The sequence below is a fragment of the Eumetopias jubatus genome, unplaced genomic scaffold, assembly GCF_037043125.1.
Source record: "Eumetopias jubatus isolate StellerSeaLion01/CBP00866 unplaced genomic scaffold, mEumJub1_p1.0 scaffold_13, whole genome shotgun sequence".
Taxonomy (NCBI): Eukaryota; Metazoa; Chordata; class Mammalia; order Carnivora; family Otariidae; genus Eumetopias; species Eumetopias jubatus.
The window spans coordinates 103,910,062-103,982,150 of record NW_028274819.1 but is presented as its reverse complement, the minus strand read 5'-3'; the positions used below and the strand labels follow the sequence as shown (position 1 = coordinate 103,982,150).

The following is a 72,089-nucleotide window of genomic DNA, read 5'->3' as shown; positions in this document are numbered from 1 at the left end:
ATGTAAAATGGTGCAGCTGCTTTGGAAAACAGAATGGTGGTTCTTTAAAAAATTAAAAATAGAACTACCATATGATCTAGTAATCCCACTTCTAAGTTTATGTCCAAGAGAATTGAAATCAATATCTCAAAGAGATATCTGCCTCCCATGTTCATTGCAACATTATTTACAATAGCCTTTCTCGGATTTCTGTAACAGAAACTGAGAGAGAGAGGGCAATCTTTCTCCTAGTGCAAAGAAAAAATATGAACAGAGTCTAAAAATACAAAAGATCCTATCAGAAGGTACAGAGAAGAAAGACTCTTGTCTTCACCAAAGAAAAACTGGTTTTCATTTCTTGAGATGAGAATGGAACCATGAAGTATTCCAATGGCTTGTGGCCTATTTGTGCCAAATGTATGAGATCTTGGAGCCCAGGCTTTTATTAACAGTGACCCCAAGCTCGTCTAAGCACCCAGCACTGTATTAAATATTTATTAAAGGAACATCAGCACGCATGGCACTCTCACTTGATGTGGCAATCTGCCAACCTCTCTGTTCCAATGAATCTGTCTCTTGACCAAGGCGGATCTATCTATATCAGTGATCAATATGATGATTATGGTCAGTAAAGCTGACCAACATTGTTTAATAGGCCTTTGCCCTCATGACTTTTAGTTTGGCTGACTTCCACTCTTTGTAAGTGGGCAGACAAGACTCCCTACAGAGGAGGCTAAGGAAAGACTTAGGGGCCTGACGTCTGGGTTCTTCCCAGAGGAATGGGCATGCCTGTTCATGACGAGGCCTGGAGGACACCAGAAACATGAATTGGGACGAAGTATGTAAGGGATACACTGGGTTTTCCAGCACTTTCAAGGTTGCTATTTGTGGTAGATTGATTGCAAAAATGACTCCAATTATGCCCTTTCCTGAGTTTATGCCTTTGCAACATGACTTTGTAGTTCCTCCCATGAAGAAGTGGAGTCCATTTCTCTGAGCTTGAATCTTGTTTTGGCCCACAGAATGTGTAGCAGGGATTGTATGTCAGCTCCCAGCCTAGGCGTCAAGAAGCCTCTACACTTTCACTTGTTCTCTTGGTCTTGGAACTTTGACATTACATGTAAACAAATCCAGGCTAGTCTGCTGGAAGATGTGAGATCATGTGAAGGAAGGCCCATTTGTCCCAGCCAAGGCCATCCCAGATCAACTGATAGCCAACTCCAGACACGTGGGAGAGACCAGCCATAGTCACCAGAGCTGTCATCCTGCCCCACAGATCACTTCCAGCACATTAGTGAGTGCAGCCGAGAACAGAAGAACCACCCAACTGATCAATACCCTCATGAGCCACAATAAATAACTGACAAAACAACTGATTTAAACAACTGAGTTTTGGGGTGGTTTGATATGCAGCAATAGTTAGCTGAGATACTTTTTAAAAAGTCAGATAAAGGACTTTAAAAAGCCAGAGTCAGATAAAGGACTCTATGAAGGCACCTGCTACACCTTCCTTAAATCACAGTATTGCACACCATCAAAGGGGAAGTGCCTCAGCTTCTGTCCCACACTGATCCAGTTAGATGCCCCAGCTGCTGTCATAGGAAATGTAAAGCCATATCTCTGTTGCCTTGTGATCGTCATGTTGGCCTGATCTACGCATTTCTGTTGGGGACAAGAGATGTCAGTTCTGCAGTGTTTCATACATCTGCTCACCTTTTTAAATGAACCTAGCCAGTTCTCACTAACACACTAGGATTATCTGTGTGGCTGTAACTGGCACGCATCCACAGTACTTCTTCCACGATGCCCTTTTGGAGCTGCCTCATTTTATATGCCCTCAGTTCTTTCCTCTGCCATAGTATTTATTCCACTGTGGTGCATTTTCTGCTCAGAGTTTCCCACGAGACTGGAGGCTTTAGGAGGACAGAGAGCAGGTCTGCCTGGCCTATCATTAAATCTTTAGTCTGGGGCGCCTGGGTGGCTCAGTTGGGTGAGCACCATCTGCCTTCGGCTTGGGTCATGATCCCAAGGTCCTGGAATCGAGTCCCACATCAGGCTCCCTCCTCTGCCTCCACCTCTCTCTCTCTCTCTGTCTCTGTCTCTCATGAATAAATAAATAAAATCTTAAAAAAAAAAAAACTTCAGTCTGTAGCACAGTGCTTGGCACATAGCAGGTGCTCAGCAAGTATCTGTGGAGTGAGCGGATGAACAGACGTCTGCAGACCACGTCTGATCTGGCCCTCCATTGTGCCTTTCATCCTGTTCTCTCTTTCATAGTTCCTGCTATTACTTCAAACCTTGAGTCCCGTTTCCCATCTAGATCGTTAGATGTAGGGATCTAAGTGATACTCTTGGCTTGGAAGACAAAGAAATAATACATTATATTACAGAATAATTTTTTAAAGATTTATTTATTTATTTTAGAGAGAGAGCAAGAGAGAATGCGTGGGCGTGTGAGTAGAGGGAGGGGCAGAGGAGAGAATCTTCAGGCAGATTCCCTGCTGAGTGCGGAGCCTGACGCAGGGCTCAGTCCCAGGACCCTGAGATCATGACCTGAACCAAAACCCAGAGTTGGAGGCTCAACTGACTGAGCCACCCAGGCGCCCCTATTACAGAATAATTTCTGTCAAAATTGGCTAACATAAGTTAGTAAAATTTTGTTAATTAAAAGTATAAGCTCCAATCACCAGATAAATGAGAGGACATTGAACATCTCTGTACAGTGACTAGCACATGACTCGGGTTCTCAGTTCATACTTGTAAGCAGCAAGCTGGAGTCAAGCAACTTAGCATCAGCCTACTAGTACTCTGTGCTCAGTGCTGTCCTGAGTGCTGTGGGGCAGACACGAGACACAATGCAAACAGGCAAAGTCAATGTTAAGCCAGGAACCAAGGGTGAGATCTCTGCCACATTCACTATCCATTCACAGTGACAGGACAAGCTTTCATGGGAACCAATTTCTGTCCCAAACATAGTCTGTTGACTTTCAAAAGCCTTCTCAACTGCATTACAGAATATTTAGATGCCTTCCCACAACATTCTCTGATGGTAGAAGCCCTCATTGCCATGAAATAGGAATGAAATTTCTAGCTGCCTCAGGTATCTTAAAGGGCAAAATTCAAATTCCCTGAGTTAACAAGAAATGGACTTTGTTTTTTGCAAAACCACAAAGCCTGTCCCTACACAGCCATGGTGTGGTTTCCCTGAGGTGTGTTTATTCAATTTTATTTGTTTATCTATGGTTCAATTTTCATGGGTTTTATTTACTTTTTTGCAAGGTCCAAAATCTTTCTGAGATACACCTTAATGGAAAGTAGTGAACCACTTAAAAGGTTTGTAAGATGCTCAAGTAATGGGAATTAGAAGTCATTATCTTTGGTGAAGGCGGCAAATGGTTGTCTGAATTGAGTTGATTTTGGTGATACATATTATAATGGAACAAATTACTAATGAAGTGCTAAATTACTAGAAACATCCCTGTTACTTATTAAACACTTTGGTTAATTAGGCCCGGAAAAATAAAGAGCCAAAGTACATTTTAATACCTCTTTTGAGGCCAGGTCAGAAGTGAACAGATGTGAGAACCCAAACCCCAGCCCAAGGGCATCCTCTCAGACACAGGCTTCCAACTACCTGTGAGAACTGCTCCTGGGAGGAGCCGCTGACCTTACAAGTTCTAAACAGACCTTGAATTATGAGCAGATACCCTTGTCTGTTGAAAGATGGGTGGCACTGGCCAGTCAACCAAAGTTTGTTTTTAATGAACACTGAACAATATAGTTGGAAATAAAGGAAAATGAAACTGGGGAGGGAAAATATGGAAGTACGATAGTAGGGGCATGTTTAATATTGTCTATTTTGAAAATTCCTGCTTTTTAGAGTATGACATGGCTGAGAGCCTCTCAACTTCCCTCCCTGTTTTCTCTGTTTTGTAACCTGATTCTGGAAACTGGCTTCCCATCATGTTACCTGTGCCCAAGTCCCTCTCTTGATAATCAACCTCTGCTTCTGGTTTCTAAGACCAGGACCCTGACTTCATCTGGCTGCTAGGATCCTCAGGGATGGAATTTCTAGCTCTCAAATCCCATCAGCCTATGATGGGTAAGTTTGTGGGTCGCAGGATGCTCAGATACCTGGTTAAACGTTATTTCTGGGTGTGTCTGTGAGGGTGTTTCTGGAAGAGATTAGCATTTGAATTGATGAACTGAGTGAAGCAGATGGCCCTCCCCAATGCGAGTAGGCATCATCCAATCCATTGAGGGCCTGAATATAACAAAAAGGCAGAGGAAGGTTGAATTCACTCTCAGCCTGACTGTTTAATCTGGACAGCCATCTTCTGCCCTTGGCGCTCCTGGTTTGCAGGCCTTTAGACACGGACTGGAATCTGTACGGCTCGGTGCTCCAGCTCTCAGGCTCTGGAACTATAGCCCCTGCTTTCCTGGAACTCCAGCTTGCAGACCACAGATTGTGGGACTTCTCGGCTTCCACAGTTGAGTGAGCCATACCATATAACAAATTTCTTTCTAGATGCAGAGGTAGAGATAAAGGCACAGATAGAAACGTACTCCTGGCCCTGTTTCTCTGGAGAACCCTGGCTGATACAGAGCTCTTGTGCCTTCTGATAAGTTTACCCGATGCCACCTCCCTGAATCCCTCTCCTCTTGGATTCCTGAATGTTGTCTGCTTCTGGGTTCTCTGCTGTGGTTCTGCGCTGCCTGGTTAAGACTCTTCCATCTCCCCCGATGCATGCCCCTGACGTGGAACAGAGAGTCCGTCCCGGTTCCAGGTTCTGTCTGCTGCATCATATCCACTTTAATATTAGTGGATGGGTTTGTCTACTGCCCTCTACCCACCCACAGTCCCTCTGTGAGAGTTGGATTTCAGGGCTCAGCCCCTGGGTGGTAAGCGGGACACAAATGCAGAGTCAGAGGATCAGAAACTGCCAGTAACTAGCTGTGTGACTGGGGAACCCTGCTTTACCCTCTGAACCTCCCTCCTCTCAGCCATTCTCTGATTCTATTTACAGAGGGGCTACTAAGTGTCAGAAATTTAAAAGATAAGAAGGCAAGGTGCTTGCCCTCAAAGAGCTCATCTTAGCTAGGGAAACACTCTTATAAATAAATGATTACAAAATTGTGAGAGAAGTGCTAAGAAAGATGAGTCAAAATGTTATGAAAATACTGAGAACAAAGCAATTAACCATGGTAGAGGGAGACTAGTGAGGAGTGTACAGAGGATGTGTTTGAGCAAACCTCAAGGATGAGCTGCCACTTCCCAAGAAGTCAAGAGCCTTCAAGGCAGAAAAAATAATGTATGCAAAGGTGTAGGGACAAGAACTGCAGGGAACACGCTAGAAACTAAGCATGACTTGGAATGACTGTAAGAGGGGACAAGTGGCTGGCAATGAGGTCAGCAAACAGGAAGGAGCTAAATAATCACGGGCCTTTTATGTCAGCCTAAGGAGGTTGCATGTTTTCCTACAGACAATGAAGAACCATCAAGAGCTTTTAAACAGGAGAGTTGTCAGAGCAGTTCGGTGTGTGTAGGATAACTCAACCTGTCTACGGAGAATGGGTTGGAGAGGAAGGCGGCGGACGTAGGGAGGTCAGGGAGAAGGGCCTCGCAGTAGGGCAGTAAGACATAGGACATAGCAGCAGTGCAGGACGCAGAAGATTCTTACAGTGAGGAGTTGGGAGAGCTTGATGATTGCTTTTAGATGTGAGAGTGTGTAGGAGAAGCAGATGTCGGGTCACCCCAAAGATTCTGGTTTGGATACACTGATGGAGATGGAAGGACTCTGAGGGGGAGGCTAAGTGGGGGAAGATGACCACTGACCTCTGCTCTGGACCAGTTGTGTTTGAGGTGCCTAAGAGGCAGCCAGGTGAAGGCGCCTTGGCAGAAAGACACACTGCTTTGGAGCTGAGAGGTCTGAGTTAGGGACACACCCGTGAGAGCCATCCACAGAAGTAATGAACACATGAGGTCAGCCAAAGAGAGGGCACGGAGCGAGAAGAGAGGAGGGCCAAGGACAGAGCCCGGGGCAAAGCTGCAATTAAAAACCTGGTGAAAGAACCAGCAAGACACTGAGCGGGAGATGTCAGGAAACTCGCGGAACTGAAAGGAGGGGTCACCAAAGCCAGGAGAGGAGAGTCTCCCAGAGGAGCTGTGAGCAGCATCTGAGGGGCAAAAATGCAAGTACGAACTGGGAAAGCGTTCATTGGTTTGGGCAACTGGAGGGTTATGAATGACTTCGCAATGAGCAGTTTCCAGGAACGACACGTAAAAGATGGATTACAGAAAGTTAAGGACAGGGAGAGGGGCTGTAGCCTACTTCTACATATATATTTGGCAATGATGGGAAGGTGCAAACTAAGGAGTGGCTGGCGAACAACACAAAATAATGGGAGACTTGTGAAGTGGAAGAGATTGTAAGCATGTGTACAGTAAGGGGATTGGACAAGGTGGTCTCCCTGAGATTCCTCTCAATATTCTTGCCCTTTGATTCTAAGGACTATGTCTAAGAACACAGGGAAGCAGTCTCGGGCTATCGGGGGCTTTCCAGCACAACGGGAAGAGTTATGGACATGGTTATTAGTGCTTTCTGCCTGCCTGTCCTTCCTTCCCTGATCCAGGTGCTCTGATGAGCTCCGAGCAGGAGTGGCACTTGGGGAGAGATCACTAGGCTCCAAAGACATCTTGACCACCCCAGATTTGCAACTGGCATTTCCATTCCATCAGCGCTTCTCCTCCAGCTTTTACAAACTGAGGCTTCCCTGATGTGAGAATCACCCAAACTATTGCTTGGTATTCCTTCCAAGGTCCTGGGAGCCTGAGAAACCATGCCCAGAGCCAAATGAAAAGCAGGAAGGCAGAGAGTGTGTGTGAGGGAGGAAAAGCAGCAGAAGGCTCCCACAGACCTCATTTCCCTCTCTCAGTCTCAGGAGTTTGCTTCAGATCTCATAGTAGTTAGCTTGGTCGCTTTTTTCTCCCTGTTTGGTTTAATATTCTCGAGGAAAACCAAGTGGAACGTGAACAACAGAAGACTTAAGCACTCTATCTATTTTAATCCTTGAGCAACATATTTCTGAAATAATTTTCAGAAGGCGTTTAGACTTTCAGGAGGAAGAATCTTATCTTCAGTGAATTACTATTTATTGAGGCTTTAATAAATGTTTGTGGGGGTTTTGTTTTGTTTTGTTTTTTTGTTTTGCTTTGCTGGCAGGCTGCTTTTTGTAGCCCATTAAAGTGAAGATTATCTTTGGAAGAAGAAAAGCACAGTCTGGTTTTCAACCTGAGTAGAAACACAAGTAGAAACTTCCATGTGATCAGTTTTAATTTCACCTGCTGAGGTGGGTTTTGTTATTTAATGATATATTTTGGAAATGGATGCTACACCAAAGGTCATCAGGAAATAGAGCTCAGAGCGAAGGGAATAAAAATCACAAATTAGATTCACTTGCTGCGTTAGGTAGCAGGATGTTTCCAATCTCCATCCGATTTATGCCAAAGAGAATCAAGCGGTGATTCTAGAACCTGCCTTCTGAGAAGGAGAGGGGAGGGCAGGCTCAGGCTGTTGTGTGTTTGCTTGTTTTCTCTGTCCAGTCATGTGAAGGAAGTTGGCTGGGAATTTTTCCCTTTGTTATGGCCTACGACACAATCGCTACATTATACTGGAGCCTTTTGAAAAGCCGGTGTACAGCTCAATTGCTTGATTTCCATTGTGCTTGAATGGAACACCGTGTAGCCTTAGGGAGCACAGGATCCTCTCCAGTGACATGGGGTTGCTGTCTTCAGAATTTTTAGAGAATATGCCAGAATCTGCACAGGCCTCACCAAATTCCCAGGGGCCTTTGTACTGTTCTGATGCAAAGAATTAACCTTGGCTCTTGAAAACTCTGCTTCTAAAATCATGCGATGGGGAGTAGAACATGGGAAATGATGATTTGGGTATTTGTCTTCCTATGTGTTCCTGAGTCTATAAAAAGGAAACTCCCAAAATGGAGCTTCTATCAGTCTGAGTCTTTGTGTTCCAGACAAAACACAGGCTTCTAAGTCAAAAAGATCTGGATTTAAATCTTGTCCATGATACTGACCAGCTGTGTTACAGAGTCTCCCCAGCCCAGTTTACTCATCTTTAAAATGGGGGAGAATAAGGCCCAGCTCACAAGGTGGCAAAAAAAATGACATAAAACAATTTGAATGAATTTTCATGAATGAGTATCTGCGGAACACCTACCATGCATCAGACCCAGTTCTAGACACACAGGATAAAGCAGTGAGCAAAGCTGACGCAGAGACAGGGCATGCAAAGCATTGTGCCTGACCACCAATATGACCAGCAGATAGGCCAGGGGCCTTGTGCTAGGTTCATGCTTTGCTTCTAGAAATCCATTATATTTCTCCCCAGATCATTAGACTCAAACTTACTGAAAGCAGTACAACTACAAAAATGTACCAAGATCGCAGCACTTCATAGGAGTCTCTAACCTGTTGCCCATATCTGGGACTGACAGTAGCCGGGACCTGTCGCCATCAGCCAAAGGACTGGTTGCATTATTAGGGTGTACAGTGCAGAAAGTACCACCCCAAGGGCAGGATGAGTCCAAGTGTTTAGAACTCCACCATTAACGGGAGCTATGCATTGTTAGTAATAATGACGGAGTAATTTACAACAGAGGCCACTGTCCGAGAGGGGAAGAGATAACCTCAACGCCTGCTCACGTGCCTATGGAAATCAGACTGTCACTCATCCCTCTCAGTACTACTGAGTTGCAACATACGGAGTTGTCCTCATGTAACACACACACAACACACTTATTTATGTCCCAGGCATGGTCCTAGATCCCAGGGATATAACAATTACGTAAACAAAGTTCCTCACCCTTGACAAGTTCAGGATCTAGAACAGAGGTTGGAAAACTTTTTCTTGAAAGGTCCTGGTAGGAAATATTTTAGGCTTTGTGGTCCATGTAGTCTCTGTTGTAACTACTCAAGCAAAACACAGCTGTATGTGGATGAGTATGCATGGTTTTTCCAATAACACTTTCTTTACAAAGAGAGGTGGCAGGCCAGATCTGGCCCACAGTTTGCTGACCCCTGACCTAGAAGGAATGACAGATATGTAACTAGATAGTGTCAACGAAACGTGGGAAATGCCATGATAGCAGGGCGTGGGCACCTAACTTAGGTTGTGGCTTTCAGATAACACTTTTTATTTAAGAGCTTGTATTTGCAACCAAGGGTGGACTTTGCTCATTTCTTTGTCCTTTTTGAAAGAGCAGACCCTCCAAGGACAACTACCTCCCAACTCAGGAGGCTAGTGCAAATGTCCAGCAGGCGAGATGGTGAAGACCCGAACTTGAGCAATGATTTTAGCAGCAGAGTGGAGGGGAAGCCTTGAGATACTGGCTAAAACGGACAAGACATGGTGATAGACTATGGAGAAGGTAGGAAATGAAGGGTACCTAGGATGGTTACCATGTTTCTGACTAGGGTGTTCGGGCAAGGATTCCCCAAGATAGAGAATTTAGGAGGGGCATAATTTTGCAGTAAGGAGATAGTTTTCTTTGCTTGTGGGAAACTAAAATGGAAGTGTCCAACAGGTGGTTAGACAGCCCTGAGTCCTGAGTCTCTCCTCTGAACTATTTATAGAGATCCCTAACTGGTCTCCCTGCCCCCTGTCCTGTCTCTCTCAAGTCCATCCTCACTCGACTGCCATAACATTCCACCTAAAACGCCAGTCTGACTGTGTTACTCCCCAGCTCAGTGCCCTTCAATGGTTTTTCATCTGCTGTAGGATAAAGTTTCAATTCCTTAGCTTGGCATGAGAGGTTCTCCAAACCTGGCCAACCTCTTCAGCCTTCTCTGTGACCAACCCCTGTGTCCTGTGAGTTCTTGCATAAGAAGTCAGGACCTTGCACAGGCCAGGGATTTGAAAACCCAAGGCCAATAAGGACTCAGACTTTGTCCCTGGGGGATGGGGACCTTCAGTATGGGCAGAGGAATTAGGGATGGGTATCCTCTTTGGTGGCAGGGATAGGATCTCAATTTCAGCCCAGGAGTCGTCAGCAAAGACTGCGAACCTAGGCTGACAGTTCTTCCAACTGGTTTTCACAGCCAGGGCCCCTCACCAACGTGCCCTGAAACCTCAGCTTTTTCAGAACTCACAGTAGAAAGGAGAGCACCCTCAGGAGGGAGACCTCCTTCCCCATTCTGTTCTCCCATTAGCCATGCCTGGTGAACTCCCAGTACCAGAGAAATAAAAACTAGCTCCTCTTCCCACAAACTCCAGGGACCCCATTAAACCCAAACTGCCTAGTATTCACATCACTGCTCCTGAAAAAGGAACGGGATCGATTTTCCTCGGCTGGGGAGCAGAAGCTGGTAGTTAGAACTAAAGTGGAGACCCTTCAGACGTCTCTTCAGAAGAGGATTCACTCTCCGTGAGGCTCCTGGCATTTATCGCTGATGCTTGGGTTGTCAAAACAGTGGTGAGGGGAGAAGCAGCTCCTCAAAGATTATAGGTCAAAGAAACAAAAAGGAAAGTTTTTGGAGAAGCTTTTACAGAAAGGATGATCACTGACAACAGGCTTGTTTCTAGTTGAGCAGACACAGAGTTGGAGAGAAAAAGCTTCCAGTTGCCTGTGGAATACTTCAGCCTTTATTTTGCATGCAGGGAGGATTTTGCCTTTTTACCTGCTGGGTTGGGTTACCAGCAATATGTGAGAAAGGGTGATTTCAGACCATCTTTCATGGTTCAGTAAACCGCAAATCTTTCCCTTCTGGGCTAATGATTCCAAAGAACCTTTGCTTTTCCCATTTGCTCAACATTAAATGACTTTTAGTAATGGGAGCGGTGCTCTCCACCCCAGTGAAAGCAGCTGGCTTTGCCCCAGCACCCACGTTGGGTTTTCTCCAAGGTGTGCCTTTCCGGAGTATCTTTGATCCAGCCTTGAAAGGTACCACATGCTCATGAGTCCAGCCCCAGGAGAAATCTGAATCAAAATATCTGCTTCACCTTTCTCCCAAGCCCAGTTTTGTCCCCCTGTGACAGCTGTGACCCACTGCCCCCAAACACATATCGCAGGCTGTATGTGACACTTTGGGAGCCTGATTTCTCTGCACACATGAGCAAAGATTTTAGAGTTCATGTCCCAGAATTTATTTTCTTAAGGGGGCTAATAAACACTTTTTAAACTCTCTAAATTGCCAGAACAAATACATACCAAAGAGTTTGATGATAGTCTCAGTGCACCGTGGGTAGCTAGCAATCTTAAAAGTTAACAAGAGGAAATGTGGAATTGGACACTGGGGCATTGGCCTTTACACTTCATCCAAATCCTGTTCTGCTCCCTAACAACATCCCTTCATTGCTCTTTCCTCAGCCACCTTTTCCTGAGCTCTTGTGCAGGTACAGAAAATTCCGGGCAGCAGGAGAAGGACTTTTGCTGCAGGTCTCGCTAGCGCCATTGCCTGGATTATTAATTATTGTTGATAGCGAAACATGGGCTTCAGCAATTGGTGAAAAGTAATTATTTACCATCTGTTGTAGGCTCTCACGTGTAATTACTTCACAGTGGAAGTAATTGTAAAGTAAAGGTAATGATGAGAGCAGACAAGTGACTGTCAGACATTATCAGAAAGGAGATTTTATCCTTAGAACAGCTCTGTCTCTCTCCCACCCCTGCCACCTCCTCTTCTTTCCTCCCTTCCTTTAAAAAATTTTTTTTAAATATAGCTAAAGTGCACTAACCATCTCTTTGTTTGCTCACGCCCCCTTTTGGGTGAAACGTTCTATTGTCCGATGGACTTCCTCATCTAGGCTGCACTAACAGTGCACAGTGCTTACATTCTCCACCTCACTCACGTACAAGGCACAAGGCTGGCCCAGGAGAGTGGTCCTGACTGCATGCTAAGCAAGCAGAGCTGCAAAATGGCACATGGGTGGCCAGTGCTGGACTTGGACGCTGAGGCTGGAACCCATAGATCACCTGTTTGGGAAATGAACAGGTCAAGCTTGTTGGGAATTGCCATGCATGACACCAGACTATAGAGAGACACAGTTCAGGGCAAGTTCCAGGACTACAAGCCCAGGGAATACTCCCAGCTAAGCTGGGAGTATCGCCTGGCAAATGTCTCTGCACATCCTTCATCCAAGATGTCCAGTAACGCTTCAGGGGGCCGCTCAGGGCTGCTGAAAGAAGGTGCTGGAAGGGTATGGTTTGCAGAACGCCTTGAGCCACTTAGCCCTCCCTCCCACTTCTCCTTGACCCTCCCTTCCTTTGGAAGGTGCTGCCATTGAGCACTGGTGCCCAGGATCATAACTTAACCTGGGTACCCAATCTCTCCAGCTTCCCTAATGATCCAAGTCAAGAAAATCATTGCAATTTACAACCCTCCCTTGTGGTACTGCCAAGACTTTCTTTAGAAGGCAGTTTTATATTCCCTCTTGACTTCAGCATGCCATGTTTTCCTTTGCATATTAAAGGATGAAAATCGAGGTGATGGACACGTTCTCTCAGCACCAGAGTGGGCTGCCAAGTTTTTCTGGCGGACTCCACCTCCTCCTACAACCCTCCCTTGCCAGTCTGGTCCTCACAGGGAGAATGCAAGAGCGTGCGTATGTTTCTCTCATTCTCTCATCTTCTAATGAATCACCTGGGAAGTGACCAAGAAAAAAGAAAGTGAAAGTCACATGCAAGTGGGTCCAAAGTACTGTGGATTTTACAAGATTTTGATGCCATACTGGACTGAGGGAACAAATTGTGTTTTATATTTAACTGCAGCAGGAGACTTCATGCTTAATAGGTTTTTTAATATAGTTTGACCTAGTACTGTCAAGAGAAAAACTACATTTTGTTCCCGCCTTACATTCAGGACATGATTTCTGCAGATAAATAATTTGTAATGCAGTTTCTATTACTAAGACAGTGTTTCATACATCTGTTTTATGTTTCATTAATGGTACAACAAATGAAACCATCAACCATCCTGCTTCTCTATATTAATTCAACCTACAAGAAAAATGTGTGATGACTCTAGACAGTAGGGCCGATTACCATGTCAGGGAAATCTACTAGTTTACTTATGGATCTGCAAAGGCTGCCAAAGCACAAATCACCATGCTGGCAAATGGCGATCCAATTTACTGTTTAAATCAAGAATGAGTGCCATGGTCTAATCCACAGCGGAGCAGTTTAGAACCCATTAAGTACTAATTTAACTTAATCTCCAGTACCCAACTGATGGTGAATAAGTCAGTTGGAATTGGAAACATCAGTGGGAGAAAGGCGTCGTAAAGACTCTCCACCCTTCTTAAAAAGGGAGCAAACTTGAGTTGGGCGAAAGAGACTCTGTAGTTTTCTCTAGTGGTGAATAGGAGAGGAGCACTTTATTTAATCTCTCATATGAGACTGGTGTTACAAAAGATATTCAGGAAAGGGGGGGCGGGATTCAGTTGACTTGGTATATAAAGGAAGTCGAGGGCTGAGCAAGCATTTAGTTCTGAATTTAGTACAGGCTTGACCGCTGTCCTTCACATCCCTCAAGGCAATGCCTCCGAGGTACTCTGTAGAAGGTTTCTTTTGCATCCATGTTCCGACAATAATGACGTGTTTGTATTAGGAAGTTTCCATGCTTCCCTTTGGTTTCTTGTCTAACCAAAGTATACGCTTGTATGAGGAGGAGTTAGCTCAAGTTATGGAGCAATCTGGTTTGGGCTTAAAGGACATCATTCTGCAGAGACTATCACAAGCCCACCCACTTCACTGGTTTCTTTTCCTTCAGTTCCCTTGAATAGTGCCTTTCACGACTCTTACTGCTGATCCCCAACATCCTGAATGTCTTTATCTAGGGTATTTGCCACCCACTGACGTCCTGCATACTCTTTTATCTTGGGACATTTTATAAGGTCCTTTTGTGTTTGGGGCATGGAAGAAAGCCAGGGTTGGAACTTTTGCCTTCATTATATTGGCAATGTGAAGACTGTGTTTTGTGATGCATAGCACGTTAACGTGGGATTGACGTGTGTGTATTTTAGCAGTAACTCTGGTAGCAAGATACCAGGAGAACCGTGCTCTAGACGGGGTCTTGAGTGTTGGCCGGCCAGAGCCAGGTATCATGATATACCTATAAGGAGCACAAAAGAGGGACATCTACTCTAACCTAGCCTGGGTGATTGGGATTAGGAAATATTTCAGTGGAATCAAAGAAAAAAAAATGATAGTTGGCCAAAATAAGAATCATAAAGGGTGGGGGGTAACCAGAGACAAAGATGACAACGTAAGAGAAGCAGAGAAGCAGCATGGGGGGAGGGGCAGGGGGCCCTGGAGTCTAAAGTTCAAGTAAGAAATTACAAGCAGGAAAAGAAGTGGCAGGTTCATGAAGGTATTGTGTGTTGTGGCAGGAAGTCTGTATCTTCTTCAACAGATGATGGGGTAAAACCGAAGGGTTCAGGCAGGGACAGTCTGGTTATACCACGTGGAGGGTGGCACTGGAGGAAGGACAATCAGGTTGGCATATTCAGCAGTCTAGACAGGGGATAATGAGGGCCCAGATGGTGGGACTGGGGAACAGAGAGGAAAGAGAATCATGAATCATTTAGGAGGGTTGGGGTACCCAATAGGCCAGGAAGATAGGTACTTGGACAGGCAGGGGACACAGGCACTCCGTCTTAGAACAGGTCACTGAGAGCACGGAGCTGAGACTCCAGGGACTACATTAGCTGGCCTGGGTCAGCGTAGAAAGAAAGAGGACCTGGGGCCCATGCAGGAGGCCCTCCTCACCCCCGCCAGCACTGTCTTTGCCCACTGCTGCCCTGACTTGGAGCTGGTCCTGAACTGAGGTGAACCAATGGTCTGGCAGGTGGTGATGTCTGTAGGTCTGACAGTAGAAAGTGAGAGAGGCCGAAGGCAGGAGAATCAGGCTGGAGCCACAAATTCAGGAACATGGCTGCAGATGTTCCGTCACTTCTGCCCCCTCACCACTCTGGGAGAAAACCCTGCAAAATAACCTCTGTGCACTGCACCTGCTCAACCTTCCCCTCTAAGCAAAGGCACAGGTTGGGGCTCACACACCCTAACATCTCACCAAGAATGCCCTATGTAGTGGGGTGGAGAGGTCATGTTGCAGCATGGGCAGGTAGCCCAGATCTGACTTTTCCAGAGACAAAAGGGACTTGACCACACTGTCCCCAAATCTACAGGAATTGTTCTCTTGTTCCTTCATTCACTAATGAATGAGTGGGCGCAGTGGGCACCACAAAGCAGATGTTGATGTGGCTCATATTTATGGAAATTACAGTCTAGTGGGGGAGATAAGGTAGGCATGGAAAGAGCATAAAACACGTGTTCAGGTCCACTCGTGAGATGGTGCTATAGACATTCTGAGGAAGGAGTGGTAAAATTTCCTGCTGTGGACATCATAAGGGTCCAGTGGAGAAAGTGGCATTGAACTGGACCTTGATGAGTAGAGAGGACTGACCATCCAGGTGGAAGGAAAGGTCTAGAAAAGTCTCAGAAATGGGATGGTTCAAGGAATGCTAAACAGATTGGCTCATTTACTATGAAGGGCATGAAAGGAAGCTGAAGGAAACAGCCTGAACAGTGGGCCCAGAGGACCTCAAATGTCAGACCCAGAATTTGCACTTGATTGTCAGCTGCAGAAAGCCAGTGGGTCATTTTGAGAAAGGTAAGGTATTTTCAGAAGGTATCTGGAAGAAACTCATTTTTGCTCATGGCATGGCTTTCTCAATCTTGAGAAATGTCCCACTTCTTCATTTTTTCCCTGCTGTTGTAAATGCAAATACTCCTTTCAAGCTTGCAAAAACCCATTTCTGCTCTAAATGTAGCGAGCTATTGACTGATTTAAGTTTCTCCTTTTTTCTTTCACAGAAATGCTTATTGTGTTTAGCTGGTAAGTCTAAAAGGACACAGGTCCAGCAGGTGCTAAGGCCGAGCCATATTTTGGGATGTAGAGCATTTGTGGAAATTAGAGCTTAAAATTTTATATTAAGGACTGTTGTGGAACAAGCACAATGAAATATTCATCCCATTCATAAGATTCAGAATAAAATAAATAAAATAAAATAAAATAAAATAAAATGCCCCAGGGATCACCTGCAATGGTTGGAGAAATGTTAATGGTGCCTTCCGATCTCAGGACCCACTCCACAGTCTTAAAAGAACACCCTAAAGGTGACAGAGATCCTACGAGAAGGGGCAAAATGAAAGGGGCCCGGGGTAGAGATTCCTAAGACCTAGTAACAAAGCCCCCACCAACCCTGGGATTAGAGGCAACCACCAAGGTCAGGCCATGGATTTCAAAACAGATGTGAGGAAGATGAGGACCGCCATTTCCCCAAGATCCGATATGAAAAAAAGGAAATTATGTTTTCCTTCCTGGATTTCTCCTTTCCTTTATTTCCTTTACTGTCTTCATTGAGCATTTAGATTCCCTTGTCTCTGCTGAGGCTGTGAAAGCCTCTATTTTTGTCAAAACTTGTTCTACTTATTCTATCTTTTCTCTCTAGTTCGTCTTTATGCTTGTAAACTGGGTGCCCCAGGCCTTCTTGGTCTGTAGACACAAAGATGTCTCACTAACCCAAATAGTTTAAGGCTTCCTCTTCACATGAGCCTCCAGCCCTCTTTTCGAAGAATCATGTGCTCATGGACTTCTCTGTCAACCTTGTCACCTGCCACCCTGGCCATATTCTCCGCACGGGCAATGGCTTCTGGAAGTCCTGCCATTGCAAGGGCTAATCAGACTTCTCCTAAGGATGAAAATGTTCAGGCCCATGAGCTGCTTCCAGATAATTCCCAAGCCTCCAGGCCTGAAGGTCCCAGAGAGGTGCAGGCTGGCACCCCAAAGCGGAAACCATGGCCTGCCACGGTGCTGTGCCTCCCTTTTCCTCTGAGCCTGTGCAGCATTACTGATGCCCAAATCACACCATTTTCCTTCAGCTTCTATCTCTTTGTGCCTCATTCCTGAGGAATAAAGTAGGGGATGGATGTCACCCTCTCCCATCCTCTACCTTGTTGCCTGTCTGCCATCTCTCTGTCGTACATCCTAGCTCAAAAAAACACTGAACATCAAATACATGAAGAGTTTCAAGAAAAAAAAAAAAGGAAAGCTACACATGCACGCACACTCGCACATGAACGCCACCTTCCCCCTTCATCTACCGAAACACAAATGCTCCCGCGCAGATCGGCGCCCACAGATAGTGGAGGAACATATGCCTTCTGGCCCCATTAAGAGCCAGCTCGAGCTCTTCTGGGGGGCTCACCTAGCCGTCCCGTGATCCACGGCAAACGGATCCCCTCCTGCTTTGCCAGAATGCTGGTTTCACATAGTCATTTGTAGCCTAAAGCCACTTTTCACAATTGGCACTCCTCTGGTGTCAACTGTTGAAATCTGTTTGCCAAAATACTGCCTCACACGAGGCTCCGATTTGTTGTTGAAGTGCTGCTCTTTGTCGTGAAAGGGCAGTTTACCATTTTGGGCCAAAAACTGGATTTATAAGTGTTTATATAGCAATTTGTAAAATAGCATTTTCAGATGACTTCTGCGTATATGCTGTTAGGACAATATTTGCCTCCCGCGGAATGATGAATTGGGAAAAGCTCGAGCTTTGGTGTCAGATAGACACGGGTTTGAATCCCAGCTCTGCCATTCACTGTGCGAATTTAACTTCCCTGAGTCTCACTGGTGAAATAGAGCCAATGAAATATTGTCATGAGGATTCGATTAGATGACATATGTGAGGCTCTTTGTTAGAGGAAAGAGACTCAGTCCATGGTGGCTACCGTTATTTATATTATTATTAAAACACCTTGCATCGCCTACAGCTGCAGAAGAAAAACATTTATAAGCACTTGGTTAAACAAGGATGCTATATGCATGGCACTCATACCACCTGTCTGTATTTCCACACATAGAGCAGACGTCATTAGTCAATAAGCCTACTTTTTCCCACTGAGGCTAAACTTGGCCTCGGAATCTTCAACACAGTGTTACAAGCAACCACCACTGCTATTTATTTAGTAAATAAAAATTCAGGATGCCCGGTTATATTTGAATTTCCAGATGAACAGTGGATGCTTTTTTTAGTATATGGACATCCCATGTAATGCTTGGGACATACTTAATATATATACTGAAACCATTATACTAAAATATTACTTGTTATTTATCCGAAATTTAAATGTAACTGGGAATTTTGTGTTTTCTCTGGCAACTGGTACGGTTTGCATGTGAGTTGAAACTGACTTGATATCCCTGACCTCTACATGAATCTTGACTTTGGGCTGTCAGAGAATGAAAACTCAATTCTAACAAGTTTTAGGTATAAAAGGTAATTTACTAGCATACGTAGCTGGGAATTGCAGGAGTGGATCTAGCCTCAGATGCTCCTGGATTCAAGAGTTCAGTCCGTATACGAAGTGTCTGTCCTCGCTCTGGCTTCAGACCTCTTCCCTGTTGGCTTCTTTCTGCAGCCCAGCTCTCTTTCCACCTGACAGGAAGTCTCCCCCAGCAGCAGACTTATTTATTCCCAACTGAACAACCCGGGAATTTCTTTTTCCCAACTTCTGTTTTTCAACCCAGGCAATTCTGATTAGCCTCACTTAGATCTTGAGCTCACTTCTATAGTTGTTGACATTCACAAGGGCATGATCATGGGTCGTGGGTCATAGACTGGATCATGGGTCTTTGCCTATAGGTGGGGGTTAGATGAAGGCACCTCAATGGGTAGTCCCACCAGGATTACTTGACATGGGAGAAGTGCCATTCCCAAGAGAAGCAGAGTGCCAGGCAGGAAACAAAACAAAACAAAACAAAACAAAACAAAAACCCTACAGTGGTTCCAATTCTATCCTGAATTGTCTGTCTTTATAGAATTAGAGAAAGTTTTCAATATACAGGAAGGTCAGAATCTACAATTGAGATACAAATATGCAATCAACTATAGGAAATCCCAGGTGTGAGGGCATTTCTGATGGCAAAACACGGGGACCTGACACTAGCAAATGTCTTGTTGCAAAACGATGCAGAGAGAAAGAGAGAGATTGTGTGAATGATTGACGGGGACAGTAAGAATTGCTGGTAAATGCTCCTTAGGGAAGCATTTTTAACTCAGCCTTAGCTTTTAAACAGTTTTGAAGCATGGAAAAATTCCATGTTTTTCTTATGCCTTCGAAGCTCCTGACTGTCAGCACCCAAAGGACTGACAACAAGAGGTGTTTAAAGAGTTATCCTCTTTCCAGGGTCTGTAGCTGCACAGTGCAGAAAGGAGAAGCAAGGTCGTGCAGTGAGACTGTCACTGGGTTTGAATCCCAGCTTCACCACCTGCTGGCTTATGAGTTTGGACATGTTACCGAATAAGACAGGTCCAGCGCTCCTGCACTGAGGTGAGTTGCCCTTGAGACAAGGGTCATTCCCAGGCCAGGAAGGGATGTCTTGGGCAACAAGGTCCAAGAGCAAACAAAGATCTCCATAGAAGGGGGCTGTAGGCAGGGCAGGTGACATCAACTGAAAAGACCACCCATTTAAGAAAGTAAGCCCTCACTCATCCCCATCCTCATCACCATGTGGGATCCTAGGATTTTGTGGAACATTTTTTATATGCACTATAATGAAAGATCTTTAAGAGGGGATTGTCCAAAATACTACAGGGAAACAGAGAAGACATGAAGGAAGGGGTAAGTCCTGAGGGTCTCAAAGATTTATTTACCAAGAAAAGTGACATCTAAGTCTGACTCTTAAGGCTGAATATGAGTCCATCAAACAGAACAGAGAGGCAGCAGCCCATGCAGTCATGGACACATGAACATGCATGGTGATGTCCCCCCAAACTTTTTTGACTCTCAAACTGCATGTGCTACATACCCAAAGGCCCTCCTGTTCTGTTTTGAAAGAGAAAATATGTAAATAATTTAAGTGTTGGTTTTCTCTAAAAAGTTAAGACTCAAAACAGACACCATACCTTTTTCAATGACACGAATCTCCTGGGACATCATTATGAATCCCAGGGGACCCACTTGGGAGCTCCTAGACTCTGGTGTGTCCGGACAGGGTGAGAAGTGTGGGCACAGTACACTAGAGGGATCAGTGGGGAGCAGCAGGGAAGGAGCCTAGAAGAGGCTTAGAAGAGCAGAAGTACCTGGACTGCAAAGCCTTATATGCTGTGCACAGCGTGTGGACACATATGATACACAAAGGGGAAGCAAGGAAGGTTTCAAGAAGAGGCTTGATAAAATGTGATGTGTTAAATAGTGAGTTGCTTTAACAGCAATACGACTATAGCTGTGGCAGGCAGCTTCTGAAGGGACTCCTAATGATCATTACCTCCTGGTGTCCACACCTTTGTAGGACCCTTCCCCTTGCACGTTTCTAAGGAATAGAATATGTATCTATTCCTCGTTTCTAAGGAATAGAATATGACAAAGATGATGGGATGTCACTTCAGAGATTAGGTTACTAAAAGCCTGTGTCCTCTATCTTGCTGGCCATCTCTTGCCTTCTTGCGTGCTCACTCTGATGGGAGCCAGCTGCCATGTTTGAGCCACACCATGGAGAGGCCCACATCACAAGGAATGAAGAGCTCCAGCCAACAGCTGGGGATGAGCTGAGGCCCTTAGTCCATCAGGCCACAGAGAACAGAGTCTTACCACCAACCACAGGAGTGAGCTTGGAAGCAGATTCTCTCTCAGTCAAGCCTTCAGATGAGACTGTGGCCTGGCCAACACCTTGATTCTAGCCTTCCAAGAGACCTTGCAGCAGAGGCACATTACTTAGTTGTGTGCAAATTAAGTTGGAGCAATTTGTCCCATAGCAACGTATAACTAACGCAATAGCTAACATTTATTAGGTCACATTCCCTTCCAAGCACTTTGTTAGTACTGTCCTTGCATTAATGATCTCATGCAATCTTCAGGGGGAACCGTATGAGGTACAATAACGATCCCATTTTACAGATGAGCTTCCCGAGGCTTAGCTGGGTTAAGGAACTCTTCGAAGGTCACACAAGTACTAAGTGGTTGAGCTAGGATTCTCATTGTAATCTTTCTTATGCCAGAATGTTAATTCTAAACCACTACTCTGTATGTTTTCTTAAATGCAGCAGAAGTCTGTGGAGTAGTGGGGTAGGAAGGAGGTAGGGGAGTCATGAGCTTCTAGAAAACCCCCTCATTAAATCTACAGAAAATTGGAGGAGAGTAACTAAGAGCTGATAATTTTATTTCACCTTTAAAGGCTATTAAACACAACATACTGTAATGGAATTAGTGACCTTATTAAAACATTTACTCACACATTACTACTTGATAAAATTATGAGTTAATAAATCTTTTTACACCTATAAATGATACAACAAACCATTCATCTGAAGGCAAATCGTCTGGTTACACCGACTCTCTGGTTTATTTCAGAGGTACTGGGAGTCTTTAAAAATCCAATCAGACTTTAGGAAGGAAGGGATCTTCTTAAGATTCCTCCCTTCCCTGTAATCCAGAAGGACACCGCCAGATGCCCCTCATGCCAGCCCCACCACCCACCATTCCTCTGGCCCACCCACCATCTGTTCATCTGGCAGAGTGCTGGGAATGCCCTCCTTAGCCAAAAATATCTTCACAGTTGCCTGGGGAGAATAGTAGGTTGGAGAGAAGGCCAGAAATGGGAGTGAGCAAAGGAAAATCATCTGCCCTCCAGTTTTGCTGGTGCAATGTGAAACCTTTCAGGGAAGAACTGAAGGCTGGGTGTGAAGGGGGGGATGTCAAAGACCCGAGACAGGTGCAGGTGTCTGGGAGGACGGGGCGGGAGGACAGGGCATGTCCAGGATGGCTTCCTTAGCCCACAGATAGACATCTGTTTTCTCAGTAGGATTAGACTAGCTTATATCAGCTCTCCTGCTTGAATCCACTCAAAATCTCCTTTCTCCCACTACTCATCCACCCCTTTTCATCCTTCCGTTTAGGAGCTCCTTCTTTCCCCTTAATCATCTCTAACAAAATGGCCGATAGAAAATTTCCCAGAGACACCCTAGAATTAGCCACACATTGTAAAGGGAGGGTACAAGGAACTTTTGACTGACTAGGATAATTAGAGAGAAGGAGGTGTTGTTAAAACAAAACTAGTCCAAGTATGGTACAAAATGTATGAGAATGTAAATTTTTTAGTTAAAGTTATTTCCAACATTTAAGAACACATTTGTCATCCTACAGAAGTCGTCTAAATGTGTAAACATAATGCAATACTTTAGGAGCACAGAACATGATATAAATTGCTTAAATAAAAAAGTGGCCAAAAGTTTAACATCTGTTAAAATGTTTAGTCGTGGTTACCTGTTTCTTGGAGGAGTTGTCCTTTTGGTGTTCCTAATATTCAAACTCGACCCCACTGGGCAGACGGTGCCCTCCTTGTGGTCCTCCCCTCCATCGCCTTTCCTTGACAGCCAACACCCTCGAGGCACTGACACATCAGGTGGAAAGCAGCAACTTGCTGCAGAGCTGGAACTGGCTGCACGCCTGCTACATGTCCGGCAGCATAATATGACCATTACGTGCGTTTTTTTTTTTTTTCATTCGCTCTCCACCATGACTCTAAAATATCCACATTTCATAGAGGAGTAAACTGAGGCTTGGCAAGATGAGGTAACTTCCCCTGCTCGGAAGTAACGACAGGGGAAGTGAATTCAGGCAGCCTGCCTCTGGCATCCACGCTCTAGCCCTAGCATGGCGGCCTGCACTGGAGATCTGCTTACCTTTCCTCTCCAGGGTGGACCGTGGTGTCTCTGGGAGGAGTCCTTGGCAGAGGGATGGGGCCACATGCTTTGGGCTACCGCATCAGGGAGGGATCGCTCTCCATTGTCTCCCCAGAGCGTAGATCTGCACCTGGCACTAGGCAAACTGCAATAAATGTCCGTGGCATTAAATCTCAAACAATTGGATTTATCTTAATTGTTAGCAAATACTCTGACAAATTTCCGCTTTATAAATCGTAATCTGTAAACATATTAATCCTCCCCTGAACAGCACAAAAGTAAATGGCCAGGTGAAGGCATATTGGCCTTTGGCACTAGTTTAGCCTGAGTTCCACTGAAAGCAGAGAGTCTCTTTTGATAAGTCATCCAAGGAAACAGGAGTGGAGAAACACACAGGAGGAAGGGAAGCTGATTCAAGGGTGAGCTCGAGTTGGATCACCACTGTGGGCCACAGGGACTCGGTGCCACCAGGATTCTGGGGAACCGGGAAAAACAGAAGAGCATTTCCCCACAGTCTCCATCCATTCTCCATTGGCTAGGGGTTGCCCCCTGGGGTATCAGTGCACCTTAACTCCCAGGCTGCACCCACAGGTGTCCAGAGTCAGGGAAGGCTGGGCAGAAAGCGAGAGGTACGCGTAGAACTAAGGTGAGGACCGGGCAGATCACATCTGCTAGAGAAGTAGGCTGACAGAGAGGATATGAGGCCGCCACAGGAGGCATCCAATCCAGGCGTGAAATCTGCAGGGGACTCCCATGCTGGGCTGGAGGGAGGGCCCAGGTACTCCTTAGAATGTCTGGGTGGTACCAGAGGTCTATCTCAGACACACTCGGAAAGTACTTTTTTTTTCACTCTCAAATCAACAAATTGGAGGCCCATTCAGATTAAAAACTTTCTTTTAAAATGCAAATAAGTGAGAGAGGCCAAGGTTAATTCTACAGGTCATTTATAGGTTTCTATTGTGAGCGCTTTCATGAGATTGCCTAAAATCACAGGGAGGTGAGAAGCAGGAGGTTGGGTGGAAGATACTGGGAGAAGGATGAAGAATAGTAAGAAATGACTGGCATACCTGGTAAGTAGGGTGCTCTGTGGACTCTGTGGGCTGACCCCATGGAAAGCCCGTGTAAATGGATCCATGTGGCCTGCAGCAGAGACATGGAATGTACATTCTACATTAGTATTAAGCCTGCTTTCCTTGAGCTCTCTTCTGAGAAGTATAAAAATACACTCAGAAGTGGCAGATGACACATTCCTTATAACTTTAGAAAAGTCTTAGAATTCTCCGCCTTGTTTACAATGAGGACTTTTTGTTTCCTTGGGAAGCAATGAGCTATGCAGGTAACTTGGAGTTTGTTAAAAAATGACCTCAATTTTTAGCAAGTTCGTTGTTCAAAGTGTAGCTGGAGTGCAGGGTGGAGGCAGGGCAACAGGATCCCCGGCTCATACTTACCAGAAAGGATTCTGCTGGAAGAGCTGCAGTCACATCAGCGGGGAAAGCACCTGGCCCCCTCCACTAGTAGTAGTTACAGTAACAATGATAGCAAACTCTAATAGAACATGTATTCGATGTTCTAGGTACTGTTCCAATTACTTCATGTATGTTAACTAAGTATGAGATAGGTACTATCATCATCTGTATCTTACAGATGAGGAAATTGAGGCACAGAGACACACAGGAACTTGTCCAGGGTCACACAGCTGGTAAATGAATGGCAGAGCTGTGAATCAAATTCAGGCCACCAGCCTCCAGAGCCCCGCTGGCGAGCATCCTGACCATGGACATACTCAAGGAAGCCTACATGAATTCCATGGCTGGGGAAAATCCGGAACTAGGAGGCAAACACCTGTGAGCCCGCCAAGCTCAGGGCACCTGGTGTAGGGGGTGGGACGAGGGTGAAGCCCATGGCATCCTGGGCATTCATGGTTCTCCAACAGAAGATCAGCAGAGAAGAAACACTGGACTATACTCCCTGGGGAAGAACAGGAATGTGAGCCATGTAAAGGCTTGACTCTTCCGCACAAGGAAGCATAGGGTGTTTGTGGGCAGTGTGTCCAAACTCTTCCCTCCACGTACGCGGCTGCCTTAGTCCAGGTCACCAGCATGTCTCACTGGGGCTACTGCAGTGCCTCTTCAATGTTTTTTTGGGTTTTTTTCGTTTTTGTTTTTTACCTTTGCTCTCTCCTGTTTGACAGATCCCATGATCTGTTAAAAATGTCAATGAAGGCATGCCTCCCCTTTACTTAAAATATTTTAGGGGCCTCCCATTGCACTTTCAATAAAATCTCAGTGTCTTGCCATGGCCCCCTGAGGCCAATGTACCATCTTCTCTCTCCCTGACTTCACCTCACACCCCTTTCGCCATTGTTCTTCCTGAGACAGCCACACTGTTGGTCCTTTTGGCCAACCCTTTGCCCACCTGGAGGCCTTTCTGCAGCTGCTCCCTTCCCCCAGGGCATTCTGCCCGGCACTCAGCCTGGCTGGCTCCTTCTCACTCCTTGCCTTGGTGGTTCGTTTTATTGGGTGCAGATCTGAGTCCATCCTTCTGTTAAGTGTGTAGCGCATTGTCACAACTAGACTACTCAGGACTCTCCCCTCCTTGTATCACAGACTATTTTCCTCTCCTTCCCTAACTCTTACTCTCATTCCCTTCTCCCCATAGAGGGATTGAGATTGACTCTAACGTACCCTTGGGAAGAACATTGTGATGTTTCTAGTGTGCGTTTTCTGTGTACATAAAAGGAGTTCTCATTCTGTTTCCTGCCTTTTTTACTCGACGGTACAACGGACTTCCAGAGCTAATCACATCCCTGTTCATCCGGCCCACTGCTCCTTAGTGTTCTGTGGTAATACACAGCAATTATTCACACTAGCCATGGGCCCCTCCAACTCGCTCCTGTTATAAACATTATCATCATAAACATTCTAGACACATTTTCTTATGGACCTGAGCACTGTTATTCAACAGAACAACATCCGGGAAAAACAACAGCCTCCAGCAATCTGTATCTACATAGCAGACTTGGGCTCAATATTCTTAAGAGCCACACAAAGACCTAAAAATGGGGCACATGTTCCAAGCTTGTCTGCAGGGCTATGGAAGCTCTCTCCTGGCCCTGTTACTGCTCCCATTTCTTTCTAGGAAGCTGTCCTTCTCTGTTCCCCACTCCAGCCACAGTACTCCCCACTACGTTTTAATGCCATCCCCTCCTTCCTATTTCCTAGCCTTGGACTCGCTGTCCGTCACTTAGAATCTTCAAGCTCACCTAAGGGTGGTCATATTCCCCTTGGCTATTGTCCACCCACTGCAGGAGCAGCTTCTCATATACAGGGAACTTGGATCTAATAGGGGTTTTAGCAGTAATTGTGCAGAAGCAGGACATCTAATTGAGATATTCATGTCATTTTCTTAAAAGGTCACCTCCTTTGTCCAATCATGGCAGCTTCCCCAGGGTATTTCTGAAGCCTCATTTTAATGGCACGATACTATTCCTGAGGTCACGTTCCTCCATGTTCTACCCTAGAAAGAAGTCAACACTGTCCCCTTCCCTGCTTCCAACCCTTTGTTTTACCGATTCGTTCAAAGCCTCCGTCTTTGCTCCAAGGTGCTGTCTGGGAGCCATGGCTGCCCCAACTACCCTGTGGAAAGTCCCTGAGTGGGCTCGGGACGTGGTGTCCACGGCCTCAGGTTCATTTCTTTAGCAGAAGAACAGCTAAGCAGACATGAAACAAGTAGGCTTTTTCTGATTTCTGGGACAGTTGCCTCACTTCGATTGAATTATATTGAAATAACTTAGGTTTTAGGAGGATCAAACGAAGAATGCTTTCTGAACGGGTTCAAATCAACTTCTGTTTGCTTAAAGATTTACAGGAGGTTCATCGGCCAGCCAATAAATTCTGGCCTAAATTTGGGTCTCCTTTCAAAATGATTTTGAAAGCCCACAGCCCCTCACCAGATTACAGGGGAAGTCAGGAGCCCATTTGTTCTTTACAACCCCTGCTGCCACAACGAAGCTGAGCCAGTAGTTAGTGAATTGCAGTTACAAAAAGAAACAAGTTTAGCCCAAGTTTTTCTGTGTCTGTATGTTTTCTCATTCCCTGGGAGAAACCTAAACTGCTTTTTCGAACCCTAAGGTGTCATTTAGATTGCCATCAAAGAAATGGTGCCCCCTGGAAATGATTTTACTTCTGATCTTTTTCATATGTGTTTACAGAGGAGCCTGGGTCTGTGACTTTGATTTCTGAAAACCTAGCACCTGGCACAAGAAAAGGCTTTACCAGTCTCACATATCCATGCCCAGACATCGCTAATATCAAGAAAAGAGGTATGTCAGTGCTTTGTTCCAGTTTCAGAATGTCAATGAATAAAAATAAAGACAATAATGATAAAGTAGCTAAAATAAATTGTGTGGTTAATATGTGCCAGGTTCTGAGCTAAGCTCATATTATCTCATTTAATAGTCTAAACTTTCCAGGGGTGACTTAACTGAAGCTCAGACCTTGCATAACTTGCCAAATTCCCATGGCTGCTAAGTGGCAAAGCCTCAATGTCAGAAGAATTCTGATTCCAAAGCCGGTTTTCTTTCCTTCTTTTTTTTTTAATTTTTTATTGTTATGTTAATCACCATATATTACATCATTTGTTTTGGTGTAGTGTTCCATGATTCATTGTTTGTTCATAACACCCAGTGCTCCATGCAGAATGTGCCCTCTTTAATACCCATCACCAGGCTAACCCATCCCCCTACCCTCCTCCCCTCTAGAAACCTCAGTTTGTTTTTCAGAGTCCATCATCTCTCCTGGTTCGTCTCCCCCTCTGACTTACTCCCCTTCATTCTTCCTCTCCTGCTATCTTCTTCTTTTTCTTTTTTCTTAAAATATGTTGCGTTATTTGTTTCAGAAGTACAGATCTGTGATTCAACAGTCTTGCACAATTCACAGCGCTCACCGTAGCACATACTCTCCCCAATGTCTATCACCCAGCCACCCCATCCCTCCCACCCCCCACCACTCCAGCAACCCTCAGTTTGTTCCTGAGATTAAGAATTCCTCATATCAGTGAGGTCATATGATACATGTCTTTCTCTGATTGACTTATTTCACTGAGCATAACACCCTCCAGTTCCAACCACGTCGTTGCAAATGGCAAGATCTCATTCCTTTTGATGGCTGCATAATATTCCATTGTGTATATATACCACCTCTTCCTTATCCATTCATCTGTCCATGGACATCTTGGCTCTTTCCACAGTTTGGCTATTGTGGACATTGCTGCTATAAACATTGGGGTGCACGTACCCCTTCGGGTCCCTACATTTGTATCTTTGGGGTAAATACCCAGTAGTGCAATTGCTGGATCAAACGGTAGCTCTAATTTCAACTGTTTGAGGAACCTCCATACCGTTTTCCAGAGGGGTTGCACCAGCTTGCATTCCCACCAACAGTGTAGGAGGGTTCCCCTTTCTCCACATCCCCGCCAACATCTGTCGTTCCCTGACTTGTTAATTTTAGCCATTCTGACGGGTGTGAGGTGGTATCTCATGGAGGTTTTGATTTGGATTTCCCTGATGCCGAGCGATGTGGAGCACTTTTTCATGTGTCTGTTGGCCATTTGGATGTCTTCTTTGGAAAAATGTCTGTTCATGTCTTCTGCCCATTTCTTGATTGGATTATTTGTTCTTTGGGTGTTGAGTTTGATAAGTTCTTTATAGATTTTGGATACTAGCCCTTTATCTGATATGTCATTTGCAAATATTTTCTCCCATTCTGTCGGTTGTCTTTTGGTTTTGTGGACTGTTTCTTTTGCTGTGCAAAAGCTTTTTATCTTGATGAAATCCCAATAGTTCATTTTTGCCCTGGCTTCCCGTGCCTTTGGTGATGTTTCTAGGAAGAAGTTGCTGCAGCTGAGGTCAAAGAGGTTGCTACCTGTGTTCCCCTTTAGGATTTTGATGGACTCCTGTCTCACGTTTAGGTCTTTCAACCATTTGGAGTCTATTTTTGTGTGTGGTGTAAGGAAATGGTCCAGTTTCATTCTTCTGCATGTGGCTGTCCAATTTTCCCAACACCATTTGTTGAAGAGACTGTCTTTTTTCCATTGGACATTCTTTCCTGCTTTGTCAAAGATAAGTTGACCATAGAGTTGACGGTCCATTTCTGGGCTCTCGATTCTGTTCCATTGATCTATGTGTCTGTTTTTGTGCCAGTACCATACTGTCTTGATGATGACAGCTTTGTAATAGAGCTGGAAGTCCGGAATTGTGATGCCGCCAGCTTTGCTTTTCTTTTTCAATATTCCTCTGGCTATTCGGGGTCTCTTCTGGTTCCATACAAATTTTAGGATTATTTGTTCCATTTCTTTGAAAAAAGTGGATGGTATTTTGATGGGGATTGCATTGAATGTGTAGATTGCTCTAGGTAGCATTGACATCTTCACAATGTTGGTTCTCCCAATCCATGAGCATGGAACGTTTTTCCATTTCTTTGTGTCTTCTTCAATTTCTTTCCTGAGTATTTTATAGTTTTCTGAGTACAGATCCTTTGCCTCTTTGGTTAAATTTATTCCTAGGTATCTTATGGTTTTGGGTACAATTGTGAATGGGATCGACTCCTTGATTTGTCTCTCTTCTGTCTTGCTGTTGGTGTGTAGGAATGCCCCAAAGCCGGTTTTCTTAAGTACCACACATTTCTCTCCCCTAAAGTGCCATCAGAAGGTTTTCAGCATCCTTTATAAGCCCTTACAAATTGGGACATATTTTCTTCATATCTGCCATTTTCCTTAAGTTTTTCAGAAAAAGGATCTTTGTTGCTCTTGTGAATTCATCTGGAGACATGGAATGTCAGGCATTGCTTATGAAAAAAAAAACACCTTACCAATAAATAAATAACCAAATGAGTGTTGTTTTTTGCTCTAAGTGTGTTTTTAAGATTTTTTAAGCTCCTGGAGGACCCCCAGGGCCATAAACTGTGTAAAGAGTTAAGAATATTGACTCATACAGAAGTAATCCTTTTTATATGATATGGCATCCAGGGATGAATTTAGCAGATAAAATAACCCCCCATTTATAAAGGCAGGTTTAAGGAAATAATGGCTTACCAATTGGTAAGTAAAGGGAAAACAAAATGTCTATTCCCACTGCTGCTATGTTCCAAGTACACGGCTGATTTGTCCTCGACTGTGTGAGGAAGGAAGAAGGATAAGAGCCAGAAAATTGGGGTATTTAAGGTCACACTAAGCTCACTCCACCATAGTTGGGCCATTTTCTTTCATCCACTCAAAGCTATTGCTTGACCACCTGCTGTGTGCCTGGTACAGTAGCACACCCTGAATACAAGTTGGTGAACAACACAGAAATAGTTCCTGCCCTGAAGACCTTATAATTATCCCTGGTGTCATTTCACTCCTAAAATTCAGGCATGCGGGTATAAAACTTTATTTCTCTATAATTCAGTTTAATTTAGTTCTCAAACCCTCACATCCTTTTGACAGCAGGAAACAATCTTGCAATTCCAGGTATAACTCATTTCCTTCCAGATTAAAACAAAGTCTTTTTTGGGTGAAGAATTGGTTCAAGTTTTCCTTCCTCTCCTTTCCCCTTCCCTTAAGGAGTAATTTAAGTTCCCAGGGGATTCCAGGGGAAAGTGAGGTGTCATTCACAGTGATCTGTTGTCCACATGGACCTTCACTGGGTTCAGCTTTACCTTATTTTGCCCTTGTTCTCAGGTTCTGCCCTTCATTCCTATTATCTGTGCTTTCACTAAGGTGTCTGGATGCTGGGCATAACTGCTTTGAGTCCTCCTTACCCCAAATCCAAACTACTTTGAATTAGCTCACCTTCTCTCAGCACTCCTATCTCCCATGGGGCATCTAGAGCTTTTCTTTGGTCTGTTTCCCCCACCTTCCCTGAGTGATAGTACCTCCCGAGGCCTCCCCCAGGGCTCTCAACCTGTCTCCCTCCCCCACCATTGCTGCCTTTCCGTGAGCCTTCTACAAGGCTTTCTGTTTCCCTGGGTTATCCCTGGGAAAGCAAGGCTCAGGTCTCCTCTACTCTGGGGTCCCCACACCCTGACTGGGCCATGGATCACTTACTTGGGAGGGGGGATGCAGGACCCCCTTTTTGTCTTGATTTCTTCTTCCGTTCCCCAAGCTTCTTCTTTTCAACCCAGAAAAGACTTTTAATCTCCTCTTGAGCAGTAAGGAAAACCAGCTCTTAAATATCATGAATTCTTCCAGAAATATTGTTTGTGGCATAAGCTTTATATGTTATTCTCTTCAGGACTCAACTCTTTGTCAGGACCCTTTTCTTAAATTGTAAATTGAACTTTGTCAAAACTAAAAAATCTGTTCTCAAAAGATATTGTTAAAATAAAAGACAAACCACAGAGTGGGAGAAGTATTCATGACGTGCATATCTGACCAAGGTCTAGCTGCAAAATTTATGCAAAACGCCTATAGCTCAGTAATGCAAAGTCAAACAATCCAATTTTTTTAAATGTCCAAAAGCCTAGAATACTAACTTCATAAAGAAGGTTCTATGAATGGCCCATAAGCACATGAAAAGATGCTGAAACCATTGGTCATCAGAAAAATGCAGATTAAAATCACCATGAGATACCATTTCACATCCATTAAAATGGACAGAATCCTGGGGCGCCTGGGTAGCTCAGTCAGTTAAGCGTCTGACACTTGATTTCAGCTCAGGTCATGATCTCAGTGTCATGAGATCAGGCCCCATTTCGGGCTCCACCCTCAGCAGGGAATCTGCTTGAGAGTCCCTCTCTCCCTCTCCTTCTGCCCCTTCCCCTGCTTGCATGCTCTCTCTCTCTCTCAAATAAATAAATAAGTTAAAAAAAAAAAAAAGGTTAGAATCCAAAGTACTGATAATAGCAAAGTCAGGGAAGGATGTGGAGCACCTGGAACGCTCATCCAGTGATGGTAGGGATCTGAAATGGTTCAACTTCTTTGGAAAACAGTTTGGCAATTTCTTTTCTTTTTTAAATTAATTAATTAATTATTTATTTTAAAGATTTTATTTATTTATTTGACAGAGAGAGACACAGCGAGAGAGGGAACACAAGCAGGGGGAGTGGGAGAGGGAGAAGCACGCTTCCCGCGGAGCAGGGAGCCCGATGCGGGGCTCGATCCCAGGACCCTGGGATCATAACCTGAGCCAAAGGCAGACCCTTAATGACCGAGCCACCCAGGCGCCCCTTAATTTTTTTATTTAAATTCAATTTAGTTAACATATACTGTATTATTAGTTTCAGAGGTAGAATCTAATTATTCATCAGTTGCCTATAACACCCAGTGCTCATTACATCAAGTGCCCTCGTTAATGCCCATCCCCCAATTTACCCCATCCCCCCACCCACCTCCCTTCCAGCAACCCCCAGTTTGATTCCTATGGTTAAGAATCTCTTATGGTTTGCCTTCCTCTCTGTTTTTATCTTATTTTATTTTTTCTTCCTTTCTCCTATGTTGATCTGTTTTGTTTCTTAAACTCTACATATGAGTGAAATCATATGGTATTTGTCTTTCTCTAACTTATTTCACTTAACATAAAACTCTCTAGTTCCAACCACATCATTGCAAATGGCAAGATTTCATTCTTTTTGATGGCTGAGTAATATTCCATTATAGGGCGCCTGGGTGGCTCAGTTGGTTAGGCGGCTATCTTCGGCCCGGGTCGTGATGCCGGGGCCCTGGGATCGAGTCCCGCATCAGGCTCCCTGCTTGGCGAGGAGCCTGCTTCTCCCTCTGACCCTCTCCCCTCTCATGCACTCTCTCTCATTCTCACTCTCTCAAATAAATAAATCTTAAAAAAAAATTCCATTATATATACACCACATTTTCTTTATCCATTCATCTGTCAATGGATAGCCGGGCCCTTTCCATATTTTGACTATTGCTGATAGTCTTGCTATAAACATTGGGGTGCATGTGCCCCTTTGAATCACTATGTTTGTATCCTTAGGGTAAATACCTAGTAGTGCAATTGCTGGGTCATAGGGTAGTTCTATTTTTAACTTTCTGAGGAACCTCCATGCTGTTTTCCAGAGTGGCTATACCAGCTTGCATTCCCACCAACAGTGTAAGAGGGTTCCCCTTTCTCTGCATCCTCGCCAACATCTGTTGTTTCTTAAGTTGTTAATTTTAGCCATTCTGACTGGTGTAAGGTTTTTCTCATTGTGGTTTTGATTTGTATTTTCCTGACGCTGAGTGATATGGAACGTTTTTTCATGTGTCTGTTGGCCTTTTGGATGTCTTCTTTGGAGAAATGTCTGTTCATGTCTTCTCCCCCTTTCTTCACTGGATTATTTGTTTTTTTGTGTGTTGAGTTTGATAAGTTCTTTATAGATTTGGGATACTAGCCCTTTATCTGATAAATCATTTGCAAATATCTTCTCCCATTCTGTAGGTTGCCTTTTAGTTTTGTTGACTGTTTCAGTTTGGTAATTTCTTATAAAATTAAGAATACTTCTACCCTATGACCCACCAATTGCTAGGTATTAACCTAAGAGAAATGAAAATATGTATCCACAAAAATCCTTGTACAATACTGTTCATAACAGCTTTATTCATAATAGCTAAAAATAGGAAAGTTTGCGTATCCAGCAACAGAGGAAGGAATGAACAAATGGTGATGTATCCATGCAATGGAACGCTGCTTTCGATGAATACAGCACAGGATCGTAATTGTACTTTCTCTTCCTTATGATTTTCTTATAACATTTTCTTTTACTCTGGCTTCCTTTAGTGTAAGAATACAGTATATAATACATATACAAAATAGGCATTAAACAACTGTTCATGTTATCTGTAAGGCTTCTGGTCATCAGGCTGTTAGTAGTTAAGTGTTTAGGGAGTCAAATGTTAATGTGGATTTTTGATTGCACAGGGGTTCGGCACCCCTAACCCCCACGTTGTTCAAGGGTCAACTGTAATTCCATGTATATCAAGTTCTAGAACAGACAAACTATACTATTATGTTAGACAGAAGTCAGAACAGTGATTGTCTTTGCTTGGAAAGAGTAGGAAGACTCTTGACCAGAAAGGGACATCTTTTACTGAGTGAAAGAAATATTCTCTCTGTTAAATGCAGCATATAGATTTCTCAAAACTTAAAATCTGTACAACTTATTGTATGTAAATCCCGCATCACTTTAAACAAAGAGGAAATAGACTTTGTTTTTCTCTCAAAGTGCAACTCTTGTAAACCAAAACTTTGGCTTTCAAAGCTATTGATTTGTGCTCTGATTTTAAAAATAAAACATTCAGATAATAAGTTGATTTTTTTGTTGTTGTTCAAGACTGTACACACCTTCTGAAGGTGGCTAGTATGAAAAGCTATTACTAGAGGGGCAACAGTCAGGCTGGGGTTAGGTGTACACGGGAGCATGGAGGTGGCAGAAAGTCAGTATGTCACTGATGTGGCCAGTGTGATAAGACATAATCTGCTCACAGCCTAGTAGGAGAGACGGATCATAAAAATGCAAACTAATAAGTAAGGTGTAATTATAATTTCTGCTAAGTGCTATGACTGACATAAATAAGGTGTAATGATAAAGAATAATTTTTGAGGGAAGACTACTTAAACAGAAGTACTTCTCTGATAATACAATCGTGATTTTCTTCTCATTAGGAGTTCATATATTCTTGCTTTTTTGCATGCTTATTAATTTTTAATTGGATGGTAGTTGTGAGTTTTATTTTGTTGGGTGCGAGATATTTTTGTATTCCTGCAGCTATTCTTAAGATTTGCTCTGAGATACAGTAAAGTTACTTGGAAATATCTTGATCCTTTTGTTTCTTGCTTTTAAGCTTCCGTAAGTGAGGCCAGAGTAGCATTTTGTCTAGGACTAATTGTGCTCCACTTCCGAGGCAAAATGCTTTTGAGTACACTACTTAAAGCCTGCTCAGTTCCCCAATAATTATGAGGTTTCCCACTCTGGCTAGTGGGAAAAGAGACAATTCATGGTTCTGTGTGATCTCCAGTGATTGTTCCCTTATTATGAGTGCTTTTGTGGTGCTTTTCCCAGGCTCGGACAGTTTCCTCACATGTATGAACTGATTAGTACTTGGCTGAACACATGATGGGACCCTCTACAGATGACCAGAGTTGTCTGCCATACATTCTCTCTTCTTCCATCCATAATTTGTTCTAAGAACCCTAGCTCTTTTGGCCTCCCTGGACTTCCTGCTGTGTCTCCTCAACTCAGAGAGTCCTTGACATAGAAAGCAGTAGGGAGTAAGCTGGGGTAGTGGAGGGCTCCTTCCTTTTGTTTCCTATCACACAGGGATGACTCTCCTTAGTTGCTTGATGTCCAGTGTCTTAAAAATAATCATTTCATATGTTTTGTCCAGTTTTTAATTGTTTCTGATGGGAAAGCAAATCTAGTCACTGTTACTGCATCTTAGATGAAAGCATTCCAATTTATATTTTTAAAGACTACTTTGCTCTGTGAAGAATAAACCAGAGGGCAAGTTATTTCTCTGAACATCAGGTTTGTCTGTTTCTTAATCAGCAAAATGTAGGCAATATTGGTAAAGTTGACTTCATAGTGCTATTGTGAAAATTAAATGAGATAGTACATATGGTGTGTAAAGAAGATTAATTGCACCTTTTCTCCATGGTGTAAAGATGATAAATAATTTAAAGAATATCCATTTTACATCCCCAGGTATTAGCACTCAATGAATGTTTGTTGTTGAAAATCCAGTCTGCTTGTAAGATGGCAAATAGTCTACCCAACAATGACATCAAAATGTCAACTCAAATAGAATTGGTTAAAAAAACAGTGGCAGCATATGAATACCTATTACTCTGATAAATCCTTACAAGAGGGGCCCACCAGAGATGGAGGAATCCCCAGGGAATTATGACCAGGCTAAGGGGATCAAACCCAGAGGGACCTTTCACAAAAGTTTGCTTGTAGGCTCGCAAGATCTCTGTTGGACAGTCCAGCCATCCTGGAGCCACCTATGGTGAAAACATTGGCAGAAATAATGTTTGTTTATTATTTCTTCAGAGTCTCTAGAACAAAACTGCTCTAAGAGAAACACATTTAAGGACACAGCTGTCTATTGTCAGGACGGGAAAAAGAGAGAGATTATCTGAATTTTAAAATCAGAGTCTTAGGTTTTTATAGTTCTTGAATATATGAGCACACACGAATGCTCTTCTTTTTTATACATAAGAATTGATTCCCACTTCTCCTTGTCCTGCCTAAACAAATGGCTAAAAGAAACCCCCTTCATGTCCAGCTACACTGCAGGAAATGCCTGCTCTGATCTTAGGCTGTATCACTTCCAACATTAGCAGTCTTGAGCCAACTCTAAGATAAGCAGTTATTAAACGGTTTATCAAGTAGCTTCCAAGAGGCTTCCCTTTGCTGTTTGTGTTGGAAAGTTGTTTCTCAGACCTCAGATTATATTTACTCTAAGCTGTGTTTGTGGTCAGAGCCCTTACTGAGCCAACGTAGCTTACTGCAAGGTTTCACATCTAGGAGAGCTTGTTTGGGGTACATTTTCATTTTTTTAAACAGAAATGGATGATTAGCAAATTCCACAATAAGGTAAGTCTCCAGCTCAGTCCCCCAAATGTTTACTAGCTACTTTTTGGCTGCTGGAATACTTATCATAATAAGGAAAACCTTAATCAAATCAGCAAAGGTTTTCAATTGCAGTGTTTAGTTTCCTTCTTCTGAATTCATTCTGGCTGTCTCCATCAGCCCTGGTATCTGGATGCAAAGAACAAGGGCATGGAATAAACCACCCCCCTCTTTTTTTTTTTTCAGTGAAAGAGAAAGTTACAAATAATGACATGTTTTTCTAGCTTTAGAATTCAACAGCTTAGCTAATAAAAATGAGCATATTGTTGTGTCTCTAGCCAAAGTGATCTAATTCCCAGAAAATAGTTGATCATATCTGCTGAACTGGTCCCACTCCCTGCTATATTTTCTATTTCAATCCTCACTTTGTTCATGAAGCAGTGGTGATGATTTAGAGTGACATGCTGTTGCTATGGAATCTTATTTCTCTCTGCTTTTAGTCTATTGAGGACTTGTGAGCTCTTAAATGTCTTTGCATGAGTTATTGCTCCAACGCCCTGAAGCACTGATGGGCTGGGCAGCTGTTCAAACCCAAACTCAAACCAGGGATGGTGACAGAGTCAAAGGTTGGGGTTAGACAGTGTGGCACATAAAATAAAAACCAGGCAAATATGGAAGTCGTGGCCTGTTACTTTATCTGGGAGGATTTTGATGATTTGAGCATTACCGTGGTGGTTAGGGAAGGTTTTAGCCCCAGCGTTATAGTTGTTCATGATTTATGCCATGTCTGGCACTCTGCATTCCTCCTCTTGTCAGATTTTCATAGGGAGAAAATTGATCTCCTTGTAACCTGGCATCTTGTATCCCTACACCTAAAGGAGAGGTTCAGCTCCCTCCCTTGCCCTGATGCCTCACTGTCCCCTCACTGAGGGGTTCGTAGCAGTTCACTAGAATGTCATCTCCATGAGGACAGAGTCACTGTCTATCTAGCGCTCTCAATGGGGACTTAATATGGAACAGATGATCAATCAATATTTGGTTGAATGCCTTAATAGAATTATAGAAGCTTATTACTGAAAGGGAGCTAAAGCACTGCTGATTCTACTTTCCAGTCATTTCAAGCATCTCTCCCACAAAATGATGACAGTCTTATATCTTCTGGAACCCATGCAGCCATGAGGACCCCTCCCCCACAGTACTTAGAAGGCAATCCATTCCATTCAGAAATTTCATCTTACATAGAATCACAACTTATCTCCTCGTGTCTCCCCTCCTTAATTCTTGACCTTCCTTCTAGAGTGCCTCTCTCTTTTCCCTGACAATGTTTCAGATAGCAGGCGATGGCCTCACAATTAACCGTGGAGTCCAGATGGGGTAAAGCGGAGTATAGATGGCTACATAGGTGTCACCCATAAAACCAGGAAGGAGAACAGCTGATTCTTAAGATGGTGTTCAGACCTACCAATTTTAAAGATTGCATGATACTAATGGAGTAATTAGGATTCATTATACTGCAAGAGGTTACTGGACCTTGGGGGGGAAAATCTCCATTTTAATTTGGCCTGACACAAAGCTTTGAGGGACCCAGATTCTCAAGGAACTATATGTTAATTTTTGATCAGGTAAAGACCTTGGAATTGAAACTTTAATTAATTAATCATGTAGCTCTTTTTTTAATTGAGTATCTACTCTGTACCATCACTTAATTTTCTTATATTATGTTAAGGCTATACTACTAATCGCTAAGATTTATGAAGTGCTAAGTGCTCTGCAAATGTTATCACACCAAATTCGCATAACAAACTTATGAAGAAGGTTATATTATTAGCCTCGTTCATACAAGAGGAGGTTTAGTTTCAGTGAGGGTAACTAGTCCAAGGTCACCAGCCAAAATATCACAGGGTCAGGCTTCAAGCTCATGTCTGTCTGACAGTAAAGTGTTCTTAACCTCCAGCCCATATGTTTCTAATGAGAAATAAATTCTTTTGGAGAAAAAGAAACCTGAGGTTCAATTTGTCTTCATGTACCTTACAGTGCCTTATACACAATCAATACTCAAGTATGTGTTGAATAAATAAACACATTTGGTGAGGCTGGACCACACGTCAAAGCATGATCCACAACTTAACAATTTTACTTTAGACTTCATCTCTGTGAAATGAGGGAATTGGGCTGAACAATCTCCAGGCTTCCTCCCCGTCTTAGGAATGCATGCTGCTGGTCTAGGAATGAGGATGAAGTGGAGTTTAATAGCCCAGACAAGAAGGAAGAGCATGGCGTGAGGAGCATCCTGAGCTAGGGCCACATTCTTGTGAACAGAATGTTCCCTCTGCCCAAAATACCCTTTCCCCACTTGCTCGCTTGGCAAATGTCCAATGGTCAGCTCCACCAGTCTGCCCCCCCCCCCGTGAAGCTGTCCTTGACCTCTCCCTCAACACCCCTGCCCTACACACACACACACACACACACACACACACACACACACACACACACACGGTTATTTCCTCCTCGGGGCTCCCAACTACACTGTGCGTGATTTGTGGTTATTTGATTGTGGGTCTGTCTCTCCATCCTCACTCCAAAGACTGAGCTTATTAAAAACGAAAACTACCTCCTATTCATGTTCAGGCCCCATTATAGAGCCTGGCATGTAATGCAAGCCTTCAGTAAATGTTTTTTGAGTGGCTGAATGAATTAGCAGGCCATGTGTAGAAGGAGCAGAAGGGAAACAATTTGACCTTATAGAATTCAGGCCAGAAAACAGTGAGAAATCGAACTCAGTAAGATAGGGGGAGGCTGGGCTGGAAGTCCAGGCAGTGGTGTTGAGGCTTGGTGCCCCAGGTGACACCCCGGTATCATGCTTACATAGGGAAGTGACAGTAAAAAGAAGAATTATATCAGGAAGATTAGTGTAGACACGGTTTCTCATTAAAAAAAATGAGTAAAAGTAATGAACTTGCTTTCTTCCTTAGCATGCTTTAAATAAATTCATATCTCATTTATTATATCTGACATTTACATGCATAAAAAACACAGAATGTCTCATTTAGAGGTGTCTTCCTTATTTTATTTTAATAAACAATTTTTTAACAAATTACTAACACAGTAAACAAACATCTCACCTAGAATAAACCAAGTTTGCATAAGTTCGAACAGTTGTTCATAGCATATGTAGCACCTAGCTCAGCGCCTGGCACATATTAAGTGCTCGATTAATATTCGCTGAATGTCAGGTTGATACTGCACTGTGGTTGCATTCATTCTGGTTGTTTGCACAAATGGAAAATAACAGCAAGTCCCCAGATCTAAATACAGTGAGTATTTTAGAAGATTAAAAGATTAAAAAATAATTAAAGATTGAAAGTTCTTTAGCGCTTGTGTTTGGAATTTAGAACATATATGTATATTTATATCAATATGTTTGTCTTTTTCATGCTCTGAGCTGTAAAATGATATTAAAATAAGTGCAGATGAGAGAGCACATGTGAAATGACTACAGTAGATGGTGGCTCAGGAAAGCATTCATCACCAGCCAGACAACCTACACCCGGTACAAGCAAATGAATGGGTGATGTTTCTTCAAAAGCCAAACAAGTCCATTTATGCGGGGGCATCTTTTTTTTTTTTTTTGCCAATTAAATACAGTTTTATTTAAGACATTGCATTTTCCACTTAACAATATAGTGCTTATAAAGTGCAATGTTTATTTCCTTTCCCTCTGCACGTATTCCATATTCAAGTATCAAGAATGCCCAGTTTATTTACTATAGCAGCTCAACATTAAAACTGCCATGGAATTTGCTACAAATTTGGGTCCTTTGAATATTTTATGTGGAACAATGCTAGACCTATTCTCAGGTTGGCTTAATCAACCTCTTTGACGGTGGGTCCAGAGGAGGCACCACCAGAGGGAGGAGCTTCACCACCAGGGAAGCCTCCAGGCATTCCTCCTGGCATGCCCCCTGTGCTCTGGTACAGTTTGGTAATGATGGGATTGCAGACTTTCTCCAGCTCTTTCTGCTGGTGTTCAAATTCTTCCTTCTCTGCAGTCTGGTTCTGATCAAGCCAATTGATCATTTCATTGCACTTGTCAAGAATCTTCTGTTTGTCCTCATCATTGATCTTGTCCTGAAGGTTTTCATCTTCAACAGTTGCTTTCATGTTGAATGCATAAGACTCAGGTGAATTCTTGGAAGACACCTTGTCCCGCTGTTCCTCATCTTCAGCTTTGCACTTCTCAGCTTCCGGGACCCTGCGCTCAGTGTCTTCCTTGCTCAAGCGGCCCCTGTCATTAGTGATGGTGATCTTGTTCTCTTTTCCTGCGCTCTTCTCCACAGCAGAGACATTGAGGATACCATTAACATCAATATCAAAAGTGACTTCAGTCTGAGGAACGCCACGAGGGGCAGGAGGTGTGCCCGTGAGTTCGAACTTGCCAAGTAGGTTGTTATCCTTGGTCATGGCACGCTCATCTTCAGACACCTGAATAAGCACACCAGGCTGGTTGTCAGAGTAGGTAGTGAAGGTCTGTGTCTGTTTGGTAGGAATGGTAGTATTACGCTTGATGAGAACGGTCATGACTCCTCCAGCAGTTTCAATGCCAAGAGAAAGTGGAGTGACATCCAATAGCAGCAAATCTTGAACATTTTCAGATTTGTCTCCGGTAAGGATGGCTGCCTGGACAGCTGCACCGTAAGCAACAGCCTCATCAGGGTTGATGCTCTTATTCAGTTATTTTCCGTTAAAGAAATCTTGTAGAAGTTTCTGAATCTTGGGATACGGGTAGAACCACCCACCCGGACAATATCGTGGATCTGAGACTTGTCTAGCTTGGCATCCCGAGGGGCTTCCTCTATGCTGGGGCATCTTAAAGAAGTTGGCCCTGGAAAACAATCCAGTCACTTCAAGTCCATTGGTGATGGTAGTTTAGCCATGTTTACCCAGGTGGTAGGCCATATTACCATATAATTGCATCATTTTGCAATCTTGGGATTTAACCTCACAAGCAATTTCAGAAGACAAAAATTTCTTACTAACTTAAGAGCAGAAGGGCATACGTGTGCACGCACGTGTGTGTGTGTTTCAAAATGAGGATAGCCTAGGAGGGCTCTTCTGTGATATTTGGGATCTGATTTCCTCAGTGACTAAGCATGATGCTATTAGACAATATGTGATGTTGCCTAATATAGTGCATAATGATCTCATTTGGACTACCTATGAATCAACATTTATGCCTAGGAAAGGCTGAGGTTTTATCTTGAGTCCCAGATTTTTATAAGGATTTCCATAATTGTACAGCTCTGCTGATGGCTTCTCTCTCTGTGGGGGGGGCTATGCAGTCCTCCAAAGCTTGGCTTTCTTATGCATATTTATCACTTTTTAATTTATAGCTAATTGCTAGGATATTATTTCAGAAATAAGTGGAAATCAACCCCAGTTTCCTGTGCTCTCATCTACAGCAAATGTGTACAGGAAACGAAGGGCTAAGGAGAGGTGGCAGGCTCTTTCCTTATATTCAGAAACCTTGTCATAATATAAATTTTAGCCAGAAATTGGATATTACATAACAGAGCTTTGAACTAAGTCCTAGTTATTAAAACCCTAAAAGATCTCATGATAGCAGTGCCTCATCTCTTGTGTGTATTCTTTGAGCGCTTGTAAATTTGGTAGGTGTATCTGAATTGTGAGAAAAGGATCCCATTCCTCACTGATGTTCATGTGTATTTCAGGGATAACTTATCTTCATTCCGGATTTTGATCTTCCATTGGCAGTGGGTTCTACCTCTCTGGATTTATGTTTCCCTGCCCCTAGCCCCTTCGAAAGTAGTTAATCTTCCAGGCTAGTGTCAAGTAGAGTGTAGCGAAAAAGAACTCGGGCTTTGGAACCTGGGAATGTTCATCGGGATGCTCATTAAGTATTTGATTCTCATACGAGGTGTGGGAGATTTTCACCTCTCTGCTGCCCTGAAGGTAAGGATGTCCATATGACTAGTTTTGTTCGAGGGCTCAGGCCCTTGGACAAATTATAGAACTTCTTCCACCGCCTCAGAGAGTCACGTGAGAATGAGAAGTATGTGAGCAACGTGGTTGGCCCAGAGAATGTGTGTGACAATGTTTATCTCCTTGGTCTTTCCCCTTCTTCTTTTACCTGTGAGGAGGGAGCTGGTAGCTTGTTTATCACCTGACTGTGTCTTGGAGGAGAATGTAGAATGGGATATAGGGGTGCTTGAATAAACAAGTGGATGCATAAAAGCAGTTAGCTGTACTTAGAGAGTGACTTATTTAAGAGATCCAATAGCCATCATTTTGCAATATGAACATTCTTTTATTCTGCATGTTTCCTCACGTCAGGCTTTCCAAGACATAGGCAAAGAGACAGGCTGGATGAGAAGGAGAGGACATAGTTTTGGGATTTTGACTGCGGCTCAGCCAGTTGCTAGCCCAAGTGACCCTGGACTGAATGGGACAATTTGAAGCATCATGAGCAGAGGTGACAGTGGCCCACTGACCTCCACATCATCCAGAGCTCTTCTGGAGTCCCGAGCTCTGTTTGGAGCATTACATCGGGGAGGAACATTGACATACTTGGAATGCAGGTGAACAGGAGCAAGAATGAAGGCAGATCCAGATGCTGAGAAGTCAGGAAGCCCCTGTTTCCTGCTCTCAAGTCCTTGTACTGTTGTAAGGTGAACTGAACAGAAACTATTTTGTTCTCAGTACTTTAGTGGACAAAGTGAGTAAAAATGTTGCCATCCAATCAACTAGAGGCTGTACAATGACCCAGGGACATGGCACATGGCATTTTTCATAAGGGCAGTAACATCCTCACTCACTTGCTTAGAAATCATAGAGGGAAAAGCCAACCTGAAATTATCTAGCAAACAGGAAGATGGAAAATCAGGGATATGGAATTTTGTCCCCCCCACCGCCCCCGCCCATTTCATCATAGGCGAAGGCAGAAGGGAATAAGCTTTTTAGAAAAGAGGACGAGAAGGCTGGCTGCAGGGGCAGAGAGGAGGGAGTAAGGAGCCGTGCAGCCAGGAACGTCCTCTGTAGATGTCTGCTGTGTTGGAGCCTGGAGGAAGCATTGAGACACCAGGGGGAAGCGACTATAGAGGTGGGCTTGGTGCCAGGGTGCCCGGGCTTGTACAGACAAAACCAGGATGGAACTGATGAGAAAATAGAATCTTCCCAATGAATTAAGGGCAGAAGGATCAGATCAAGAAAAATTGGTTTCAAAGGCTGGCCTGGGATCTTGAGACCAAAGGCTCTGTGTAAGATATCTTAAGATGAAATTTACTTGTTAGGCCTTCAGTTGTCTCCACTGTATACTTTGTCTTCTGAGTAACTCTCACATGATGGAAAGGTAGCTTTTACCACATTCAAGACAAGTGGTCCAGAAAGAAGTTACTAAAGATGTTTATTCGTGAATCCCACCATAAGCATTGAACACCTGTTATGTGCTAGGCAACAAGTTAGGTATGGTGATACAGAAATTAAAGTGGAAGTCTGTGTCCTAAAGGCTGTCACAGTCTAGTGAGGGAATGGATTCAGAAATAGGTAATTAGACTGTAATGTAGCATGTCAGTAGCAATGATGGAAGTGGGCCCAAGGGATTCTGGAAGCATCTGGGAAGAGCACTAGCCCAGGGGAAATGAGGAGGAATAGGTGGGAAGGCCAGGGAAGAGATGACCTATGAGCAAGTCTTAAGGGATGAACAAAAGTCAGCCAGGCAGCCAGCAGGAGCCCGGCAGGATGGTGCATGTGGTTACTCAGGTCCACAAGGGGCAAAGCTGGAGGCAGGAGGGGAGACTGGGGAGGGCCCTTGACGGGGCTTGGACTTCATTGAGGAAAACAGGGAGCCATTAAAAAGGCTTTTCTGTGGAGAAGTGACACTTTGAGCTTTTCACAAATATTCTCTTTAGGAATGTGGCTCTGGGGGTTGAGGAAAGTGGATCTGAAGGGGGTGAGTGGAGGCAGGAAGATCAGTCAGAGGCTGTGGCTGTGGCCCACAGGAGATAGGACGGGGGCCAATCTGCAGCCATGGAGCTGGCAAGAGATCCTGGACCAAAGTCCCAGAATGAAGTGAACCTCTAGTCCTTTCTTGGTTGGTTTATTGATCCCATTCTTTCGACAAACATCTAGAGTTACATTTACGGTGGGGTGGGGGATGGTGGAGGGGCAGCTCTGACCAGAGGTCTGGTGTTTGTCACATTTCTGTCCCCTGCTCAGAGAGGCACTGAGTGGAATCTACCTTTCTGATGCAAGGGTAGATGGTGGCTGGAGGGAGCCTCACGTCCTGGAACATGCCTGGCTCACTCTATGGTTCCTGGTGATGCAACAGAAAATTTCTCTTTCAAAGACAGTGGCTGGAATGAGTGCTCCCAGGAGTTCTCAGGCCCTCAGGCACCCAAGGGGTAGAGGAGCAAGGATAAACATGGCTGCCAGCCGTCCAAAGGTGAGCACAGGGGTCATTCAGACCCATAGGGACTTCAAACTCAGTGTTCTTTGGGATGCTGTAACTAGTGTGAAGCCAGCAACCCCACCCTTTCGGGGACTGTGTTTCCTCAGGGTGGACCAAGAGAGACGTAATGCAGCGGCCGTGTCAAGGAGGGAAACACTTTGGCTCTTCTGGCAAAGAAGTGGTGGTAGTCGTGGTGGTAACGGAGTGAATGCCTTTGCCTTCCATAACGAATGCTTGTCATCTGTTTCTCCCTTTTCCTAATTTGTCTCTCACTCCCCAAGGTGCTTGTGCTTAGGAGAGAAGGCACCACCAGTGGGCACGGCCTCCACGATGGGCCCCTCTGGCTCCAATGGTACACACGAGCCTGGAGGGACCTACATTTCGTGTTGGCTCTGCCCAGTAGGCTCTATTCCTTGGTGCTTGGGTTGATCCCTGATGGCATTTTGGGGTGTGACCAAGGGAAGCAGTACAACCACAGAACACACAGAGGTGTAAAGGGGAGGAGGGTGGGCAGAATTAAACTGGAGAAGTGAAGATAGTAGGGGAGAAGGAAAATATTTCTTCCCTGTTACCCAAGTATTGATGCCACCGAGTTTTCTGGAGCATTAGTTGTCTACAACTACGCTGGCAGTTATTTAGGAAGGGCAGTGATGTTCTAGCTCACACCTTAAAATAAGACCAATTTCTACTTGTGAAGAGCTAATCATGGAGTGCTGCACTTCTGTGCCCTGATCAGTCCCCAAATGTCTTTCTATTATCACAGAAGCTCAAAGAAGGAATGAGTAGAGAGGCTATTATTATTGTTATAGCTAACCTTCATTAGACACTCACTCGGAGCCCAGTGTACGAATCTGTTCTGGTCAGTGCTGTTAATGACCCCTATCCCCAGAGCTGGTGGACACTCTTCTCCATCCTCATTTCACTTAGCTTCTCAGCAGTACTCATCAGTGGCACATCCTGCCTTTTGACAAGTCTCTCCTATCTTGGTCCTGAGACTCAGCTCTCTCCCTGATGGCCTCTACCTCTCGTGCCTCCTCTCAGTCCATTTGCTTGTTCTGCTTTCTGCACCCGAACTCCTGAAACTCCCTCTCTTCTCTCTCCACAGTTCTGGGCTAGGCAATATCATCCCTTCCCATGGCTTTTGATGACATGAATGCTGAGCCTCCAGGATCTGGATCTCTTGCTAAGATCGCTCTCTTCTGACTCCCATACTCACATCTGAGCACTGACTTGACGTCTCCACGACTTGTCCCACAGATAGATGTAACTTGTTCAAAACCCAACTCTTGATTTCCCTCCTCTCCAAACAAATCCTCCCAGCATGGTCAGCATCTTGACTTCTCTCCGCTCCTCACATCCGTCAGCATGTTTCATCTCTACTTGTCTCCATCTCCTGCCCCCACCCCTCCCCACTTCCAGCATCGCTTCTCTGGATGTCCGCAGTGGTTTCTGAGCTTCCCGCACCCATCCCTGTCTCCCTATCAGCCATTCCCCACACAGCAGTCAGAGGGGTTATTAAAAGGTGTAAAACAACTCATGTCACTCTGCTTCTGAAAGTCCTCCAGGGGCTTTCTTTGAACTTAAAGTAAAATACAAACTCCTTACTTTAGCCTTCAGGGCGGCTCATGTGTGTTGCCTCTCTTCCGTCCCTCCTCTCTTTGCTCTTTCTGTCCCAGCCACTCACATGCTATTAGTTGCTGGAAGGAGCTGTTTTTCCTGACCTCAAGGTCTTTGCACATTCCTGGAATGCACCCCCACTTGTTCTTTCCATGCCTGGGTACTTCTCATGCTTTAGGTGGCAACTTACCTGTCACCTGTCCTCAGGGAAGCCTTCCTTGATCTAAAAGAGATCTCTGCTGTCATTCTTTATCAAAGAATCCTGTTTATTTCTTTCATGGTTCTAATTGCAGTTTAGAATGGTTTTTGTCTCTTTGGTTATTTGTCTTCCTGATAAGCCTTATAAACATGGGTGTTCTGTTCACCATTTTTTTGTCCCCCACCACTAACACAGTGCGTGTGATCAGTGCTCACTGTATACCTGTTGAATGAGAGTGTCAGGCCTGCACTAAGCCCTCTATGTACATTATTGTAATGAATGTCCGTAAGGAGTCTGAAAGATAGATACTTTTCTAGTCCCGTTTTATGAACAAGAAAAACAAGGCTTACAGGTGTGAAATAATTTGCCCAAATCCACAGAGCCTATAGGCGAAGAAGCTAGGATTTGAACCCAGAATGTCCAACTGCAGGACCTGAGTGCTCACCCCCTTCCCCGCCTCGCCGCTGGGGTGTGCAGGAGGTCGTGTGAGAGGGAGAAAGGAAGTTACGAGGTCTCCAACATTAGCTCAGTCATACTCTGACTTCTAAGATCCTGACATAGAGATCTTGGCTCCTTTCTCCAGTCTGCTAAATCACCTGTTTCAGAGCATTTTTAAAAAAAAATACACAAAAGGGAGTTCAGCAGCTTGGGGTCTGAGTTCAGTTCGGAGCCAAGAAGCCATTTAAACCCATCTGGCCTTTGTTAGCTCACCCTAGGCGCCCTAACCTGGCCACACATCGTGCGGTCTGGTTCTTGTGATTGGATCCTGCTTCATCTCTCCATATCTACATTGAAAAGAACTGCTCACCCAAATGGGCACTCTGTGATAGATAGTTCCTTGTGGCTCAGTTTCCACAGCTGTGGAGTGAGATGCCTAAAGCATATTCACTTCCAAGATGTCTGTAGGGCTCCAACACTGGCCCAAAGAACAACGCTGGGCAGATTAGAAAAAAGCAGCCCTCAATCTCTACCAAAATGCCAATGACCTTTTTATTGTAGAAATAGGAAAAGTCATCCTAAAATTCATATGGATTCTCAAGGGATCCTGAATAGACAAAATAATAAAGACAGACTATAGACCAATGGAATAGACCAGAGAGCCCAGAAGTAAACACTTGCCTATATGATCAAGTGAGTTTTGGCCAGAATTTTTTTCCAGAATGCATTTTGCCCATGCCAAATGAGAAATACAGCCCCTGGGGTATCTGTGCACCCTGCGGTCACACCTGGGGTCTCCTCTGCAGCACCAACGGGGAAGAAACCCTACATGGGGAAGAATATAGGAGGAGCACTTTGCTCTAGACCTGCTTCATTTTTCAAGTAGTCTAATTTAAACCCTAAGATTCTGGTGGTGGTGAGAGGGGTTAGCAACGGATGTAATGTACTTTATCACCTAACACGAAAATCCTCATACTGAAAGAGAAGAAAAGAAAATCTCCTTTCAAGCCTCTTGCCCCCTCAAGCTTGCCTTCCTGTCCTTGTTCCGGTATCACACTGCTCCTCAAATGAGTGGTCTACACTCCCTGCTTCTCCTTCCTGGACAAGCCACCCTTTCGTTCCTGGGACAGTCATGTCTTCCTTCCTACAATTCCATTAGGCTCTCTCAGAGACTGCTAATGACTTTCCAACAGTCAAATCCAGGGAACTTTTAAATCATCTTATTTGTTTCAGTTCTTTATCTCTCTGACCACATTTTCACTACTCCTTAGCTTGTGTGTTCTCTTTAGCACACGTCACCACAAGCATACTAGATATTTATCGATTTATTTCTATCTTCCCCATAAGAATGGAATAATGGAGGTGAAGATTTTATTTTGCCCACTGCTCTATCCCCAGTGTCTAGAGCAGTGCCAAGCACTTAGTTGATACTTAGTATTTGTGGAATGAATGAAAGGAACTTTGACATCTTCCTCTGCCTCAGAACCCAATCTTCAGAAAATTCTTCAGTTCTGCTGTTTTTGTCTTAGAAATATTTCTCAAATCTGTGCTCCTATTGGCTTTCTTTCCTACCACACTGCCTTAGATTAGGACCTGTCATTCCTTGCTGAGCTGCCATTATAGCCCATTTTCTGCTTTACCAAGGAAGCTTCCTCTCTCCCGAGCAGTTCCTTCCTCAGCTTCCCCCGGCTGGATGTTCACACAATAGATGCTCATTACTGTGTGTCTGACAGTCTGGGACACCTGCGACTCCCTCTGGGAAAATACGTCAGGGGAGGTCCACAGTTTTGTCCCATTTCAAAGTGAGGTTCAAGGAGGGACTGACACGCAGAGCTCACAGAGGTAGGCATTGATGAGTGGAAAGAGGACGAATTGGAGACAAGTGATGGATCCTGTTAAAAGAATACAGGAGAGACACATGCAGTGTGGACTGTGATGACTGTGGGGTAGAATTCTAGAATGAGTCATTACAACAGAGATCAACAGCCACACAGAGCAGGGAGGGGCTGGAGGCAGAGAGAGAGAGAGAGAGAGAGAGAGAGAGAGAGAGAGAGAGAAAAGAAACAATCATGCTAAGTCAGATAGGATTTCTACACCTGCCTATGTTAAAAAGTAAAAATAGGGACATTTGGGGAGAAAAAATAGTGAGGAATCTTTTCATTCTACTGACATGGGCTATAAGAAGGGAGATTTGCAGAGAAGGGTGTGTCTCTCACTCTTGGTAAAATTAGAATTAAGAAAATTTTAATTTGGGTTATCCCAGCCTTCACTTGTTTCCTTTTTCCCTCAGACTTGTTCTTTCCATCGTTCCTGGCTACCAAAATCTCTTTTTTAGGAAAGAGTCTAATACATTGGACTTAATGTTATATGTTATAGAAGTAATTTTACATGTTAGTAGAAGCTCATATCTGAAGGTAAAGATGCTTAAATACAGCCACCATTAAAGAAATCTGTAAAGTCCACTATATCCAACACAGGGCTAAAAAACAGTGGTTTTTCAATAAATATTTATTTAAAGATGTTCAAACAGTATTATTTATATGATCAAACTTTGGAAACCATTTAAATACCCAAGAAGGGGGAAACCACTGAGGAACCGTTGATATGCAGAAATATTACACTGCTATAAAAAATTTTAAAAGCCTTTTTAACAGCCTGGGAAAAATGCTTATAGTGAAATGTTAGGGGAAATAAACAAGATTCCAATTGCTACTATACTGTGTCAACTCTAAACATCATATGCATATACAAAAGATAGAAAAGCTGTGGGTATCTGTGGAATCTGGGATTTGGGGGTATTTTTAGTTCCTTCTTTCTATGTTTCTGTATTTTTGAATTACTTATAATTGGTATGAAATAAATATTTTAAAAATAACGTTGGGAAGATTGATTTTGGAGAGGGAGTATTTTTTAGGGGTCCCAGAAGTCACAGTGCCAACGTTGGTCTAACACATGGGAGGAGACAGGGAGGAGATACCAGCCTCTCTGGTAATGGAGGTTGGCTGTCTGGCCAGCAGAGGATGGGTTTTTAAAGAGTAGTACAGCAGTGGAGAGTCTGACCTTTAAAGAAAAAGGGAGTACTTGGTAATACTGGTGCATTGGTGCTTTGAACGTGGCAGCCTTCCTCTGAGAAAGTGTCACTCTGCTGGGCTAATAGGCTATTCCAGCATCTAGAACATTTTGTGCTCCTGATTCTTACTCAGCTTTTGTTCCTTAAACACTCAAGCCTTGCTCAGGTACTGAGACATGTTTATTTTAAACCCCCTGCTCTCCCACCCTCTTCTGTGTAAAATACAGCTGTAAGATTAACTGAAAGCCTTTGTGTGTACCTCAGTGACATCCTACATTAGTATCTTTAAGAGTTGAGGTTCTGTGCCATTATAAGAAAAATTATTATCTAATATCTTGCCTATAAAGACCTAGGTAAAAAGCTCAGTGATCTTCATAAAGGGACCACAGATTTCAGCATTCATCAACACGGAAACATTTCCTTTGGTTGTTTCTGGAAATTCCTTCTAAACATCTGCGTTTTCTTCGAACTTATGTAGCTTCCTACCTCCTTCCCCTGAGATCTCTTGCCACTCTGTGGGAGAGTAAACTTCATAGCCAGTTTCAAACAAACAAACAAACAAAACCAAAACCAAAGCAGAACCCTGCAAGAGCAATCTATCTCCATCCCTCTCCAAATTCTCATTTCCTGCACTTCAAAAAAATATCCTAGGCTATCCTTGTGTTTCAAGGATCTTAGGATCTAAATGGAGATTCGATAACTTTGAAAACCTAACCAAACCTAAGATTTTGTTTTTATTATTTACTAGTTATTAAAATATCCGCCCTCCCGATTAAGGAAGGCTGCATAGCAGGAGGGACCGCGGAGGCGTGGGGGAGAAGTGTGAAAAGAAGAAATCCCAGCTCTGCCTGGAAGACTGCGTGTGAAAGAGCCCGGCTCCTCCGCCAGCTCCAGGCCGCGTTTTGCAGGAGGCCGCATCTGCCTTCCCTGTCTCTCTTACCTCCTTGATGTTCGGCACTATTTGTGGCCGGCGTGGTGGAAGGACACAGTGAGGTTCTCACCCCCGCCCCCCGCCCCCCGCTCCCATCCCCAGTTCCGTCAAAGCGAACCCGGGCCAGCGCAAGGATCTCCGAGTTGCGAGTGTGCTGAGGCTGGGACTGTCACTCATTCTCCGATCCGCGCGTGAACGCAGCTCGGCAGCGGCTGGCAGGAAACAATTCTGCAAAAATAATCATACTCAGCCTGGCAATTGTCTGCCCCTAGGTGTGTTGCTCTGCCGCCGTCCACACTCTCTGCAAGGGGGGGGGCATAGAATTTACCGCGGCAAGAATATCCCTCCCAGCCAGCAGATTACAATGCTGCAAACTAAGGATCTCATCTGGACTTTGTTTTTCCTGGGAACTGCAGGTACATTTTGAAATTATGATTATTCTCAGACTGATGTACTGATTGCTCCCTTCCCCCTCCTTCTCACCCGAGGACACTGTTATTTGAGGTGACTTTACGTGGAATGCTAAGGGTGGTCATTGTCGTTGAGCTGAGGAGGGAGCGCGTCGCCCTTGCTGCCCGCGGAACCCCGCGCTCTCCGGGGCTGCGCCGGACCGGGCTGCTTCCCAGCGCCGCGAGCGCCCGCCGCGTCTCCAGCGCGCCCGCCCTTCCCACTTTGTGTGCCGGCGGCGCGGGGAGCCGAGCCGCCCGCTCCCGGGGACGCTGCCGGGAACGCTACGGCCGCGCGGGTGCTGGGCAGCGCTCCTTCCCGAAGCGGGCGGCGGGGCGGGGCGGGGGTGCCGCGGCTTCGCGGTGCGGCCTCGCGGGCTCGGGTTCCGCGGGGAAGGGACTTGTCAGCCCCCGCCCCGCTAAGAGTGAACAATAAGGCCGGGGCAACCGCCCCGTCGTTATTTCCCCGGGGTCTAATAAAGTGGGGCTCGCCGCCTTCGCGCCCAGCTTCCCCCCCCCCGCCCAGACTGAATAACGGTTTGCAAAATGGGGCGAAATGGGCAGAATCTCAGGGCTGTGTGGCCGTTGTTGCACCCCCGTCAATATGACGTTAGTTTTTCATTTGCCAAATTGCTGGTTACTTGCAAAGCCTGCTCTCGGCCGGGAGCACGGAGGGATGGGAGGGCCGAGCGCCGCGTTTTGACAGGAGGAAGTGCGGAGGGGCGGAGGGCGAGGAGGGCGTGATCGGGCTGCCTGGTGTGTGTGCGCGTGTGCGCGCGCGTGTGCCTTCACACGCACCTCGAGCCCCGTGTTGCACGGTGCGCGAGAAGAATGGCAGGTAGCCGCCCGCAACACCTCGCCCCAGCCTTCTTTCTTTGGGCGAGGTTCCTGATCCTTGTAAAGTGCGAACAATAGGGAGCTGAGGGGAAGACAGTCGAGGGATGCTGCCGTGGGTGGCTGGGGCTGCGCCGCCGCCCAGAAAACCTCGGCGGCCGGGAGGTTCATTTCATTTGGTGTATTTCTATCCCGGCCTCCCTGGAAGATTCTTCAGTGCGTACCCACCCTCTCCTCCAGCTGCTCTCCCCACCCCACCCCACCCCACCCAGGGATTTGCGCTCTGGCGTGGACGGTCGGGAACGGGGAAGAAAAGGAGCAGGGGCCGCAGAGAGCAGGGTGGGGTGGGCGGACATTCCGGGCGGGGGGCGTGTGCTGGGAAGCGCCCGGGGAAAGCCGGGAGGAGGGGGCTGTGTGTCGCGGCCGCCGCTGCCAGGTGCCGCCTCGGGTGCTGCCCTAGACGGCCGATTCCGGGTGGGGGAGCGCGCGGGGCGGGCCCTCCCCGGGCGGCACGGGAGCAGCCCCGGCCGCCGCCACCAGCCAACTCGGGTCCCTCTCCCATGGCGACCAATCAGAGCGAGGCTGGCTGGGCGGGAAGCCGCGAGAGGCTTTTATTACGGCGCGGATGGGGGCCCGGAGCTGCCAGGACCGTCTCCCGGTGTTCCAGCCTAACGGTCTCGCTCGCCCCCGCCAGGAGAAACCCCGCCCCGTGGCCCGCCCCACAGTCCGGAGGAGGGAAGATGGAGTCCAGGTGTCCTCGGGAGGTCCGGCCCGCCCGTGCTCGCCTACTCGCGCCTCTCTCGCGCAGACCCGAGGCGTCCCTCCCGTCCCCCCCCACCCCCGCAGCACGCACACTCTGCCCGCGTCGTCCCGGCCAGAGCGCGTCGCCTGGGAGGGCTCCCGGGCTGGGCGCACCGACGCGCGTGCGCCGACCGGCCGGCTGTGGGCCGGGGGCGAAGCTGAGGGCGGGGCCTCAGAGGGGCTGAGGGGGGCCCCCAGCTGCGGCCAAGCCCCAGTGAGCAGATCGCTGGGTCCCGCCGCCACCTGGCTGGCCGGAGCCGCCCCGGGCGTTCCTTTTGCGTCGTGCCGGCGGGGTCTCCGCGCGCGACCTGCCCTCTCGGGACCGTGCATTTATGGGACCGCCTCCCCTCGAGGTGGGGGCGTGGCCACGGAGTCCTGATCTCTGGGGGGCTCCGGGGGGATCGCCGGCCTACCTTTCCACCGCCGTGATGGGTGTAACCTTCGGTGTTCGGATTTGAAGGCAGTCCCAAGCTGGTACACGCCCAGGGAGTCCCGGATTGGGGTCTGGTGGCTGCCCAGGCAAGGGTGGCATTCGTACCAGTGTTCCCTGGAAGGAAAGCGGCCTCCTTCCCGGCCCTGGAACCGTGAGGATGGGGCAAGGCAGAACCTGAAACGCATACGTGGTTGCTTAACAAAAGAAAGAAGTTGAACGGTTTTCCAAACAAATAATTTTCCATTAAAGTGCTAATAATACAGTCGTTTAAAAAAATTGAAGACTTCAGGTCGAAGGGTCAGGGCGAAAATAAAAACAATATTACATACACACACATACATGTACGTGTGTATACGTAGTAATAATTATTACTATAATTATAATAGTAATAATAACAGTTATTATCTTGGCCTCAAGTGTTGTATCATCTCCAGGGACAATGGTAGTTCAGTCTCTGCACTCCACACAGTGCATCTGAAAATTTAGATACAAGGTTTGCTGACCTTGTTAACACCCTATGAATGAGGTCTGCAGCCCCTATCATTCTGGTGTCTTTTGCTCTTTAGGAATAAAGGGCAAGGTTGTGGAATTACATAGCAAATTTGAGTCTATTCTAGCAGCAATTTTGGATGTTTTGTGGAAAAATTACTTGAATGATCTGGAATGGTTAAGTCATACGTTTCTTTGACAATTTTACAGTCTTCTGCCAATTTTACTTGCCAGAGTAAAGGAATGAATAGGACTGGTTTTCTACCAAGATAGCACTGGATTAAGGACAAAGGGCACCTTTGCTACCTTACAAAAGCCCGCTAGCATGTATATAAGGATCCATCATCCTCCTCACAAAATGAATTATCAAGAGGTGTTTCAGCCAAGTTCGCTGTGAGTACAGCCATGCTGAGCTGTATTTTTTTGTTGATTTTCATTTTAAGATCAAAAATGTGTGTTTATGAACAAAGCTGTAACTGAATGTAATATAGCCGTATTAAAGAATGTGGGAAAACTTCCATTACTCTATCCCAAAACCAAAGAGTTAATTTTCTTTCAACAAATATTAGCATATGCTAAAATACTGAAAATAATGCAGAATTTATTTAAAATTCAACAGTTAAACACAAAGAGACTATAATCCAGATATTATGGAAGTGTGGCCTGTCCTTTATCTAATAGTTTTTGAATGACTATTCCTGCTGTGGAGGTTCCAGAGATCTACCAATCACGCTGTTTTCATTAGTCCAACAATTTACATTTTTTTTTAAAGTCAGTTTTTCAAGGAGCTTCCCCCTTCTTCCCCCAGCAGCTTGAACTTGATGGCATTTACCCAGGGTCTATTTTTTAAAAAATAACACTGGAATAGCAGGGCATGTTCTTGTTCAACAACGAAGGTTTATCCAAGTCTCTGTGCTAATTGATTAAGGATTTGTTGATTTAACCGGTGACTATTTTTTGAGCTCGATAGTACAAGAATTAAGGCAGTAATTGTTTGCAAAAATGATCCCAAACTCAAAAATTATGGTACGGGTGTGCTGTTCGCACCGGCTGTGGGTGCTTACTCAAGGCAAAGATAAGAGGGAGCAATTACTCACACGGAGCCCCACAATTCTGAGTTTTGCATAGCACTTCTCTTTGGCATACATTCATCATTAATTGACTACCTCAGATCAGTAATATGTAATTTAATGTAAGTAATCTGTATCTATATTTTTCTGTCACAGGGAACAAGGTCTTAATTGCCTTTCAAAATAAATAGCACCATTTTCTCATTCAAAGCCTAATCTTTAGGCATGACAGATGTTTTTGTTTGCTACAGAACTCAGTTTCTTAAATTATAGACAGCGTCTTGTAAACTTTACACTGCTTGAAATGTGGACTTTGGAATTTCTGATCCAACCACTTAATTTTTTTAAGATGACAAAGCCTGTATTTAAAATGAGTCTGATGAACCCCCCATATTTACATCTTCAGTGTTAAGGGACTGTGGCAGCTCTCCAGACTGAAAGTGACTTCAGTGCTACCGGCAGACCTCCAAAGAGATTGTACAGACAGTCCTTCCTGCCTTCGTGCCAAATAAGTGACTGACTACCTGTTGCTAAAGAACGGCTTGAACTTTCCCTGCCAATCTTGGGTTTATGGTGATGGGGAGCAGAACCAATGGGCAGGGAGGGGAGAGGAAGGGACCGCACCTGCCACCGTCAGTCTTCCGGGAACAGACAGCCTGAGAGGAGACAAAGGCATTGGGAAAGGGCTCTCCTGTACTATTGAAGTATTGAGTTTTGGAGCACACAAATGTTTTATGGTGCCAAGATAAATACTTCAATGTAGCTCCCATAACTGATAATTCCTCAGTTTAGTGATCTAACAAATATATAGGCTAAGAAACATCTGGAACTTTAAAAGAAATGGCAGCAAATTACAAAGTGTTTTACTAGTCTTAAAAATGGGTTGCAAATTAGACTAAACTGGAACCACGAATCAACTGGCTATGTAGTCTTAGTGACTACTTGACTTTTGAAATAAAAAAGACTAAGTAGTTAAGATTCCTTCAGTTAAAAAAGAAGAAATGAGTAAAATTCAGAAGAGCATTTTATACATGTCTTAAAATCGTAGGTCTCTGAGCAATACTGTAAGAGACAGCCTCTTAGCAAGAAGGAGATGCCCAGGGATCCCTCTGAATGCTAAGGATTAGGTGTCTACGAGGCCCAGAGTTTTTACTGTGAGGAAACAACCCTGGCAAGCCTGTTATCCATAGTACAGGTAGATGTGCTCACTACTGTAGGGCAGTAAAATCCAGAAGTCCATCTGAAGGTCACAGTCATGTCACCTTTAGCCCTTTCCGTTATTAATATTAACTCTTGGTGCCAAACCTTAAAACCATTTGCTGATGTAAATTATTTGGTGTTGCCAGTGGTGCCATTATTCCCTTTCATTTCACGGTGTTGAAATGCTGTCTCTCAGCTGAAGACGCTCATTAGGAGCATTGCCTTTTGATGTCGGTCTGGGTGCCAAATGGCAGCCTTTCAGGCAGTCTCAATACATTATAGTTAAGACGCTTTTAGGCCGCGTCTACACGCAGCCATGGAGTTAAACTGTTTTCAGTTAGGATGACACACTTCTCCCTTCCTGCAGTGTTAATTTAGCTTCCAAGAAGTGGGGAGGCTCAGAGGACTACACCGAAGGATAAGCCATTTGCTCTGTCTTGGGTACGTGTTTTTGAAAAAAAAGGTTTTAACAAAACTATTGTGCATTCCTTTTCTCCCAGGTAGTTGTAAATATGTTTTCCTTTGGATTCAAAGGCTACATCACTGATGGGACTTGAAAGGCTTCCATGTAACCTGTACTCTACTCTCTGTTCTCACCCAGGACTCTCTGATTTGTAGTTGCAAACACTGGCAACATCTGGCCCTGCTTTCTGTCTGTGTCAGTCCTGAGAGCACATGCAAGAAGCCTTTGGTATCTGATTACCTCATCATTTAGGAATATCCATAGTAATGTCACAGTGTTTGAGATTGTGTTACATTTGGTATTCTCTTAAACAGTTGATCAAATAAAGTGCCAGCTTTTTATCATCAGCTCTGGGGGGAATTACACAGGACTGAGAAGACATACTTTCTGCTGTCAAGGAAGCTGGAGGGTAGGACTGCATAGAGATTAAGAGTGGCCCACAGTCCCAGGTTGAAAGTCCGGCCACACGTATCCCTGATTCACCGTCCAATCTTACTCGGGTCATTTAACTTCCCTAAGCTTCAACTTCCCCTTCTGCAAAATGGAAAAATTAGTAATGCCTCCATGTTAGAGTTGTGAATGTTTTAGAGATCACAGGACTTTAGTGTGTGCAAGCTCTGTTTATTAATGAGAAAGAGAGAGGTATCTGGATCTAGAAAAAAATAGTATTCGGACATAGTGCTTTTTTCAGAAGGACATATAAAAGGATATTATGAGAACATGACTTCTGCAATGATTAGAACTTGACTTTTAAAAAAAATCTTGTTAAATACGCCTGCACTGTCATCTTGGTTGTGAATATGCTAGAGAGAAAAGCGATCTCATTATAAGGTTGAAAGCCATTAGTACAAGGGTTGATCTGGGCTTCATGGGGCCTGAAGGATGTACAATTTGGAGGCCCCTCTTTAAGGAAAATACAGAATTCTTGCTTCTGCAAAATGTAGAAGATAAACGCACATGAGAACACATGGGCAGGTTCCCATCCCACAGAGCCTTGGAAGGAGCCCATGCAATGTGGGGGTCCTGCAGACATCTGACCCAGCGTTAGCAACGATGTCTCGGTCTGCTTGGGTCCACTTGCTTGAGAATAGAGGCTAATCGTTCAGGTTTGTTAAGCATGTGTCTCATAAAGGTTGTTTTGTGCTTTGAAGATCAGAACCATACATCAAAATCAAAATTATTTTTGGAAAAAAGAAGCTATTTGACCTTTATTTTATAGAAAATCTTAAGTGAGGCCTGAGGTGATTTAATACTTCTCCCTGCTTGTATTTTTGTAAATTAGTATCTGGAATAAAATAAAGTAATTGCTGTTATTATTCAAACGAGTCAGACGTAAGTGCCCTACTGGCAGGGCAGGAAGCAGATTTGCCAACTCTAAGGCATATGCTGTATTGGAGAAGAGACTCAGATTTTGTGTCAGCTATCTAAGAGGAGAGAAACTGCAACAATAATCCACATAATTGTGTCTTTATCATTATCCAATCCCCGAGTTTTGATATGCCTTATATCATTTAATCTTCATATCATTTGTTCACTAAACATTTTTTTTAAAGATTTTATTTATTTATTCATGAGAGACAGAGAGAGAGAGAGAGAGAGAGGCAGAGGGTGAAGCAGGCTCCCAAGGAGCAGGGAGCCCAATGCGGGACTCGATCCCAGGACTCCGGGATCATGACCTGAGCCGAAGGCAGACGCTCAACCATCTGAGCCACCCAGGCACCCTGTTCACTAAACATTTATCAAGTGCTGCGCTCTGAGACTCCACTGGTAAACATGTATCATCTCTGTCTTCATGGATTTTCCAGTCTAAGTGTGGAGGAATACAGACATTAAACAAGTAACACACATGTATATTTATAACCCCATGTCCTGATAAAAGCTCAGGAAAGGAACAGGCCTCCATGAAAGATTATTGGGGGGAACCACCTTTGCGTGGTTGGGGTGGGTTGAGGAGGTGACATTTAAAGGGCTCTGTGAAATAGGAAGGACAGATGGCATTCTCATTTAAGGCATGGTTGATTGCTTAATTCAACAAGCAGGGAATCACAACAAACATTCTTGAATTACTTAATTTAGCAAAATTTCCTGAAATCTCGAGGTCAGGTTGCTTCAGGAATTGTTCTGGGTTTCAGATTATAAAGTCAAGTAAGCTATGCTTCTGCCTCTAGAGTTTATGTGGGAGACAGACCTACTCTACCTATAAATAGAGACGTGGATCAGATGCCATTGGAGCACAAGGAAGGAAGCAATTAACTCTGCTTGGGACTCCCTTGAGTTGGGTGTGGGGCATGAGTTTGCCTTCAGTCCATCGAGCAGGAAGAAGAGGTGATTCAGGTATTTGAGAGACGAATACACACAGCGATGCTGAGGGAACAGTGTGTGGGGACTTGGGGAGAAGTAGCCAGAGACTGGGGGTGGGAAAGCTCTGTGAGGCCACACTTTTGTTAGGTCTTGATATAGAAGCTGGGGCTGAGAAGGGCTAAGTGACTTACACGCGTGAGGCTGGGACCATAACCGGCATTGGTTGGCTGCATGTCATCATGTTCCTAACGGAGGATCATTTGAATACACATAGCACAGAATGTGCATTTGCTTGTCATCTGCCCGAAGTGAGGGAGGGGTGATACTGTGGAGGGGCGGACCAAGAACTTTGGGGTCTGACAGGCCTAGGCTGAGTCCACTCACTGTAGGTGACGTTCTGCACACCGTCGCACTTCAGGACCTGCACTTAAGTGTGTGATTCTTGATTTCTGCTCAGGTCATGATCTCAGGGTTGTGAGATCGAGCCCCGCGTGGGGCTCTGCGCTGGGCAGGGAACCAACTTAAGATTCTCTCTCTCCCTTTCCTTCTGCCCTCTCTCTCACACACACACTCTCTCTCTAAAAATAAATAAATAAATAAAGGCTACACTTTATTTTTTTTTTTTAAAAGTTCATCTTGAATGGAGGTTTTCTTTGAAATGTTTACGAAATACATGTTGTGGGAGTATGATATGCAAAGTTCTGTGCTGAAGGCTGAGGGGGAAAACAAAATAAATGGAAGAATACTATACCAGTCCTGCAGAGGCTTTCAGAAGGGGGGGAGGAAACAGTTCAGACAGGAAATCATGAGAGGTACTGTATGATTCAGTGCCTAAAAGAAGGCAGATATTAATTTTAAGAATTATTAAGTGAGACAAAAAATCATCTCAGCTAGTTTTAATGTGTAAAGAGGGTGTGGACTAGCTAGCGATGGATGTGGACCCCCACGGGCGTAAAGACAAATAGGGAGAGGGAGGACCCATTTCTCTGTAGACAGGAGGAGTCTAGCCAGAGAATTGGTCGTGAAGAGCAGTGAAAGCAGACTGGCTCTTGGGTCAGGTCTTACTAAAATGTGAAGTGCTAGAAAAGGAGAGGGATGTTGGAGAAATTTTTTTCTGAAATATTCCAGGGTATATTCAGTGATAACACTTGAACAAGTGCTGTGCCAGGCTGTGTGTTTGATGCTAGCCATGAATTAGCCGGGAGAGAAGTAGGAGCCGACTACTGGGGATCGCTCAGTACTTGGAGGGAGGGTTTGTTTCTGTAGCAGCCACTCTAGTGGCTGGACAAAATAGTGGGTTAGGAAAAGGATTTTTGCTACACAAAAATAAAATTTTAGGACATTTTATAAAAATCAAATTTTTATGGTTCCGGAGGGGCTTGTTAAGGGACTCCAACGGTGATATAGTTTGTAAAACAGATAATCTTGGAAAGATACACTTGTAGTGGTTTGGGATAAGGATAAAAAAGGCACACGGCTGCGATGTTAGAGATGACAAAGCAACAGCTGGGGTAGATGATAGGTCCAAAATGGGAAGTGACTGGGAGAGAGAAAAATTTTTAAGTCGCAAACCCGAGGGAATGAAATCATGGAATTGTCAGCGTGGCGGGAAGACTGAGGAAAGGGGTTACCTTGACTGAGAGACGGGCCTCAGTTAAAAACACGTGAGGTTTTAGAAAAAAATCGGGCACCTTGGTATCTTACCTTCTAGGTCAGTATTTTTTAACTGTTGGTGGTGATATCTATTTAATAAACTTCCACCAGCACTAAGAAAAGAAGAAAAAGAAGGAAAGGAAGGAAGGAGGGAGGGGGAAAGTGGAGGGAAGAGGAAATGGAATAGAATGGAGAAGAGAGTATGTGTATCTTACGTAGCAAGGGTTAAGTGTTATTTTGTGGAACTTTTGTTGACCCAGTTGTGATGGGAAACATTTAATTATGGCTCAGATCAAAATAATGTCATAAATATTATGGGACTAGACAGAGGCTAAATCAATCTGTGGTGCAGAGAAGGTGTAGGACAGAGATCTAATGGTTTTGGGGCAGAGGGAGAAGCGGTGACAGCAGAAATACTTACTGAGTATCTATGCAGTCTGTTGGCTGCAGGTGTAAAGCAAAGCTCCCAAACTCAACTGTACAATACCTTGACCTTGGAAAGCCTACTCTCTAGTGGAGAATGGAAAGACAACTGGGAATACCAGGTAGCATCTAAAGCCAGATATGTGGCTAAGGTTTCAGAGGCAGAGTGAAGATTACCTGGGCAACAGGGGTGGTTGGAGAACTCTCCCCAGCATGGTGAGAGCTGGAGGCTTTGTAGGAAGGATTTTGCTTTGCACAGGGGAAGCATGGATGAGGTAGTTTACCTGTTCCATGTTTGAGAGGAAGCTGCGGGGAGCCCATCCAAGGGGACCAAGAAGACTGAGGGGTCATAGAAGTCTATATTTTTATCCCTTTTCAGTGGAAAGAAAATACCGTGGGTTACAATCAGTGCATTATAGAATCTTCATCACACCCAGAAGTGTTTACGTTGTAGTATTTACGTAGCGTTTAGAATGGCATCTTGTCTATAATTTGGAAGGCAGTATTGAACAAAAGGGGGGAACCAGAGCCTAGTGCTGTGAATGTCTCACTTAGAGAAGAATGGTGTTAAGTGGACAGAAGTTGGAAACAAATAGTATATATAATACCGATTCTGTTTTTTAAAAATTCCTTTCACTTCCTAAGGCTGGAAAAAGACATTTTTTTATACCATTTGAGTTTTCTCTAATGAGCATATATTGCTTTATATTTGGATTACAAAACAAATACTGTATTAAAAAGAGGGCAGTAGTACGTAATAGGGGTTATATGTGTCAGGAAGATGAGGCACAAGTAGAAACTTTGGATTTGTTTCATAGGAGAGTGGGGGATCTTAGAGAATTTTAGCTGGATAGTGAAATTCACATTCTCAGAGTTAAAGACTGAGGAGGAGCTGATATCCAGGATGCTGGACCGCTAAGAAGGGAAGAATGGGCTGTTGGGATGGGGGAAGGCTTCACACTGGGGGCCATCTAGGCACTTGTATCTGCACAAAAGAAAAGACCCTGGCGATGAACAAACCTTGCAAAGGACAATGGGATGGGTTCATCTGAGAGGAAGTGAATAATGTTAAGAGGGTTTTCTCCCCAGGGATTTCATTTATCATGGCAGGTGACAAATTTTAGACAATTTTGTTTTCTTTGCATCATTGCCCATGATATTCATACCTTTATTCTACACCTTTAAAAAAGGTTTGTTGATAGCAAAATCTTTTGAAGTTTGTTCAGTGTGTCACAGATTGGATACGTTGTTTTTATTAGATCGGCAAAAGAGTGGACATGGGCGTGACTGACTACTGATGTTCTTTTCTCAGAGTGCTTCTGCGATTGTCCCTCTGTCCGTGTGAGGTGCTGCCAATCACTAGATAAGCTGCAGTTGCTGTACGAGAACTGGAGTCAGGGCACAACTTGGTCTCTGCTGTCAGGAGCATGAGAAGATGCGAAACCAGTGCAAGCTCTTTGATCTGAGTTATAGTACAAATTATCTTCCTTTCTTAATTTAGTATCTTCTTTTGTTGTGGTAGAGCAATGCATTCTGTAGGGGGCACCTCGGGGGCCTTTGACATAAAATTGGCATTTTGTAGGGTGGCTCTCCTGCTTTCCATGACCTTGAGTCAGTTATTTTATCTCTCTGACGCTCAGTTTATTTCCCTGTGAAACAGGAATAATAATACCCCCCTAATAGGGTTATTGTGAGGATGAAATGAGGTAATTTATGCAACTGTCTGGCACATAGTAAGCTCAGTCATTTTTTTTTTCCCATTTTCCCTTTTTCTGTTAAAGTTCACAGTAAAGGGGTATACAATTAGTGTTGGATTTAAGTATTGATTATAATTAGAATCACATTTTTTTCCCACTTAGTTTTCATTCTCTGAGAGTTCAGGATCACCATGAATTGCAGTTGAGTTAGAAACACCATGGCTGATGGCTTAGCTGTTTCAACTCCAAAGTCTAGTAGGTCTTAGTTTTGAAAAAAGTAGAATTTTTAAAAATAAATTGGTTTATATAGATTCTCCTTTCTATTTGCATAGGGTTAATATTAAACCTGTCAATTCACCATAATGGTAGAGCCATAAAATTTAGTGTACTTAAATAATGGTTGCTGCTAAAGATCATATTGGTGACACTTCATTAATCTGGAAGTCATTTGTCTGGCAACCTGAAATCTTTGGAACATGAAGCATGAAGAATAAGGGAAAAAATGAAGAGGTGAGGGAAAGACACCTCTGATTAGTCAAAATAGATAACCCAAAGTCCGTGCATTTAATTGTATGCACTTGACTGATAGGGAAGCCCTTTAACCTTTTTTTTTTTTCCCCAGAAAGAGTACATATATTCTTAATTAATTTCCTGGCTTCTACCACGTTTAGAAGGGCTCTTAGGCAGATTAGAATCAAGGAAACATGACTACTAGGTAAAGGTACACTGATAGTAAGATGTAATAACTTGGATGGACAGAAAAATTATGGAAAACAGATTCAAGAACACAAAAAAAAAAAACATATCAGTCTTAGCCATTTAGTATTCAATTGAAAAGAAAGCTCTATATATCACAAAATGCCAAGGAATTGTCTGTAACACAGTGCAGCATAAATAATGGGTGTTCATAATTAAACCTCATTTGGAAGAGCCAACTATGGCCCATTCAAGCAACAGGTGACACATATGGATTAGTTTATGGAGCATGTGTCTTTCGTGTTCAGCTCTGTGCTAGGTACTGAAGGAGGTATGATTTCAAGAAGTTTCCATATAGTTGCAAACATAAAACAAACAAATGTAGATACCATTGTTTTCACCAATGGTAAATTGGAATGAAAGAGGTAATATAAATAGTGTTACTCATATGGAAAATTCAATCATGAGACATTCTAATCCCCAAGGATTTAGGACAAAGGAGATTTCATGTTTCATTCTTATAGACTGACCTTGTTAAATAGAGCTTCTCAGCTTGGTTTGAATTCCATAGCTATTTAATTACCATTAAGAGAAGTTGTGTCAGCCAGTTTCTCTCTTCTCTACTTAAGTTAGTATATATTGAGATTAAAGATCCTAACTATTCAAGTAATTGGAATTCATTGGTTGTCATTCCTCCCTTTCTTAAATTTATTTTTTTCTTAAAATTTAAATTTACATTTTAAATTTTAAATGTCATGTCCACATTGTTTAGAAAGTTAAATCGTTTTATAAAACTTGAAACACAAAACATCAGTCCCCTGCCCTAACTCTCACTACCCCTTCTTACCCCTCCCTCTCCATCCCACCTCTGATTTTGACTCCCCTGATGCAACCATTTTCTACTCCTTTAGTTGTTTCTATATATTTTTAATCTCCATATTTATACTTTCTTACTTTTTCAGTTTTAGGTATTATTTATTGATGTTTTCCTCTTACACACTCCCCACCCCTTTATTTCCTTTACTCTGACTTCCCAATATGATAATTTTTCTATTTTTGATTTAAACAATATTTAATGTTTACATTACTATGACCATGTAAATATCATCCACAGCTGAGCCTTGAGCAATTATATGATTTTATTTTCTTTCTTATATCTTTCTGTCTTTCCTGAAGTTTATGATGGCATCAGTTTTCCTTTGCATGGTTTTCTGTATACCTATCACTAATTCATTGTCCAGTTCTCAGACTGATGTGTAAATTCCCTCTCACATTGTTCAAACATGGCTATTTTCTTTCATCTCCAGGGGACATATATCCTAGACCTTACTCTCATTCTTCAATCTTGACTGTTGATTTTCCAGACTTGCAGCAGTTAATTTATATTTGCCTGGTATACAATTCTCTAGATTGGAAATTGTTGTCTCCAAGAATTTTGAAGGTGTTGCTCCACATTTTCTAGCTTTCACTGTTGCATTTATAAAGTCTAGTGCCTTCTGATTTCTGATATTTTGTATGAAAGTTGTTTATTTCTCCTCTAGAAGATCTTCCCTTTGTCTACAGTATTCTGAAATTTCACAATGCTATGCCTTGTTGTAGGTCTGTTTTTATTTATGGGGGTAGATTCTCAGTGGGCCATTTTGGTGTGGAAATTCATGTTTTTCTGTGCTGGGAAATGTTCCTACGTTATTTATCTGATATTTCATACCTCTGTTTTCTCTCTCTTTTTTCTGGAGCTCTTATTCAGAAGTTAGATTGCTCTATTTTTTTTTTTTTTTTTTTTTTTTTTTTGGTCTTCTCTCTTGTATCATTCATTTCTTTGTTCCTCCAACCCTCCACACTTTACTTCCTGGGAGGTTTTATCAGCTTCTTGCCCATTTTATATTGAATTTTCTGTTTTGCTAACATTTTTAATGTCTAAGAGTTCTGTTTTATTGTCTGAGCATCTTTTATATCTCTTGAGTATCTTAGACAAATTTTCTTGCTTGCTGTATTCTCTCTTTATCCTCTGAATTCCCCTTTATTGTCTGTTCTATATCTCCTCTTGTGTTTCATATTGTTCCATTTCATTTCTTAAATTATAATGATCCTTAGCTGTCTATTAGTAATTGGCAGTGAGACACTGAAAAGCTGTGGGGAATCTCTGGGTGGGTGGGCTTCACTGAGGCTGATCCATTGGGTGGGGGACGTCCACATCCACTCAGTATCTACATTTCCTCTTGAGCTGGTCAGTTTAAGAGAGTCCAGTATTTTGCAGCCTGTGGGGTTTAAGTTTAACTATTGTCTTACTCTGAGCTGAATGGTTTGGGAGTTTTTTATCCACTAGTTGAGATTTCACTGGATCTCTTTTCAGTTAGGCATTTCTGCCCTCAACAATGTCTGGCATCCCCAAGAGCAGATTCCCTGGGATTTAACCTCTCCAGCTAATAAAAATTCAGTCTCTTGCTGGAGTGAAGAAGAATTCAGGATGGGAGAAGAGATACATGGCCCCCACCCTCCTGTGGCTTACAGTTGGTGTGTTCAGTTGCAGTTAGTGGTATGAGAGGGAGTGGTGGCATGAGAAGGGTTGTTAGCTTTCATTTTAAAGGAGACTGTGAGAACCCTCTGATGGCCTGTCTCTCTTGGGGTTCATAATTGCTCTAAGCCAGAACACACACTTGAAATCTTTCATCTCACATGTTTTAGTATGGAATTTTTGAGATTTAAAGAAGCTTGCAGAATTCCTAAAGGAAAAGGCAAACGTGCCAGGGGTGCATCAGAAGCAAAGACCTAAGAATGTGCATCTTAACTTCAAGGGAATTGACAACTCAGGGAGTTAGGGCCAGTTGTGAAGAACCTGTTCTGTGTTGAAGAATCTTTTCACCACTAAGAAGTCCTCAAAAGATTCCAGGGTGGGTGGCCTGAGATTCCACATTTCTTGGATATAAAGACAGGGCTTGGCAGGGATGCTGTGAACCAAAATAAGAGCAGTTTCATGAACACATTTGCAAATGGCTGTGTCCCAGCCTTGTTGGGTAGCAGGAACATTTATTAGAAACATTCACTTAATCCAGTATTTATGGAATAACTCCAGTGTTCCATGCAGTTGGGCTGCAAGTTGGAGATACAAGATGGATGCTTTCAGTAGCTTTGTAAAAAAATTGTAGATCACTTTCTAAATTGTTTTTGGTTACATTTATAAGAGTTATTCCTTTGGAATGACACCAGAAACAACCTTGAAATATCAGAAGAAGATAACTAAGAGTTGTGTATTCCTTTCTCTGATTTTCCCCTTTTGTGTATGTAAGTTAAAGTTACACGTGACATGTTTAAAATTTAAAATTTTCATTAAAGAAAGCCATCTGTCATAATGAAGCAAAAAAGAGACATCGTGTGGTATTCTTTGAAGATAAGAGATTGAAAAGGAGTCTGTTAACTGCCCTAGATTACAATTTGAGGTCATTTTGAGCTAAATTGGCTTTGGAATCAGAATTTAAATTATTGGTCAGACTCAATTAAGATAACTGTTCATGCAGGCAGCTCATTCCCCTTCCTCCCCTCTCATAAAAAGAATATTTTTATTGTTTATAAATACTTCTTCACAGCTAAGTTAGATACAGGGATTTTTTTTTTTTTTTGGAAGATAAACATTTTGCACATTAATTGATGTGGGTATCTAAGTGTAATTTTGTGTCTAAATAAGAAACCCAAATAATCATTTATTATTTGGTGTTCTAGAGATACTCACGACAGACCCTGTTGAAGTCCCTGGGGGGTAAATCAATACATTATTCTGTGTTATATTTCTGCTGCCCTGTGCAATATGAAGAGAATAGCTATGACAACGTCAGACAGTTAAATTACTTTAAATACAATAACAATAAATGCATAGTGGGGGACATTTCAGAAAACATAAGTATGGGTAATCATTTCAACAATTTATGTATGCATTTCTAAATATTAAAGTTTTTTTTGTGATAAGTGAGTTTAAAATTACATTCTTTTAGCGAACTCAGCGTGAGAGATTTTAAATGATGAGTTCCATTATTAATTCAGTCTTCACCTTCATCTGTTTTACTTATTAGGGACTAGAACAAATATATCGGTTCTTTTTCTCTTTTGTTACGAATTTCTTCCTTTAGAATTTAAAAGTTGTTACAAAAGAAAGCCATGAAAGCCTACAGTGAATGTGACGGCATTACATTTGGGGCTGGTTATGTATCTCATGCTGTCTGGAGAACCCAGGTGTGTAAGTGACTTGCACTGGTTGGACACTAGAACTTCACAGGGAAACAAAAATATCTTGAATGATTTACCGATGTCCCTGAAATGATGGCAGTAATTTTCCTGGGGGGCAGAAACTGATGATATGCAGATGTCATGATCAGCTCCTCATTCACAGACAGTCACATGTCCTGGGACCAAGGGCTGCTGGCAAGAAGATGGGTTTGGTGTAAGCCATAATCACTATTGACTTACATCTGTTTTCGAAATATTTTCACTGAAATTAAATTTGAAGTTGTCTCATCCATATGTGACATCTTAAAGATGTCTTATCGCTATAGAGGATTTCTTTAAGAAGAACATAAAAATCAAATTTACATTTTATGTTTAATACGTGGATTAAAAAATTCGTATCTAGAGCGAAATGTTTGAGTCGATGATTTTTTGTTTGTTTGTTTAGAACATTAGATGGAAAAGTCGGGCAGTTGTATGATTAGAACCTCTTCATGAGACTTTGTAGGTGGAGTTAGGCAAAAACAAGAATAATGTAACAAGCGAGGTGTTTATTAACGTCCTATCCAGTAGCTTTACATTTTCTTGGAAATTTTGGTAAAAAAATCACCAAGGAAACGTGTGATTGGAAATGCTTCTTAAATTATTTTACGGAGATTCAATGTCACAGGGACATCATTTCTAGTGCAAAGATTCCATTTTCTTTGTAGCATTACTTTACTAAACAGATCTCATTCAATTTTCTATTCAAACACAACCTTATGTTGAATTTAACAATAATTTGGAAAAGTCACAAGGTTTATAAAGGTACATATAAGCCGGAGGGAGTACCATAACAATGTAATTTCTTAGTCTTATTTTGGAATTTATAGTAAATTTTAAGAGTGACAAGCTTTCTAAAGGCACATGCCAGACAGATCATTCAGTATTAAAAATGAAGTGTAGTTTCTTAAAAAGAAAGTAGAGCTTGAACCTTGCTTCACACAAGTTGAGTTTCCTAGATTTGGGAAAAATTAACATATTAGAATTGATAGTTGACCATAGCTTTAAATATGATACAAAGGGTTTAAAAATCTAACTTGTCATTGTTTACAAAATATTGGCAATCTGGAGCTAAAGCGCTTGGTGTTATTGTGTAATCTTCTGTTTAAAAATAAACAGTGGAAATAATTGTAGAAACCTCTGGGTTTAGAAAAGCTTGTTGGTGGTTCTTCACATCCTACTAAAAAAGCAGGCTGTCTTTGCATATTAATCACTCTGTGAAAGGAAGCTTGCCTTATTTGCATTGTGCATGCACTAAGAAGTCCAATAGTGCGCCTGAGAAAAAATGGGGGGATTGTAATTGTTGTTCTCAAAAGGGTTTTTATTCCATTCAAGTGGAAAAGCTGAATGCTGGAGAATTAGTGCAGTGTTTTGTGGAAGAAGAGTCCCTTTTGGCTACTGCATTTCGTGTGGTGCAATCCCAGTGAATCAGGATCCTGATTGCTGGGGTGAAGAAGTGGTTCCTTTGCCCAGGACGCCGACCCTGTGCCTGTAGAGATCTATGATTTTGTAAGCACCTCTGCTTGTTTTGCATCCAAAAGAGTTAAATTACAATTCTGGCAACACATGCAGTGTTGGAAATCTCAGGATAATTAAATAGGAACCAAAAAAATCTGAATTTTTAGTAGTTTGTGTCTTAGTAGGTTAGGGTGGGGATACACAATACACAACTAAGTAAATGCTGTAGCAGCATTTTTTTTTTTTCTTTTTTAGAAAGTATGTGATTTAGTTAACACCTTGCAGGTGGAATTCGCCCCCCAAATTGGTTTGAGATGATATTTTTGAAATTACCTCAATATCATGGTGCCTTTTTTTTTGCTTCATTGTATTTTAAGACTCATTGGTTGAATATGAACCTTGAGGATAAACAGCAGAAATGTTCTTAATGTTATTCAGGCTTTCTTTTCATAAGATCTCACAGGATGAGAGCTGCTTTCAACACGTTTCTCTTCTGACATGGGGGAACATATGTTCGCCAAGCCTTTCTCTGATCCTGTAATTCTAGGCACTTCTCTAGCTGGCACCAGCCCTGTGAACCGGTATAGTCTCCAGACCTTCAACATGTACATGAGTTAGTTTGGAGGTGTGTTACTTTGTACTGACCTATATCCTTTCCATGTTTCTAGCATCTTTCAGGCATTTCTGCACAGTATATGGCATTCGAAGTTAGACCTTGAATTTTACAAGGGAGGGAATGTTTCATTATCTGTGTACACGTATTTTGACAAAACGACTATGTGTCATCATGGAGACAACGCCTATTGTTCTAAATGATTTTGTGAGATATTAGAAGGTAGTTAACTGATTTAAAAGGTTGTCCACAGATTTTACTAAAAACCACCTGACTGATGTATATTTGACTATCGATGTAACTAGTTTTTGTTGTCCTCTTTCATATTGTATGGATTTGGTTGTTTGATGGTTGAACGCAGATCCTCTGGTTGACACCATTTATATTTTATTTGAATTGCTTTCTGAAATATTCATGTATAGAAAATTGTGTTTAATTTGGGCTTATGCAGAGTATTCCATAGACTTTAAGTGTGTATTTGGGTTGCTGTTCTAAAGAATAGAAGTAGCCAAGATGTTATTTGAAAAAGTAGGACCACAGAAGTTAGACTGATAGAAGAAAAACACATATACACGCCATGGTTTCTACCACTCAAATAGATTTCATAGTAGATTTTCTTCGAAAATAAACATATTGATGATATGCTTTTCTGTAATTTTTGTTGTAGACATAATTTTTAGGGTTTATAATTAATAATTTACATTTGAACCCTTTAATAAAATATGAAATGCATTATACATTTATAGGATTGCATAGACTTCATAAGTATGAAGAATTATTTACCAACAAAAACAGCTGGTGTCAAGAACTGCATGATCATCTCAATAAAGGCAGAAAAGCATTTGATAAAATGCAATACTCATTCATTATAAAAGCACTCAATAAACTAGGAATCGGGAGGACTTCCTCAATCTGGCAAAGGGTATCTTTGCAAAACCCAGAGGTAGGAGTTAGACTTCACAAGTTGGCCAAAAAGCACAGGAAAAGATGCTGGACATCATTACCTCTCAGGGAAATGTAAATCAAAACCACAATGAGATACCACTTCACATTCGCTACAGTGGCGATCGTCAAAAAGACAGATAGTAACAAGTGTTACCAATGATGTGGAAAAATTGGAACCCTCATATGCCGCTGGTAGGAATGGAAAATGGTTCAGCTCCTTGGAAAACAGGCTGGCAGATCTTAAACAGAGTTACCGTGCACAACAGCAATTTTCATTCCTTCAAGTGTGAAAACACACGTCTGTATAAAAACTTGCACATGAATGTTCACAGCAGCATTAAGAATAGTCAGAAAACAGAACCAACCCAAATGTCCATTAACTGATGAATGGTTAAACAAAATGTGGTATATCCATACAATGCAATATTATTGAGAAATAAAAAGGATGGACTACCAAGATGTGCCACAACATGGACGAACCTTGAAAACATTGGAAGTGAGAAAAGCCAGTCACAAAAGATCACATATTGCAGGACTCCATCTACATAAAAATGTGCAGAATAGGAAAATCCATAGAGACAGAAAACAGATTGGTGTCTACCTAGGGTCAGGGGATTGGAGGGAGATGGGAAATGACTGCTAATAGGTAAGGGGTTTCTTTTTGGGGTGATGAAATGTATAAAAATAGATTGTGGTGATGGTTGTGTAACTCTGAACATCTACTAGAAATCATTGGATTGTATACTTAAAATGCATTATTTGTATGGTATGTGAATTGTATTTTGATACAGCTGATATATACACATACATACACACACATGTACACACAGAGCTGTTATATCCTGTCTTTTGGAAAGAAATAAGCAAACCATAGATTTTTTTTTCCAGTGGACTCTATGAAAGCTGAAGTGAAATTACCAAAGACTTAAACTATGTCATTTAATTAAAATTAATTGTAATTATTTTGGTAGGTGGAACAGAAGAGGGTGTAAAATACAATCTGTGACACACTAACACCCAACTACCACCCAACACATTTGTTGATGATATGCCATGAGGTCCCATGCATAACAGCCACGGGATCTCATGGCATATCATCAACAAATATGCTTTATTCTTTCATAAACTTTTAGTTGCCTTAACTAGGATGGAACTAGTTATTTTTCAAAGAATAGACCCTCTTAAAGATAGTTGCCTGAAAGAAAGGGGTTGTTGTGGGGAAGGTCATATGGAAGGCTTCTGGGGGGCTGACAATATTCTAGTTCTTGAATTAGGAGGTGGGTCATTGGCTTTTCTCATATTAATTCATTA

General features: G+C 43.4%; 1 pseudogene; it reads right to left on the bottom strand.

Moving 5' to 3' along the window:
* Positions 1 to 40,144: 40,144 nt before the first annotated feature.
* On the bottom strand, positions 40,145 to 41,236 carry LOC114211244 (heat shock cognate 71 kDa protein pseudogene; annotated as a pseudogene).
* Between the last annotated feature and the right edge of the window lie 30,853 nt (positions 41,237 to 72,089).